Here is a 72089-nt window from a genome sequence, read left to right on the forward strand (position 1 = left end):
CCATCATTTCACATTTCTGCCCCTCATGATTCATGTCCATTTCTTGCCCTCCCATCATTTCACATTTCTGCCCCTGATGATTCATATCCATTTCTTGCCCCCCCATCATTTTACATTTCTGAGCCTCATGATTCATATCCATTTCTTGCCCCCCCCCCATCATTTCACATTTCTGCCCCTCATGATTCATGTCCATTTCTTGCCCCCCCATCATCTCACATTTCTGCCCCTGATGATTCATGTCCATTTCTTGCCCCCCATCCCATCATTTCACATTTCTGCCCCTTATGATTCATATCCATTTCTTGCCCCCCCATCATTTTACATTTCTGCCCCTCATGATTCATATCCATTTCTTGCCCCCCATCAATTCCCATTTCTGCCCCTCATGATTCATATCCCCCCATGTGCCAATATCATAGTGCCATCCTCTCCCCCTGCCCTAATGTGCCAGTATCAAGTGCCTTTCTCCTCCCCCCTCCATGTGCCAGTATCATGGTGCCAATAGCCCCCCTACCCCATGGCAGTAAAGTAACAGTCTGGTATTTGAAAAAAAAACGAAAAAACTTTTATACTTACCTCCATGTCTGCGATGCGATGCAGCCTCTTCCTCTTCCTGTGTGCCCAGCAGCCTCTAGTGTTGAATATTTGGTGCTCGTGTTCTTATTTAGCCTGTCTTTCATAAAAGTTTGTGATGGGATTCAAACCCATGACCTTCTGTATCAGAGGCAAAGCATTTACCCACACAGCTATGACAGCTGTACAGACAGTTACTTAACAAAATATAAAAATAAGACTTCTACTGTAGAGAACTTTGATACCTAGGGTACAACCATACACATGACAGTTGCCCCAACACACCCAGCTTTCATGTGTATGTACACTAGGTATCAAAGTTATCTACAGTAGAAGTCATATATATATTTTTTAAGTAATTGGCTATACAGCTGTCATAGCTGTGTGGGTAAATGCCTTGCCTCTGATGTGAAAGGTCGCGAGTTTGAATCCCAGGAGAAACTTTTCTGAAAGAGAAATGAGATTTAAATACACCAGGGTCTCGTAGCTCAGAGTGTGTGTGCTCCCTCAGCCTGTCAGCTCCATGCCACTCTGTGACAGAGAGAGAGTGAGAGTGAGAGTGAGGGCGGAGTTCGGTTCGGTTCGGTTGCTGCTTAGCAAACAGGCTCATTGAGGTAAATGTAAGTTAATTGTTTGCCGGCCCCCCTTCTCTGTGCTCTCAAGCAGCCGCTTGGGCTGCCTTATGATAGAGCCGGCCCTGCCAGTGTCTCTGCCCAGACCATTTCCAGGTGCTTAGCAGAAGGAAATTTGATGTTGCGGTGCCAGGTAAGTGTCCTGCCACTGACAGCCAGCCACTGTTACCTTCGTTGTCATGAACAAGAAACCTGGATTGCTATATACTGGAACCATGTCGTCTTTAGTAATAAATTAAGGTTCTGTTTGGAATCCAATGGTGGTAGGGTTCAATTATGGAGGCCTTGTGGTGAACTCTTCATTCCTGCATTTTCTGTAGAGCAACACAATACCCCAATGATGGTATGATGATCTGAGAAGTCTTTGCATATGACAGTAAGTCAACCCTAGTAGTGATACGAGGGACACTAACAAAGCTATATGTTCAGGACATCCTGCGGCCACATGTGTTGTCTCTCATAGCAGGGCTTCCAACTGGCATTTTTCACCAGGCTAATGCTCACCCACACACAGCAAGTGTTTCCCAGGAATGCCTCTGCCAGATTGCAACACCTACTTGGCCTGATGGATACTATACAGAACCTGTATGCTTCCATGCCCAACCATATCTCATCTTGTATCCAGGCTAGAGGTGGCACATCAGAATACTAGAGCCTTCCTTCATTTGTACAGTTTTCCCTGATAAACTTATCCTTTCACTCTAATATTGTAATCACGTATATATATCATTAGTCACACAAAGTTTTATTTGATTCCAAGAACTCCTTCTAGGTGCATTATTTTTTGTCAGTAAGTGTAATTTGTAATTTTTCCCATGTTCATCTTTGATTTCACAATTTATATAGCTTTTCCTACATCACACATAGGTTTCTGTGTGGCATTTTTGTAGCAGTTTTTTTTTATTTTTTTGAGGAAAACTGCCAATTCGAGATGTTACCCGAAAGTCTATTGAAATATGAAATGCAAGACAAACATTTTCTGGCTACTGGCATTGTTTGCAATTTGGTTGGTGTTTGTATCTCTGGCGTTTTTTGTATAACATGTTTCTAGGGTGATTTTCCATTTCCTTATCTATAGGGAAAAATTAGCTCAAAAAACACTAGTTACAAATTTGTTTTGATAAAATGGCACCCAAAACGACCAAATAAAATGCATTCAGTATGGAAACATTTTCTATGGAGTTTTTTTAGTGGTAAAAAAAATGCTAGTGCATTTGCTTGTGTAGTATAAAGGGACCTTGAGGGTCCTGCCACATGGTCAGGTTTTTTATTGTAGTTTTTAAAGCCAAAACCCAGAGTGGAGTTAAAAAAGAGGAGAAGTAGTATTTGTCCATAATACTTGTTCTTTCTGATTTTTTTTATGATCTACATCTGATTTACACTTCAAAAACTGCATAAAAAACCTGAATGTATGGCAGCACCCAAACAAGGCTCTGGAGTTTCAATGAACCAGAATCATCACGGTATCTCCGAAAGTAGAAGAGTTGCAATTCGTTAATCATAAGAATGCAACCTTTGTACATGATTCCAAAATAAAAGTGATAGTTGATAGGAAATAATCCAAGCTGAAACTACAGCTTTCCAAAGCACCTGAATATTTCCCAAGTCATTTTTGATGTTTGCTATGAACAATACCTGTGGCTGAATGAAAGCAGTTTTATGAAGAAAATCCATCGAGCTACTATTGCTGAAGAATGAGTCAGATATGAGAATGATATTAAATCTTAGGATGCATTGATTGTAATTATTTCTGCTAAAACTGGTGTAACCGGTTGGATTTTACACGGATGATATGGATGTTGGTTGGATAATTGTGAAATCTGAAACTGTCATCACTAAAGTTCTCTTTTTTTAACATTGCACTCAGTAGAACAAATTGTAGGTGATATGTTTCCTAGTCATGGTATAGATTTCTAACAATAATGATGCATCCCTCCTAGGATTCTAAAGGTACATTGTTTTACAGCTCAGTTGGTGCTGTAGGGGTTACACACTATCTTTAGATGCATCCTCTGGAGTTCACCAGCTGTACCTGTAGTATGATATCCTGGTTCTTTCATGCATATTAGGCATTCACATAGACCTGCGCACTATAAAAAAAAAATAAGTGCCACCTTGGGGACTGGAGGGTTAAGCCCTGCACACAGTGCAAACACGTGTGTTATTCATCACCAGCCTGCTGCCCCCCTCCCACAGCACCTACTATATAAAGTGACTGAGGGCAGAGAAGAGAGATCAGTAGGACAGCCCTTCAGAATCACATCCCCACAGAACGCAAAGCACAGACATGTCTGCAGTTCCTCTCACTAGAATCCTGCCCATCGGGTTCCTTACTCACCTGCTTCTTTTCTCTTTCGTCTCTCTCACAATCTGCGTGGAGTTCACTGAAGAAACTGGCAAACTAGGAAAAATCAATGTACTTCAGAGAGGAGGCAACCAGTGGGCAATTGGTAAGTAGAACTTCTCCAATTTCTCCACACAAAGCTGGCAACACTGAATGTTGATTAGGGTATAGGCTCAGTACCAGCAGGATTGCCAACCGTTTAGAAATGTCAATTTTTTTTCCTATGTCCGTGAAAAAAATAGATGTGTCCGTGATTTTTTTGAGGTTTGTGATACTTGAAATGATAATTTTTTAAATCATTTTACAGCTTGACAGTAAGTGCTGGTAATAAGGTGTTATCAGTATATTGAGCTATAGACATGGATTACTTATAATCTTTTTCATTCATTATGGTTTTCCAATTTGTCCATAAAAAATGTTGGCTGTCCCTGATTCTGGGATAAGTTGTTGAGAAAAAAAAAAATCTGGTTGGAAACCCTGCTAGGAGAAAAGTGCATTGCCAACAAGATTGTGTTATTTTTATTTATTTTTTTGTATAAAGAGCTAATATCACACAGAATAAGGGTCCATTCACACGTCCGCAAAACATGAACACCGGCAATGTGCGTTCCGCATTTTGCGGACCGCACATCGCCGGAATTGTCCGCAATTGTGGACAAGAATAGGACATGTTCTATTTTTTTGTGGAACGGAAGTGCGGATCTGCAAATGGGGAAGTGGACAGCACATTCCGGCACCATTGAAAATGAATGGGTCCGCACCTGTTCTGCAAAATTGCGGAACGGAGGCGGAGCCGTTTTGCGAACGTGTGAATGGACCCTTAGAGTAAAATGTGCGTCGTTTTAGCAAGGAACCTGAAGACCAGACCTAAAGACATGTAAATTCACCCGACAACAATGCCCTTTTCAGTGGGTTTTTAAGAATATGGGGTCAGGCTAAACATGTTATCCAGACAGTGACATATCACATGCATAATCACTCTTGTGCATACAAAGGGATGGAGTGCCACTTCAGAGGGGGAGTATTCTGTAGCATTAAAGGGTCCAGATAAAAGACTAATTGTTAGAATAAAAGGTCATTGTCTTCCAAAAGTGTCAGTGGAAGGTTTCAGGGCGTCATAATGCAACATTGACACATTTGGCATAATATGGAGTAAAAGAATTAGGAAAATGATGAGTGATTTCAGGGAAACTGAAAATCATGATTTAAATTCAAGATTAAACATAGGCTAGATTTAGTACTTGGTGTACTCTCCCTCTGTAGCAATCTGTCACTCATCTAGATCATGTTCACTGTGCCTGCCTTTGTCGTTTTTCATAGTCTTATGTTCTGCAATTAATGTCACTTTAAAAATAGGAATATACTGTATGTATAAAGCATATATTACATTATGCATGAAAGTAGGGAATTGGTGCTCTGAAATGTTTATGCACACATGTCCAGAAGAATTGAGACTTGCATAGTATAATCTTTAAGAAGATGTTAAAGCGCAGTGAGAAAGGAAAGTCTTTATTTGGTAGCACTGATGCTACAGTACCTTGAACTAATGTTCTAAAAACTTAAGGTGACCATCGTTAAATATAATCATTATGTCTATGGTTATGGGAGCCCTTCCACAGGTTGGTATTCATTATGTCCATGGTTAGTCATTACATCCATGGTAATGGGGCTGTTGTCCTTTTTGTCTAGGACAAGTATAAACCTTGTTGAAAATTATTCTTGCTAGTTCCGAACAATTGTATTGTATGTGAATGATAAGGCTAAGAGTAAAAATGATTTTCCATGCGCAAAGGATCCTCCTTTAATGACCGGCATCCCAGTACTGAAAAATATTAGACTGATGTTCACATCAGCAGCAATTATTTCTCTCTAAGGCTACTTTAAACTAACATTTCTATTTTCCGGTATCAAGATCCGTTGTAGGGTCTCAATACCGGAAAAAAAACGCTTCCGTTTTGTCCCCATTCATTGTCAATTGGGACAAAACTTAACTTAACTGAACAGAATGCTCCAAAATGCATTCCGTTCCGTTCTCATAGCAGCATGCTGCGGTTTGATTTCCATCCTGGGATGCGTAGCAAAACGGATACGTCATGACCCACAATGCAAGTCTCAGTATCTGAGGAAAGGGATTTAGGGGTCATTATTTCAGAAGACTAAGGGTCCATTCACACATCCGTTGTTTCTTTCCTGATCTGTTCCGTTTTTTGCGGAACAGATCTGGACCAGATCTGGACCCATTCATTTTCAATGGGTCCTGAAAAAAATCGGACAGCACAATGTCTGATTTTTTTTTTCAGGACCCATTGAAAATTAATGGGTACAGATCTGGTCCAGATCTGTCCCGCAAAAAACGGAACAGATCAGGAAAGAAACAACGGACGTGTGAATGGACCCTTAAAGGTAGGCAGACAATGTCACAGAGCAGCAGGAAATGCTAGCAGAATGCTTGGGTGTATAGGGAAAGGCATTACCAGTAGAAAGAGGGAGGTGCTCATGCGCTCTATAGAGCACTAGTGAGACCTCATTTGGAGTATTGTGCGCAGTACTGGAGACCATATCTCCAGAAGGATATTGATACTTTGGAGAGAGTTCAGAGAAGAGCTACTAAACTGGTACATGGATTGCAGGATAAAACTTACCAGGAAAGATTAAAGGACCTTAACATGTATAGCTTGGAAGAAAGACGAGACAGAGGGGATATGATAGAAACTTTTAAATACATAAAGGGAATCAACAAGGTAAAAGAGGAGAGAATATTCAAAAGAAGAAAAACTGCTACAAGAGGACATAGTGTTAAATTAGAGGGGCAAAGGTTTAAAAGTAATATCAGGAAGTATTACTTTACTGAGAGAGTAGTGGATGCACGGAATAGCCTTCCTGCAGAAGTGGTAGCTGCAAATACAGTGGAGGAGTTTAAGCATGCATGGGATAGGCATAAGGCCATCCTTCATATAAGATAGGGCCAGGGGCTATCCATAGTATTTAGTATATTGGGCAGACTAGATGGGCCAAATGGTTCTTATCTGCCGACACATTCTATGTTTCTAAGTCAATGGGGACAGGTCCATTTTCTCTGACACAATCTGGCACAATAGAAAATGGATCTGTCCCCCATTGACTTTCACTGGATCCGTCTTGGGTATGTTACAGATAATACAACCAGATCCGTTCATAACGGATGCAGACGGTTGTATTATCAGTAACGGAAGCGTTTTTGCTGAACCCTGCCGAATCCAGTAAAAACGCTGGTGTAAAAGTAGCATGACACAGCTTTTTTTGCATTGCCTATCATTTACATTGCTCGATGACACAATAAAAAAAGGACACATCTTTTTCAGCAGGATCAAGATGCCCAAATGTATATGAAGCATGAAAACTAACTATGATTATATGAAACATTTTATTAATCACCCAACAAGTGTAAAAAGCCTTACATACTGATACTTATGGGAGAACAGATATGCGTATTAAGATTACCCAATGTCACCAAATTCATCCACCAACAGCCAGAGGAATCTATCTATTATAAAGTCAGAAATCCATACATTAGACAATTCTGGTTATGGGGGTCGATGATAAAATTGCTATAGTTGTTTCTTAACCTATTGGCTTAACTTTAAAGTTCTGACGCTCTGGGCTACGATAACTTTATCCCTTGAAGATGTATTCACCGAAGCCCAGAATGCCAAGCCATCAGATCGTAAACTGCGGAGCTATAAGTGCCAGTCTATAAATTATTCAAGGTGTGTTTTCAGTGCTCATGTGCATTATTTATGTGTTTTTATAGATGTTTAACTGTTTATGAAGTGCTTCATTACATTAGTGGCTTGCCACATGCAGTGCTCCAGCTGTTCTGACATGGCAATCTGTGGTTTTCTTAGTAGTTTCATAGCATGCTGGCACTAGCACTGGAGAGTCATAGGTAGTATGAATTACCGTCATTACCATTACAAAAGTTGTTTTCATTCATAATACATAATGAATTAGATAATGCACAATCTTACATCTGTAGCGATTGCCGGAGATTATATGTAAGTTTAAAAAGAGAAATACAAGATATGGAATATTTACTGAAGTCATGTGAATTGTTACATGTTTTAATATATCCTATATTCTGTCCATCAAAAGACTACATTGGAAATGGCAGTCTGTATTCCGCAGGGCAATCATCATCAAAAATTCCACAGTCACGTAGAATGCTACTACAGGTTAAAGGGATGCCACTATTAAATGTTAGGCTACTTTCACACTGGCGTTTTGGCTTTCCGTTTGAGAGATCCGTTCAGGGCTCTTACAAGCTGTCCAAAATGGATCAGTTTTGCCCTAATGCGTTATGAATGAAAAAGGATCCGCTCAGAATGCATCAGTTCAGTCACCATTCCGCTCTGGAGCAAGTGCGGATGCGGTGCGATTTTCAAGCACGGTTGCTAGGAGACGATCGGGATGGGGACCCAATCATTATTATTTTCCCTTATAACATGGCTATAAGGGAAAATAATAGCATTCTTAATACAGAATGCATAGTACAATAGGGCTGGAGGGGTTAAAAAAATTAAATTTAATTTAACTCACCTTAATCCACTTGCTCGCGCAGCCCGACTTCTCTTCTGGTCTTCTTCTTTGAGGAATAGGACCTTTGATGATGTCACTGCGCTCATCACATGGTCCGTCACATGATCTTTTACCACGGTGATGGTTCATGTGATGGACCATGTGATGAGTGCAGTGACATAATCAAAGGTCCTATTCCTGTGCACAGAAGTCGGGCTGCGTGAGTGGATTAAGGTGAGTTAAATTATTATTATTATTTTTTAACCCCTCCAGCCCTATTGTACTATGCATTCTGTATTAGGAATGCTATTATTTTCCCTTATAGCCATGTTATAAGGGAAAATAATAATATCTACACAACACCTAACCCAAACCTGAACTTCTTCTTCACTTACATTCACTGACCTGCGATCCCTGTGATAATAATTCATGTAGCAGCCGCCGAAAGTAGAAGCACTGTGCTCAGTGAGCCGGCTGCTACATGAATTATTATCACAGGGATCGAAGGTCAGTGAATGTTACGGAGCATTAGACTGCATAGAAAGGGGGAATATAAGTGGGTAAAATTGGCTTCTACCTTACAGTCTTTTTTTTTGCCTTCCTCTGGACCAACTTGCAGGATAACAGGCCGAACTGGATGGACAAATGTCTTTTTTCGGGCTCATATACTATGTTACTATGTTATATACTATGTAAAAAGAGCTATAGTCACGGGTGAGCACACTTCATTTGGACTTATAAAGTTGATAAAATTTAATTAAATCACACTATTTATAATGCACACGTGTATTACATATTAAGGTAAAATTAAATATAAAACAATGTACTGTAAAATGCAATAAAATCAATTGAAAAATAAAATGCACTGCATATGATCTGACACATCCAGATGAATCTAACCAAATCCACAGAGGTTGGTTGTATTAGCCGGGATAGTTCCTTATTTGCACAATAACCAACTAGCTGTGTTATAACAAAGTTCTCAATAGTATTGATTGAAGTCCCGTGGGGACATGAATCCACGTATGGGTACAGATGTATATTGAGAATGTTGCTGTATGGGATTTCAATAGCTTTGGTATTTCGTAAGTATTTAAGCGCCGGTCTTTTGCGCTAATGCAGTCCTATGGCTGTTTGTCTTTGTTTCAGTCCCATATATGTTATAATTATTTAGTTTGCAAGTTGATTCCTCTTACCTTCCTCAGCGTTGGCTGTTTATTCAGGCGAGGATCAAGCGGCGCGGGACACTGCCGGCGTCTCACTCCGTACTCCTCTAGCCAACTTATCCGAGTTCTCGCGGGAGTTCGGACGGGATTTCAGTCTATACCTAGTCCGTGTTGTTTATCGTCCGGCACAGTAGGAAGGTAGATGTCTTTTCAGTTTGTTGATTTTAATTTTGATCGTTTTACGCTGTCCTTTAATACATTATACAGACCCCCACAGTATACAGTACAGCAGTATAGCCCCCCCCCCACTATACAGGCCCCCCCACACTATACAGGCCCCCCCACACTATACAGCCCCCACAGTATACAGGCCCCCCCACACTATACAGGCCCCCCCACACTATACAGCCCCCACAGTATACAGGCCCCCCCACAGTATACAGGCTCCCCCACACAGTATACATGCCCCCCCCCACACAGTATACAGGCCCCCCCACACAGTATACAGGCCCCCCACACAGTATACAGGCCCCCCCCTACACAGTATACAGGCCCCCCTACACAGTATACAGCCCCCCCTACACAGTATACAGCCCCCCTACACAGTATACAGCCCCCCCTACACAGTATACAGCCCACCACACAGTATACAGCCCACCACACAGTATACAGCCCACCACACAGTATACAGTCCCACACAGTATACAGTCCCACACAGTATACAGCCCCCACACAGTATACAGTCCCACACAGTATAGAGCCCCCCACAGTATACATCCCACCACACAGTATACAGCCCACCACACAGTATACAGCCCACCACACAGTATACAGGCCCCCACACAGTATACAGTCCCACACAGTATACAGCCCCCCACTATACAGTGGTTTAGAGTATATTAACATAACAGCCCCTGTCACCTTTTTCTGATGTAATCTTCACACAAAAAAGCTCTACAGTTAACTTCTGCAACACTCCTGGTAGGACCTGTGATGACCTCATAGCCATGTGACCAGTAATTGCTAGGTTACTGGTCACATGGTGATGATGTCATTAAGGTCCTAAATCACAACTTTAACACAGTACAATCATGATGCCTGGACTCCTGGTAAAGCTGACAGCCTGACACCCGGGGCAGTGGCTAGCAGGGCTCAAGAGGCAGCTGCCTTGGGCCCCCCCAGGAGCAACTGGGCCCGGGGCAGCTGCCCCTTTTGCCCCTTGGTAAAGACGGCCCTGGCAAGCCCGTGTGTGTCAGGGCCACACATACTGTATTGTGCCCACTGGCTAGTGGCTATGCCTGCACTCATACCGTTACAGGGTGTCATTCACTCAAATACCTTGCAAATAAAAAAAATTCTATTTAAAAAACTTTCTGTGATATAATCACATTTGCAAGCCCGTGTGTGTCAGGCCCACACAGACTGTATACTGGCTAGTGGCTAGGCCTCCACTCATACCGTTACAGGGTGTCATTCACTCAAATACCTTGCAGATAAAAAAAATTATATTTAATATTTTATTGTGACATAATCACATTTGCAAGCCCGTGTGTGTCAGGCCCACACAGACTGTACTGTGCCCACTGCCCCCCACTTATATAGGTTGGCACAGTACCTTGCACGCATAGTACCACTTCACATAAAAAGATAACAGGGATATGTCAGGGGATGTAGATAACAGGGATATGTCTCAGTCAGGCAGCATTACACACATGGACGTACAGTGTGATGATGATGATGTTGTACCCGCTGCTGCTTCCTTTGCTGAGGTGTCAGATACAAGTCAAGTGGTTGATGATGACGATGGGTCCGTGGATGCCACGTGGGTGCCTGCTCGAAGAGAAGAAGAGGGGGAAAGTTCAGAAGGGGAGACAGAGAGAAGGAGGAGACGAGTTGGAAGCAGGGGGAGGTCGTCGCAAGGAGCTAGTGGCACAGTCAGACAGCATGTATCGGCACCCGGGGTCAGCCAGACAGCACGCCAATCAACGCATGCTGTTGCCACCACCAGAATGCCGTCATTGCAAAGCTCAGCAGTGTGGCATTTTTTGTGTGTGTCTGCCTCTGACAACAGCGATGCCATTTGCAACCTGTGCCAAAAGAATCTGAGTCGTGGGAAATCCAACACCCACCTAGGTACAACTGCTTTGCGAATGCACATGATCGCACATCATAAACGCCTATGGGATCAACACATGATGACGAGTAGAAGCAGCACACAAGCTCAAAGCCACCATCCTCCTCCTGGTCCAGCATCTTCAGCCACGTCAACCATTGCTGTCCTCCATGCCCCCTCTCAACCACCCGCCACTCCGCCTCTCACCTTCAGCAGTTCCATCTCATCTGCCCACAGTCAGGTGTCTGTAAAGGAAATGTTTGAGCGTAAGAAGCTAATGTCACAGAGTCACCCCCTTGCCTAGTGTCTGACAGCTGGCTTGACGGAACTCTTAGCCCGCTAGCTTTTACCATACCAGCTGGTGGAGTCTGAGGCCTTCAAAACATTTGTCGCTATTGGGACAAGACAGTGGAAGGTACCCGGATGAATTTTTTTTTCAAATAAGGCAATGCCAAACCTCTACTCAGTGATTGAAAAGGAAGTCATGGCATCTCTGGCATACAGTGTTGGGGCAAGGGTCCATCTGACCACTGATACCTGGTCTGCAAAGCACGATCAGGGCAGGTATATCACCTACACTGCGCATTGGGTCAACCTGCTGACGGCTGCCAAGCATGGAATGCGTGGCTCTGCAGCGGAGTTGGTGACACTGCCACGACTTGCAGGCAGGCCTACTGCCACCTCCTCTACTCCTCCTACTCCATCCTCTTCCATAACCTCCTCGGCTGAGTCCTCTTTTGCTGCGGCGTCTGGCTGCACATCAACTGAATCCCCCCAGCTCCCCAGGGGCTATTCCACATCCCGGATACGACAGTGTCACGCTGTCTTGGGGTTGACTTGTCTGAAAGCAGAGCGCCACACCGGACCAGCACTCCTGTCCGCCCTGAACGCACAGGTGGATCAGTGGATGACCCCGCACCAACTGGAGATCGGCAAAGTGGTGTGTGACAATGGAAGCAATTTGTTGGCGGCATTGAATTTGGGCAAGTTGTCACATGTGTTGAATCTCAACGTACAAGGCTTACTGGACGTCCTCAAGCAGGCCAGGAATGCTTGTGGCCATTTCAGGCGTTCCTACACGGCCATGGCGCACTTTTCAGACATTCAGTGCCGAAACAACATGCCAGTGAGGCGCTTGATTTGCGACAGCCCGACACGTTGGAATTCAACACTCCTAATGTTCGACCGCCTGCTCCAACAAGAAAAATTTGTCAACGACTATTTGTATGACCGGGGTGCTAGGACAGCCTCTGCGGAGCTGGGAATTTTTTTGCCACGTTACTGGGCGCTCATGCGCAATGCCTGTAGGCTCATGTGTCCTTTTGAGGAGGTGACAAATTTGTTTTGTTCCTGGAGCGTGCCCTGCGAAGAGTGCTGGATCAGGCTGTAAATGAGCGTGAAGAGGAAGAGTTGTGGTCACCATCACCACCAGAAACAGCCTTGTCATCATCGCTTGCCGGACCTGCGGCAACGCTGGAAGAGGAGTAGGGGGAAGAGGAGTCAGAGGAGGAATGTGGCTTTGAGGCATCCCAGGGTGCTCGTTGTTGTCACCTATCTGGGACCTGTGGTCTTGTACGTGGCTGGGTGGAAGAACAGACCGTCAATGACATCAGTGAGGACGAGGAACGGGAAATGAGTAGCTCGGCATCCAACCTTGTGCAAATGGGGTCTTTCATGCTGTCATGTCTGTTGAGGGACCCTCATATAAAAAGGATGAAGGAGAACGACCTGTACTGGGTGGCCACGCTACTAGACTCCCGGTATAAGCAGAAAGTGGCGGAAATGTTACCAAATTACCGGAAGTCAGAAAGAATGCAGCAGTTCAAAACCAAACTAAAAAATATGCTTTACACAGCTTATAAGGGGGATGTCACAGCACAACGGGAATCTAACTGGGGAAGAGGTGAAAGTAATCCTCCTCCTACCACGACCATGGCGGCAAGGACAGGACGCTTTACAGATGTGTTGTTGATGGAGGACATGCAGAGCTTTTTCAGTCCTACACATCGCCACAGCCCTTCGGGATCCAGCCTTAGAGAACGACTCGACCGACAGGTAGCAGACTACCTCGCCTTAACTGCAGATATCGACACTCTGAGGAGCGATGAACCCCTTGACTACTGGGTGTGCAGGCTTGACCTGTGGCCTGAACTATCCCAGTTTGCGATAGAACTTCTGGCCTGCCCAGTTTCAAGTGTCCTGTCAGAAAGGACCTTCAGTGCAGCAGGAGGCATTGTCACTGACAAAAGAAGTCGCCTCGGTCAAAAAAGTGTTGATTACCTCACCTTCATTAAGATGAATGAGGCATGGATCCCGAAGGGACTGACAGTGGGGGATACGTTTGACTAACAAAAGGCCTGATGACATGCCTTGGCCTCAAAATGGTCCCCACGCTGCTGTATTTAATGTCTGCATACCGGATGACTTTTGTGAATTCTCCGCCACCAACTAGGGTTCAAGCCGCAATGTTTTAGTCACCTTTCTGCCTGGAAAACATCAATTTTTCCGGCTGCTGTAGTGCTGCAACAATACCTTATTTTTCAGGCATGTGCACATGCCTAATTTTTCTGGCCTCTAGTGCTGCACTGTGGCTGCAAAAACAAAACAAAAAAAAGGCATGTCATGTGTCAATTCCCCTTCATGATCGGTACCTTGTTGTGGTGAAGGGGCTTGCGTATCACAATGAAGCGATCATCACCTGTATGAGTGTGTTGGCAATGTTGCCACACCCTAGATAAGGACGTTGCTTCATTATGATCAGACTAAAAGCGATCGGCTGGATAATTTTTCATAGAAAAAACATTATTATAATTTTTTTTCAATTTTTTTTTAGTTGTATGGGTTTTTAATATATAAAATAAACTATTAAGAGACTTTATTATGATTTTTGTATTAGAAATAATGCAGACAATTTAAAAATTCCCCATCAATTCCATTACAAAGCAAGTACAGAGCTCAGAACAAAATTATTTTAGGATGTTGTTAATTCGACAATGATTAAAAAATTCGACACACGTTCTCGGATAGAGGACGTAACAGGGATTAAACTGATGAGAATAATACTACAGAAAATACCACTCATATCGGGTGTGACAGTAAATTGCACAGTGACTGTGGCATGGATTCAAACAAATGGGAGGGAGCCAGCGTTTTTTTTAACCATCTCCCCGTTCGAAAAATCAATTCAATTCACCTTTCTGGGACCCTTGGTGTTGTACGTGTCTGGGTGAAGGAAGAAACCTTCAATGACATCAACAGGACATGGCTAGCTTGGTATCCAACCTTGTGCAAATGGGAAGTTTGCGGTTGTTTGCGGTGCATTAAAAGGGGAGTTTGGTCTGTCAATGTCTGTGAAGCAGGCGTAACCCTTACACTACCTGATCTATACAACATCATATCTGATCGTATACACACACTGGATGTTTTAAACCACGTTGTTCAAAAAAATTTAGGATTCTTAGGTGATTTATGCCCTTTATGGATTGATATCCAACTCTGCGTCAACTATGTAATTTCCCATGGGAGTTTTGCCATGGATCCCCCTCCGACATGCCACAGTCCAGGTGTTAGTTCCCTTGAAACAACTTTTCCATCACTACTGTGGCTAGAAAGAGTCCCTTTGGGTTTAAAAATTCGCCTGCCTATTGAAGTCAATGGAGGTTCGCCCGGTTTGCCCGTTCACGAACATTTGCAGAAATTCGCGTTCGCCGCTCGCGAACGGAAAATGTTATGTTCGCGACATCTCTACTCATCACATGGTACTTCACATGATCCATCACCATGGTTTGCCGCAATGCACCGGGACGCATCCGGACCTAATCCGGACACGCTCGTCTGCAAGGGGCCTTAAAGAATCAGCATTTATCTTGCCCCTATTAACCCTTAAATAACCTTGCGATTTTCTGTGTTTCTCTAGGTCAATACGATTACAACAGTATGACACTAGTGTGGTTTTTCTTGTACCTTTTTTCTTTTCAGCACCATATTCTGTACTTTTTTGTAGTTATGTCTATGGAGTTATATCTAGAGCTGTATGAGGGCTCATTTTTGCAGGCGATCTGTACTTTCAGTGATTCCATTTTGAAGTGTGTGACTTTATTTTTTTATCACTGTTTACTACATTTTTTTGGGAGGTAAAGTGACAAAAAATGGCTAATTGGCCCTTTTTGATTTTATTTCCCGTTATGTTATTCGCCGTGTGAATCTACAATTTTCATAGTCATGAAGATAAAGAAAACTCTTTGAATGAGAAGGTGTGTCCAAACTTTTGGTCTGTACTGTATATATATATATATATATATATATATATATATATATACTTATTTAAACCAACATGACTTTGATACATTGTATTGTTTATGTATTTTTATTTTGGGGAAAAGAGGGGTGATTTGAACTTTTAGATTTTTTTTATTTTTATAAGTGACTATAACTGGCAATCATTAGATTGCTTGTTGTGTTATGTGATGGCTCCATGCTATTACAGACATATAACAGGTATCCTGATCTCAGCCGGTGAACGCTGTTACGGGTGCTGGAGCACGCGGCTCCTACACCACTCAGATGCTGTGGTCACATTTGAGCACAGCATTTGGGGGTTTAATGTATGCGCTCAGCCTTATGGCTGATCGTATATATCTGCCCCAGATCTCTGCTGTTTGAAACAGCAGAAACATGGTGGCTATGGCTCCCCACTACACGGGTGAGCAGGTCTCATCTTTAAAGTGGCAAATTCTGTCATACATGTATGGTGGAGATTGAGGAGTTGAAGGAGTTTCATAGCATTAGAACAGGCTGACCTTAGACCTGTGTGCTGGTCAGCAAAATTGATCTGTCTTGGTCCCATCCAAATATGTGGCTCCATATTTTGTAAAAAAAAAAAAAGTTTTATTATATACTATTGAGTCTCTTGAGCAACAGGGTTATTACCATTACTCCTAGAGACTCTGTTCTCTCTGCTGCTGCTGCAACGCCCCCTGCACTTTGATTGACAGGGCCAGGCTTTGTGGATGTCATTGCATCTAGTCCTGACTCCAAGTCTTGTGTCTGCTCTGTGCCGTTCAGTAACCAATGCAGGCATAGTACAGGGAAGAGGCTCACCCAGGGGCGGACTGGGAACTTAAAGTGCCCCTGGTAAAAACCTAAAGTGGCCCTAATGTTGTAGGTGGATCCAAATTGACAGAAGGCGGGGCGACACAAGTAAATGGGGCCAATACAAATTATCAGGGTCGGCCATACCATAGTGCAGCACTGAATACCTACCATCCCAAAGAACCAAATACCACAATGCAGCACAAAGGGGGTCATTTATTAAGACAAGCATTTTAGACCCTGATCTTAATAAACCCCTGCGCTGGCGGTGGATCCGCTGAAGTTATGAAGAGGCGCTGGCCTCTTCATAACTTTGCCGAATCCACTGATGTTTCTAAATGTAAGATAGCTTCCTTGTTGTCTTACATTTAGACCTTTTTCTACTCCTAAAACAGGCGTAGAAAATGGTAAATGAAACAGGCCTGCCAGCCCGCCATCTTCCCCGCTCAGCTCACGCCCACTTTTTTAGACCTGGTGTGAGAGGGAAAATGTTGCAGATTGCGGCACAACTAACCGTTGCGCTGCAATCTGAGCCTGAAATTTCAACAGCTGATCGGTGGGGGTTTCGGCTGTTGGACCCCCACCGATCAGATACTATCCCCTGGATAGGTCATCAGTTTTAAAGTCTCGGAAAACCCCTTTTATGCTCAGGCAGCATATTTCTTTGAATCTTTACGTAACCAATGTTCCATGTGAGTTATCTGGTTTACAGGTTGTTCATAGGGGATGAATCCAGCAATACCCCATATATCAGTCTGCTTGTGAGCAAGAACTAGGTAAACATTTTCCTCTCAGGAACGGGAAAAAGCTACTTTTTTAGTTCATAAACAGGAGAACAATTGTACCATTGTTTCTAGGAGGTATAAATCCTGGGTGTGCCTACATTTTTTTCCTCAGTTCCTGAGTCCCACTGGTAACATGGGTTGAAAGTGGGTGCAATGACCGACATACTGTATGGAAGGAATGGAGGGATGCTGTAACTTCTCTTTCACACTCTGCATTCAATCCCTATACAAAAATCCTCCAAATGAAGTCACTTTCTATAATCCCACAGGCATTTTATTATGGCCAGACCATTAGTAATTCCCAGATATGTATGCTTTAGACTTATTCCCTCCTCTATATATAACATGAAAGACACCTGGTCCCTCTCTCTCTTTTCCATATGTTGTCTTTTCATGTTCTTTATATATTACCCTTTCATCCCTGGGTTTGCTGCCTAAATCCAGGCATCCCACTTCCAAAAGTATTGCCAGACATGTTTAGTGGGATGCAGATGCACACCAATGGCCTCCTAGTATAATAACGTGCATGAAGCCACTATTTAGTGAAGGTAGGTACAACATTTCCAATAGACATTCTTATATAATGTACATCCTTGTCACCTAAGGTGTTTGCCATGTAAATCCCAGTGATATCATTTGACCTCAGGAGTTTTCACAACTTCATGTCATCTTTGCTTGGGAGAAGCCAGTCAGCTGTAAGCTGACCTATTAATCTTCACAATAAAACTGGTGTTAAAACATATCATGAAGTAATATTCATGTATTCATGTGAAATCATTCTCACCATACGATAAAGAGGTTGTCCGAGTTCAGAGCTGAACCCAGACATAACCCCTTCTTCACTCATTCAGCATGAATGAGTGAAGCATCTGTATGGGAATGCTAGGCGCAGACTTCCGCTAGGCAGTGAACCCGGTGATGTCACCGGCACTAATGGGCGGTCTTTATCACTGCCCTAGCCTGTAAAACATCCTAGGGAAGCGCGATAGACCACCCATTAGGTAGCTCTCTTTCCTGTGCCAAAAGTCCAGACAGAAAGGGAGTAAATGACACGGAACAGGAACTAGTACAGGCAGGGCCGGACTGGGACAAAAAATAGGCCCGGGCATTTTTGACTGAGCAGCCCAATGACTGAGCAGCCCAATCACATGACCCCCAACCGGCCCCACCCCCTTCCAGTCTTGGGGCGGAGCCAAAACCGGAAGCACAATTGAGGGGCAGCAAGATAGGAAGGCTTCAGCCAACACACAAGCTTTGCAACAACCAACATACAGACCTTGCAACAATATAGGAAGCTACAGAAAAGTCTTATAATATCCTCAGTGGATCTCAACCTCCCCATCCTCCACACCCTGTACAGGTCAGTGCCCCCGAAATTGCACTCAGAGTTCTCCAGCAAGTCTGACAAATACCACCAATTCCGTACACAGGCGAACCACAACACCACCTCACTGACAGCTTTTTCCTCGTCTGTCAAAGACAATACTCTATTGGCTGGGAAGTCTGCTGTGATACGCAATTTCCGCTCCAAATTGAAAGCTTTGTTGGTAGCAGAGAATGCTGACACTCAGGTGGATGCTTGCAGAATGTGGAGCTAGCATACAGGTAATAAAATATGGGCTGCCAGGAGAATATATATATTATTTGTTCTGTGTGTGTTGCCCCTGTACTTGGCCCTGCCATGGAATCACTTGAACTCTGTGGATAATGACTGAACATATCCGTAATTTTAACACATTTCTGAGCATCGAGTTCCAAAGACTTTAGAGAGTATTCAGAAACAATCTATTCATAAAGGTTGGTTTACATCTGCGTTATGCCATTCCGTTATAGGTTACGTATCAAACGGAATATAACGGAATGGCCAGATGGAATGCAAAACGGAAACCTTTAAGAGGCATTCCGTTTTGCTCTGTACTAATAGAAGTTTATGAGAAAGCATAACCGATCCATCTGGGTCCCCTTATGCAAGACGGAAAACACAGTCCTGTCGACAGGACTTTGCTTTCCGTCTTGCATAACAGGAACCAGATGGATCAGTTTTGATTCCCATAGACTTTTATGAGGACGGAGAGCAAACGGAATGCCTCTTGCAGAGTCTGCACTGTACAGAGAGAGAGATAGCAGTGGCTGTGAAGGGAAAAGTTCCAGAGCACACAATGACAGCCCCAGAGCCTGTCTGCTGCCTGGCCAACGTATGCTGCCACAGCGCCAGCCAGCCTGCAGGACATCAGAGAGGCCTGGGGTCCACATTATAGCACCACTACATTTACTTATTATCTAAAAGCATCATACATAACCAAGCAAAAGCCAGAATATAATAAAAGACAAAAACATTAAACTACATTTATAATAAAACAATTTACTTACAAAAGAAGCTATTTCAGTCGTCTGCTGTGCCGTCCTCTGCTTGCTTCCACTGATTATTTGCCCTCCTTTCTGTCTCTCCTCAGTGCGCAGGCGCACTGTTATGTGGGACCAGTGGATGACACACTGTTATGGGGGACCTGTGGATGACACACTGTTATGGGGGACCTGTGGATGACACACTGTTATGGGGGACCTGTGGGTGACACACTGTTATGGGCATCTGTGGATGACACACGGTTATGGGCATCTGTGGATGACACTGTTATGGGGGCATCTGTGGATGACGCACTGTTATGGGGGCATCTGTGGATGACGCACTGTTATGGGGGCATTGGTGGATGACGCACTGTTATGGGCATCTGTGGAGGACACTCCACTGTTATTTATGGGCATCAGTGGATGACACACGGTTATGGGGGCATCTGTGGATGACGCACTGTTATGGGCATCAGTGGGTGACACATGGTTATGGGGGCATCTGTGGATGATGCACTGTTATTAACAGTACGTCATCCACAGATCCCCCCATAACAGTATCATCCACAGACACCCCCCCCCCCCCCCCCATTACAGTGTCATCCACAGATATCCCCTTAATAGACTGTTAAGGGGATATCTCTGGATGACACTGTTATGGGTAGCCGTGGGGATCTGTGGATGACACACATATATGGCAGCGCAAGCATCTTGTGCTATATATGTGTCATCATCCACATGATCCACAGATATGCCCCCCCCCCCCCATAACAGTGTCCCTATTGTAAGTGAGCTATTGAGCTTGTAAATAAACTTACTTGTGCAAGGTATATGTTACTATCTAATATCACTAACTTACTGGGACTGGGACAGTCAGGACTCCAATAGTACTCACAATTGACAATTCATTAGTTTTTCTTTTTCACAGACAGTAGTGCTGCAGTGCACAAAAGACATCACTGTCTGTCATTCACCACATCCATTCACTGTGGGGCAGGCATGGGCAGCCACAGCCAGTTGGGCACTACTGGGGCGGACAGGCAGGCTGGTGGCTCCAGTCCCGCTCTTCAAACATTCAAACTAGGCGGCCGGCGGCAGCGTAACGTGATGTCACTCACTACGTCACGCTGCACGCGCATGCTCCTCCCACTTTATTAATGAAGGAGGCGGAGCAGGCGCGTGACGTCGGCGTGAGTGACGTTACGCGACCAGCCGCCGGGAGATGGAGTCACGGAGGCGGAGCAGTGGGGGTGGACTGGTCTGGAGTCTGGATACACTATCTACTCTACAGACGTCACTCAGTATGTGTCTTTGTGTGACGGGGATGGCAGGCGGCAGTGCAGGAGGCGGAGCACGGGGGTGTGATTAGGGTGTGCCCAGGCACACCTGGCACACCCCGTGCGCACGCCTATACTCGAGCCCTGAGGCGGCCAGGCGGCCCCCCTGAGGCGGCCCGGCCCACCGGGCAAATGCCGGGTTTGCCCTATGGCCAGTCCGGCCCTGAGTACAGGTGAAACTCGAAAAATTATAATATTGTGCAAAAGTCCATTTATTTCAGTAATGCAAATTAAAAGGAATTGCATTAATGCAGCTTAAAATTCGAATTTTGTGAAAAGGTTCAATATTCTAGGCTCAAAGTGTCACACTCTAGTCAGCTAAATAATCCATACCCCCTGAGCAAAGGGGACCTGAGATTAAGACTTTGGGGTTTCATAAGCATGATACCTGTAGGCTGTTCGGGCATGCTGGAAGTTGTAGTTTTGCAACAGCTGGAGGGCCGCAGTTTAAGGATGCCTGCGGTAAGCCATAATCATCCAAATTCTAACAAATAAAGGCTTGAAATATCTCGCTTTGCATGTAATGAGTCTCATATGTTAGTTTCACCTTTTAAGTTGCATTACTGAAATAAATGAACTTTGCACGATATTAAATTTTTTTTAGTTTCACCTGTATACATGGAGTGAAATGACATGGAATATTTAGGCTACTTTCACACTGGCGTTTTGGTTTCCGTTTGTTAGATCCATTTCAGGGCTCTCACAAGAGGTCCAAAATGGATCGGTTTTGCCCTAATACATTTTAAATGAAAAAGGATCCGCTCAGAATGCATCAGTTTACCTTTGTTCCGTCTCCATTCCGCTTTGGAGGCGAACACCAAAACGCTGCTTTCAGCGTCTTGGTGTCCATCTGACTAAACTAAACCAAACTGATCCGTTCTGACACAGAATGTAAGTCAATGGCGATGGATCCGTTTTCTATGACACAATCTGGCACAATAGAAAGCGGATCCGTCTCCTATTGACTTTCATTGGTGTTAAAGACGGATCCGTCTTGGCTATGTTAAAGATAATACAAATGGATCCGTTCTGAACAGATGCAGACGGTTGTACTATCTGAACGGATCCGTCTGTGCAGATTCATGACAAATCCGCACCAAACGCGAGTGTGAAAGTAGCCTTACATATAAGTTAATAGATGATAAAAATGTTTTTGATAGAGGTGTCCCTTTTAAAGGGAATCTGTTATCATGATTATGGGCTATTATCTACAGTAATACAGGAGTAGTACTATAGATATGGAGTCCAGATCGCCATTTTTTGCTTTCCTACTCCCCCCCCCCCCCCCTTTCACCCACTATCAGCATTCAAAGCTGCAATTAAATACACAGTCCAGACTGATGTGCTGTGCAAACATAATGGAGGACACATACACAGCAGTCCCAACAGTGGAGGAACAGGGGACAATAGGAAAATAAAAAGTAGCAATATGGACTCCTTATCTGTAGTACTACTAATGTATTAAGCTATAAGTATAAAGGGGACTGGCGGAGATCCGTAAGTGTTAGAGCAGAGAACTGGCTGGAAACAAACCGCATTCTGCGGTTTATGTCCGGCTGATTCTCCGCTTGTCTACCGGAACAGCCATGCCGGAGTTTCACACCGAAGGTGTGAAATTAACCTTACTGCAGATAAAAGTCCAAGATCCTGATGATAGATTCCCTTTAAAACATTCATTGTTTTATCAGAAAGTGAAGAGCTAGAGATGAGAGAAATGATTTGTAAGAATCAATTCATGTCACCAAACAGGGTTCTGCAACTGTGACGGGGTGTCCCTGAAGCTGAGGATTCTCCCCCTGGCGCTCGAATGACAGTGATGGACATCTCGGCTTGCCTTGACGCGAGCTTAGAGGCTCTGCTTCCGCTACTGAAGCAGCATCTGTTTGTGCTCTGCTACCCATAAGTCTCTTGCTCTTGTAGTGGAAGCAGAGCTTTTGCACTGTTACACAGAGGTGGGCGATTGTCAGGACCAGCCGATAGGTCTGGCACCTGTCAGTCAAGCACAGGGGAGCATCCTTAGCTTCAGGGACACCTCTTCGTAGGTGCAGAACCCTTATTGATGAGACAAATCAATGCTTACAAATCAATTTGCTCATCGCTAGTAGTAGTTAACAATTTCTACTAAACTTTCTCTACCCGGATTATGTAGGATGACATTCAATTTTCAGTGTCAGATCCTCATTTGCACCTGCACCAAACCAATAATAACATTATAAATAATAAGATTTTAACAGGATTAAAAATAAGAGGAATCAGAAGTAACAATTTTACGCAGGTGATTTGTTATTAACACTCACAGCACCATACACGATGCCGAAAATTGAATTTCATGCGGAACATTAAAAGTGTGTCAGTTCTACCTCTTAGGGTGGGTTCACACTAGCGTTAGGGATTATTTTATGCCTTTCTGTTATAACATGGTTATAACTAAAAGTGTGTCAGTTCTACCTCTTAGGGTGGGTTCACACTAGCGTTAGGGATTATTTTATGCCTTTCTGTTATAACATGGTTATAACGGAAAATAACGGAATCCATAAGACGGAAGGACGGATCTGTTCTTCTGGCCATAAAATAACGGAATGCCCAGACAGAATGCAAAACGGAAGCCTTTAAAAGGCATTCCGTTTGCTTTCCGTCCTAATAGAAGTCTATGGGAATCAAAACGGATCCGTCTGGGTCCCCATTATGCAAGACGGAAAACAAAGTCCATGTTATAACGGAAAGCTATAACGGACTCCCTAAAGCTAGTGTGAACTCACCCTTAGCATTGATAAATTAATGATGTCAGAAAGTTGAGAGTTGAGATAAAAAACATTTACCTAGAATTGTTGAATATAATTTGTATTATAAGTTATGGTTACAATGCCTTACTGGCTGGTAAGAGACAGAAGTACGGTTTATCGGAGTGATAGCTGACGTGCAGAATATTAACATTCTTGTGGGGATGCTAATAATATACAGAAATTTTTGTTTAGCGGTGACCGTATACTCTGTAGTATAGAGCAGTGTTTCCCAACCAGTGTACCTCCAGCTGTTGCAAAACTACAACTCCCAGCATGCCCGCACAGCCAAATGCTGTCCAGGCATGCTGGGAGTTGTAGTTTTGCAACAGCTGGAGGCACACTGGTTGGGAAACACTGGTATAGAGCACTCACATACCACAATCCCCTCTACAGCTGAGTGAGCCGCCCCAATTGATTTTATTACTTTTTCTTGATACTAATAATGTTAATTAGGTAAAACAGAAAAGAATGGTGTGCCAACAGGGTATTCCAAAATCCAGTGCTCAGATAGCTCTTTTTACATGAAACTTTAAAAGTTATTAATAAATCCATAAAATCAGATCATTTAAGGTGGCTATGCACATTAATGTCAGCTAAACCTGCAGATTATGTCAATGTCTGGCAGCAGCCTTCCTTCCGCTCACCATTCAGAATACATCAGCATTCGGGTAGGTTGAGACTGACAGCTATCTAAAGTGTTTAGTCAGCTTAAGGAGTATGGCCACCTTAAGGGCTCATGCGCACGACGGTGGTTTGGGTCCACAACCGATCCGCATTTTTTGTGGGTCGGATGCAGACCCATTAACTTCAATGGGGCTGCAAAATATGCAGACAGCGCTCTGTGTGCTGCCCGCATGTGTATGTTCATTCCATGTCGTCTGCAAAATTATAGAACATGTCCTACTGTTGTCCGCATTACGGACAGGGATAAGACTGTTATATTAGCGGCCAGTCATACCGTTCTTCAAAATGAGGCATGCACACATCCTGTATTCGTGTTTTGCGGATCTGCAATTTGCGGACGGCATGAGCCTTTAGGGTAACGTCACACATAGGTTTTAATCATGTTTTTTGCATTTTGTCTTTTGCATTTTTTGTGGTAAGTTCTGCATCTGCGGTTTTTGGTGTCAGCTCCTGGTGTTAGTTGAAGGTCTATGGGAAATATGAAAAACAGGTTTAATCAGATATCACAACTGCAGACCATGAAAATCTGTGCATTGTTCTCTCAGGATACAGCCATGTCGTATTTAGTTTAGGAGGAGGCGGCTGAGTTTAGTGGACAACTGTTGTCTACACAGCAAGAGTGGGCATTTTGTTGGAAGGAAGCTCCTAGTTATTAGTAGTAGAAAATGGATTCGATTGCAGAATACTAAATCAACCAAGATAAATCTCACTCCCCATTCCTAAATAGTGTCAAAGTAAGGCAGGTTTGCATTTCAGGTACCTGGGAAAGCAAGGTTACCACTATGTGGAACTGTAATATACTGCAGAGTACTGAATCTATCCAGATAAATCACCCCTATGTGTGTAATATGGATTACATGCATTTGTGTTATTATATGTTTTTTTTTTTTCAGGGTTTAGTTCCCCTTTAATTGGATTGAGTCTCTATCTTTTTCTTTAAACACAGCTTGTTGAAACTTTTGGAGTTTAAGCATCTCCTTCCCTAAAGGGAGAAAAACACAAAAAAAAAACACAGCTGAAAATGTCATAAAAACCGCATGCAGTCAGGAAAAGTGAGCAAATAAACCCCACCTAAACAAATGTGTGTGTATAGGAGCCCAACCCTTTGAGGATCGACCAAGGGATATATTTGTCCCATGTTTTTAATTGCCTGTATCATCTGATTAAGAACTTAAATTTTATTTTTTGAGTCAAAATATTAGTTCTTATCAGCAAATGGATCTAGCTTTATTTATTGTTCAAATACATTCTTAAAGGGGAAAAAATATAATTATTTTTATATTGATGACGGTAATCTTATGGTCCTCAAAGGGTTAAAAACTATGTACACCTGTCATGGAACCATGAACCAGACGTACAACAAGAGATAAGTGGAAAATAAGAAGGTTTTATTGAAGAGCAAGCCGTAGCAAAGTCCGAACGGATGGCTAAACCGAAGCAGGGTCTTGCGGAGACAGAGGTCAGGAACCAGAAGGGTAGTCAGACGAAGCCAGGAACAGGAACCAACGGGGTAGTCAGACGAAGCCGGAATCAGGAACCAACGGGGTAGTCAGACGAAGCCGGAATCAGGAACCAACGGGGTAGTCAGACGAAGCCGGAATCAGGAACCAACGGGGTAGTCAGACGAGGCCAGGATCAGGAACCAGAAGCAGCAGCAGTCTTGGAAGCATGTGAACACAGGAGGACCAAGAAAGGAACTGAAGCCACAGACCTCCTATATATATGAGCTAGGCATCCAGCTCCTCCCAGTGGGAAGGAGGAGCCGCAGGGTGGGAGGCTACAAGAAAACCCAGAAACCAAGATGGCCGCCAGCACATGTCAAACGAAGGGAACAGCAAGGAGGTAAGACCATGACAACACCTTCGGAGGCAATTATTTTTTATGTTTGCATTTTACTCATTTTGGGCTAAAAATATTTGTTTAAATTGGTCTTTATAAAAAATATTGAGCCCTTCTGTCACAAAGGGTTAACTGTCTAGCTGTGAGAAAGTACTTTTTACTTTCACTTTGTGCAGGTCATCCAATAACTCTTATCTGTAAGAGGTGATAAACACTTATTTAAGCCACACTCTTTTCAGTAAGATAAGAACTGAGCTATAATCAGTGTTTAGAATGTCAGAGAGCAGAAATAAGGAGCCCACAAGCTCCCCAACTGACAGAAAAGAGAGAAAATCAGATCCTGCTAATACAGCATCTAAGCTCTGTATAGACAAAAGGGCTCCATATTTGTAATAAAGACCAATTTAAAAAATGATTTTTACCTCAAACTGAGTACCATGCAATAATTAAAATAAATTCCCCCAAAGGTGGACCATAAACATAAGATATGTATCTGGACATCATTGTCAGACTCTGCTTATTTCATTAACATCTACTGTTAGTCTTATTTGTATGACCACTACAAACATAAGATTAGGGATCTCACCAAATTTAGCTGGATCAGTACGATGGCTCAGTGGTTAGCACTGGTGCCTTACAGCCCTGGGGTCCTAGATTGGAATCCTACCAAGGAAAACATCTGTATGGAATTTGTATGTTCTTCCTGTGTTAGTGTAGGTTTCCTCTGGGTACACCGGTTTCCTCCACACTCCAAAGAGATACTCATAGGGAACTTAGGTTGTTAGCCCCGTTGGGGACAGTGTGATGCTAATGTCTGTAAAGCGATGCAGATGTAGTAGTGCCATATAATTGCATTTAAAAAAAAAGGGCTAAGTCTGCAGTTAAGTATCTCATTTCTACATCATGCTTTACGCTTATATACAGTATACACCCCCTGAGAGTCTCTGTATATTTTGGTGAAGAGTTTATTTTCATATCTGTTTTCCAAGAAAGGTTGCATAGTTACATGATTCGTATGATTGTAAAAAGACACAGGTCCATTAAGTCCAGCTCTGGACCATCAGGTCCAGAATAATCACTATGTGGAGCTATGATCAATTACTAATCCTGCTAATTGTCAAGTGATGTCATCACAACATCCTGAATTATATCACTGTGCAAATCAGTATTAAATTGATTCAGACCCTGTACATACAGTCAGGTCCATAAATATTGTGACATCAACACAATTCTAAAATGTTTGGCTCTATACAACACCACAATGGATTTGAAATGAATGAAACAAACAAGATGTGCTTTAACTGCAGACTGTCAGCTTTAATTTGAGGGTATGTACATCCAAATCAGGTGAACGGTGTAGGAATTACAACAGTTTGCATATGTGCCTCCCACTTGTTAAGGAACCAAAAGTAATGGGACAAAATAATAATCATAAATCAAACTTTAACTTTTTAATACTTGGTTGCAAATCCTTTGCAGTCAATTACAGCCTGAAGTCTGGAATGCATAGACATCACCAGATGCTGGGTTTCATACCTGGTGATGCTCTGCCAGGCCTCTACTGCAACTGTCTTCAGTTCCTGCTTGTTCTTGGGGCATTTTCCCTTCAGTTTTGTCTGCAGCAAGTGAAATGCATGATCAATCGGATTCAGATCAGGTGATTGACTTGGCCATTGCATAACATTCCACTTCTTTCCCTTAAAAAACTCTTTGGTTGCTTTTGCAGTATGCTTTGGGCCTTAGCCATCTGCACTGTGAAGCGCCGTCCAATGAGTTCTGAAGCATTTGGCTGAATATGAGCAGATAATATTGCCCGAAACACTTCAGAATTCATCCTGCTGTCAGCAGTCACATGATCAATAAATACGATAGAACCAGTTCATGTCCACGCCATGACACTACCACCATCATGCTTCACTGATGAGGTGGTATGCTTAGGATCATGAGAAGTTCCTTTCCTTCTCCATACTCTCCTCTCTTCCCATCACTCTGGTAAAAGTTAATCTTGGTCTCATCTGTCCATAGGATGTTGTTCCAGAACTGTGAAGGCTTCTTTAGATGTCGTTTGGCAAACTCTAATCTGGCCTTCTTGTTTTTGAGGATCACCAATGGTTTACATCTTGTGGTGAACCCTCTGTATTCACTCTGGTGAAGTCTTCTCTTGATTGTTGACTTTGACACACATACACCTACCTCCTAGAGAGTGTTCTTGATCTGGCCAACTGTTGTGAAGGGTGTTTTCTTCAACAGGGAAAGAATTCTTTGGTCATCCACCACAGTTGTTTTCCGTGGTCTTCCGAGTCTTTTGAGGTTGCTGAGCTCACCTGTGCATTCCTTCTTTTTAAGAATGTTCCAAACAGTTGTTTTGGCCACGCATAATGTTTTTGCTATCTCTCTGATTGGTTTGTTTTGTTTTTTCAGCCTAATGATGGTTTGCTTCACTGATAGTGACAGCTCTTTGGATCTCCTCTTGAGAGTTGACAGCAACAGATTCCAAATGCAAAAAGCACACCTGAAATGAACTCTGGACCTTTTATCTGCTAATTGCAATTGGGATAATGAGGGAATAACACACACCTGGCCATGGAACAACTGAGAAGCCAATTGTCCCTTTAATTTTGGTTCCTTAACAAGTGGGAGGCACATATGAAAACTGTTGTGATTCCTACACCGTTCACCTGATTTGGATGTAAATACCCTCAAATTAAAGTTGACAGTCTGCAGTTAAAGCACATCTTGTTTGTTTCATTTCAAATCCATTGTGGTGGTGTATAGAGCCAAAAATGTTAGAATTGTGTCGATGTCCCAATATTTATGAACCTGGCTGTATGTAAGTGATGACATCATGTAAAGCAATACATGATATCAGTGAAGATTGGGTGGAAGGCTCAAGTACAGTATATGATCTTCCACTAGGTCTGGGAAATTTAATGTATTCTTGTAACTGAAATTTGAAAATATTTTTTTAAAAACATTGCTTTTGCAAAAACCTTGTGTAAATGTAAGAGAAGGAACATTGCAAACTTAAACAAATATTTGGAGTATATTGAGTTCTACTTCTGGAAATATCATTATTGATCATATTAAATTAGTTTCTCTGATATGCATGCATTACATATACGTGGTGGATATGGAGGTTGAACTGTTCATTTCATTATGGGCTCATGCACACGACAGCGATTGGTCTGGAAACAGGCTGCATCGCGTGGGCTGACAGCAGCTAAGCTGAACTGACTGTATCATACTAATTTATGATACAGTCAGTTTGTATCTGATCACTGGGATATTGCAGTGTACTTACATGATTATATGAGTACACTGCAATAGCTCCATAATCACATAGAAACTGCCTGTATCATAAATTAATGGGATACAGTAAGTTTGGCTCAGGGAAGCTGCAGTCGGCCTGGAAGATGAGACAAACACATGGAACGTCTTTCCTGGGCCCCATGGTTGTGTGCATGAGCCCTGGAAAAAATAAATCAAACATTATTATGAAATGTAAAAAAATCTTAGGCTAAAACATCTTAAAGGGTTATTCTGTGCTCAGCTATATCCAGAACTCCCCAAGAAATTAATGGAGCTGCTGCATGCATGTCTGACCAAGGAGCTCCACGGGGTACGGAATTCCCATTCTCGTGATCACTGGGGTCGCAGCAGTAGAACCCCCACCGATCACATAGTTATCCCCTATTCTGTGGATAGAAGATAAGTTGACATAACAAGAATACCCTTTTAACTACTGTATATGCTTGATATAATCCAGAAATGAATTGAGTGAATGACTAACCCATCTGTTAGGATGTTTGTCACAATGTGGGGTGAGGGGAGGAAAACCTGAATGACAACAGAAGGAAAATGACCAGGAACTAGGCCTCAAGGCTAGGGAAAGGGAAACAGTAAACACCTAGGAAACCCTAAATCTAGCCCTGACTCCTGTCAGTATGAATAGACCCTGAAGGTGGGAATATTCATACACCATAAACCTAGTGCCTAGTAACCCTGAATAGCCCTAGGAGTAGTGACATGGTCTGAAACTACTAGTTCCCAGAGGAACGAACCAGCGTCTCCCTGAGGCATAGTAAACAACGAGCAAATGGGAACAACAAAATACAAAAGAGAAGTACACTTATCTTCAATAGAAAATGAATGAGCAGGAACTCAGATGAGAACCACACACCAGCTCTTCCAACTCCAGGCAGATAATATCAACCGCATGGTAAGAAGGTGTGGTCATTACCAACAACAACACTGCAACACTCCAACAACAACTGAGAGGCTGTCAGATAACCTCACGTGCAGCCAGTCTCTCAGATCTTCTAACCTTGTCACGGGAGGGATCGTGACAGTACCCCCCCCCCTTCTACGGTTGACCTCTGGACACCCAGGACTGACCTTATCCGGATGAGCCCTGTGGAAGGCTTTCACAAGGCAACTAGCCTTGATGTCGGCCTCTGGAACCCACATTCTCTCCTCTGGACCGTAACCCTTCTAGTGAACGAGCTGCTGAATGAATCTACAGAGATTTTGTGACTCCACTATCCTGGCGATCTGAAATTCAAGATTACCGTTCACAATGACAGGTGTGGGAGGCAAGGAGGACTGTTCAGCAGGTTCGACATATCTCTTCAGCAATGATTTGTGAAAAACATTATGAATTTTTGAAGCCTGCAGATGTTCAAGACAAAAGGCTACAGGGTTAATAATGGCAGAGATCTTATATGGACCAATAAACCTGGGACCCAACTTCGAAGAAAGTACCTTCAACTTAATGTTGCTTGTGGACAGCCACACAGAATCACCCACTCTCAGGTCCGGACCACTCATACGTCTCTTGTCAGCCATACTTTTACTTGTTGCCCATTTTTTTTTATTATTTAGAATTTTCCGCCAAATAGATGACAAAGAAGAGGAAAATATTTACTCTTCAGGTATACCAGAAGTCTCAGCACCAGAAAATGTGCCAAACTGTAAATGGAACCTATATGCCCTAAAAAACAGTGGACTCCTGTCTACAGTTATTTATGGCAAACTCGGCCAAAGACAAAAATGAAGACCACTTCTACTGATTCTCTGAGACAAAACATCTCAAATAAGTCTCCAGATTCTGGTTAGTGTGTTCTGTCTGTCCGTTTGACTGAAGATGAAAGGCCGAAGAGAAGGACAATTATACCTCCAGGTGAGTACAGAATACCTTACAGAATCTGGAAACAAACTAAGTCCCCCTATAAGACACCAAATCAGAGGGAATACCATGTAGCTTCACAATGTTATCAACAAACACTTGTGCGAGAGTTTTAGCATTAGGTACACCTGATAATGCTATAAAGTGCGACATCTTGCTGAAGCAATAAACAACCACCGGAATCGCAATTTTTTCTGATGAACTCAGCAAATCTGTGATAAAGTCCTTGGATAAATGAGCTGACACAGCCCTCAACACATTTCCGCAACCCTGGCCACCAAAATCTACGAGAAATTAGATCGGCCGTAGATCTGCTACCAGGGTGTCCTGTAAGAACTGTACAGTGATGTTCCCCGAACACCTTGCGTCGTAATTCAGAAGGAACAAACAACTTCCCCAGAAGACAGGAATCCGGTGCATCTCCCTGGGCCTCCAACACCTCTGCCTCAAGGTCGAGATAAAGGGTAGATATTACCAACTCTTCAGCCAATATCGGACCAGGATCTTCCGAATCACCCCCCCTGGAAAGCTACGTGACAAAGCATCTGCCTTGATGTTCTTAATCCCAGGGCGATTGGGTAAATCTGGTAAAAAACAACGACCATCTGGCCTGCCTTGGGTTCAGACGTTTAGCTGACTCCAGGTAAGCCAGATTTTTGTGATTGGTAATTACCGTAATAGGATAAATCGCTCCTTCCAACCATTCCTCAAAAGCCAACTTAATGGCCAGCAACTCTATTACCTACTTCATAATTTCTTTCAGCAGTTGGGAGCTTCTTAGAGAAGAAAGCAAAAGGGCGCAATTTACTAGGTGAAGGACTCTGCAACAAGACTGCTCCTACCCCTACCTCGGAGATGCGTCAACTTCCACAATAAATGGCTGTGACATATCAGGTTGCACCAGTATAGGAGCAGAAGCAAAACATTCCTTCACAGCTGAAAAGGCTTGTAATGCCGCATCAGACCAGACTGAGATATCCGAACCTTTACTAGTCATGTCCGTTAAAGGTTTAACAGTCGAGTAGTTCAAAATAAATTTACAGTACTAGTTGGTGAACCCCAAAAATCTCATAAAAACGGTTTCAGATTTTTGGGTCGATCCCAGACCACCACAGCACGGACCTTTTCAGGATCCAAACGAAAACCTGAAGATTAGAGTAGGTAACCCAGGAATTGCACTTCCGGAACTGCAAATACACACTTCTCCATCTTAGCATACAGTTTCTTCTCTCTTAGGATCTGTAACACTTGTCTCACGTGATCCTGATGCGTCTCCATGTCAGGAGAATAAATTAGAATAAATTAGAATATCATCCTGATACACCACAACAAACCTGCCCACCAGATGATTAAAGATGTCATTGATGAAATGTTGAAAAACCACAGGAGCATTGGTTAACCCAAAAGGCATGACCATACTCTCAAAATTACCTTCAGGGGTATTAAAGGCCGTCTTACATTCGTCCCCCTCCTTGATCCTTACCAGATTATATGCCCCCTCAAATCCAATTTAGAGAACACCTTGGCACTGACAATCTGATTGAACAAATCCGGGATCAATGGAAGGGGATAAGGATCACAGACAGTAATGCGATTAAGCTCACGGAAGTCCAAACATGGCCTAAGAGGGATTTGGATGGTCTAATATGACTTTTAGCCAAACTCTCGTTTAAATATTTTCACATGGCTGCTCTTTCATAAAGATTATACAACAGAGACTTGGGCAACCTAGCTCCGGGGTAACTCCTGGTCTCCACTTTCAGAGAATACATCAGAAAAATCTGAAATAAATGAAGGTATAACTTTAATGGTTACAACGGAAAGCGATGTTCTAAGAATCTGTCTCGCTTGCCAATCGATGGTAGGATTATGTTTGCTTAACCCTGGTAAACCTAGCACCAAGAGAGCAGGCAGACCCTCCAGCACAAAACACAATGGATTCTTGATTAAAATCACTGTCACGGTGGGGCGTGGGGGAAACCCCCCGCCGTGAAATGGCGGTTGCTACTAGCCAGGTAGCAGGGAACAGGGAGCAAGTCATCTCCTAATGCAACCCTAGATTCTCCCTAGACTTCTAGCACATGAGCCGCCTCAGATGCTCATGCTCACCGACCTAGGACCCTGGGAATCCCTGATGTGCCCTAATCCTGAAGACAGGACAGAGACCACCCATTCATCCTTTACCATGGATGAATGGTGTCTCCTGAAGCCCAGCAACTGACCACCAACTAGACAGGGCCACAGCCGAACGTCAGGTAAGTACATAAGACAACAGACAGCAAAAGTTATCAGGACTTACCTGTTGCCGACGAGATGGACTGGAAACTCACAGTCTATCTGTTTGCTTAAACCCCTCCAGGAAAGCAAGCCCCATTAGGAGCACACACACTAGCAAACAAGGCCCACACCATACAACATACACCACAGGTGGGGAAGGGTAAACAAAAGCAAGCAGGAGGGAAAGCAAGTGAAAACAATATAACAAATAATGGTGACTCACACAGACATAATCACAACAGCCCAGGAGCAGAGCTCCACACCAAGCTGACAAAAAACTACAAACTGACCTCAGGCTCCACCACGCCAACACCAAACACACCTTAACCCTGTGCACACCAAAGCAGGCAAAACACCATTACAAATACACGTTGCCGGAGGCAACAACATGCAAGGCAACCATGTCACGGCACACACCACAAAGGCAGTGACACTGCCCCCGCATGCAGACACAGCAACACGTTGCCGCAAGCAACAGGAAGCGTGGCCAAATGTCACAGTGCACACCAAAGGCCGTGACAATCACCCACTTTTAAACGGATGTCCTGCACCATTTGTGACAAACATTTCTGTGTGAGTGGAACGAAATCAATAGCAAATACCAAAATCTTTTTGTCTAATGCATTTGTAGTCAACTCATGCATACGGATGAACTGACAATCAACCAGGTTAACCCCTGCCCCACTGTCAATAAACACTTCAATTCCCACAGTTTTGGAATCTAGCGCCACCTCGGCAGACAGGAGGAATCGGGTACTACCAGCAAATGACAAAAGTTAATTCTTAGATTCCCCACCCACACCATCAAGAGTGAGATGAGGATTTTTTTTTCTTTTTCACCTTGACGCTGAACATAAGGACATATGTTAACAAACAGTCCCCCTTTTTCATAGAAAAAGCAGAGTCTCTTCTTAAGCCTAAATTTCTTTTCACCAAGTCCAGGGGTAGATCCCCACAGCTGCATTGAAACATAGAATGTGTCGGCAGATAAGAACCATTTGGCCCATCTAGTCTGCCCAATACATTGCTTCGTCACCAGACATAAACTCAAGTGCCACTTCACCCAAAGTGTCGGAGGAGGCCACCACCTTATATGATAGTATGTCCTGATGCAGCACGCCAGACCTGCAGGGTATGAGCGACAGTGAGGTCACGGTATGGGCAATCGAGGGTTACTCACTTTTCTGAGGAGAACCCTGGGCAGGCATGCGACAGTGAAGGAGAGGCAGACACTAGTTCCTCTGGGGCACACTCTGTAGATAGGGACCAGGCCTGATGGTATGTGAGGTGCCCTGGATGTTGTAGGTGTTTTGAGTGCCTGAGGCAAGGTCCCTTTAAGGATCGTGACGCCAGTGCCTGTAACGGTGGCACACCGGTTTGTGGAGGATTAATTGAGGTACACAGATTGTATGGTGAACCAAACGTTGCTTTACTTGGAAAACAGTCCAACTTTGTACAGACAATTACAGTTGTTAATGAGGATGCAGTCCCTTGAACAATACTTCACAAGCAGGTTTCCTTCACAATAATGGCAGGTATAATCTTGCAAGATACTTGGAGGGCAAACAGTTAATGCTTTGCAGTACAATGCTCCTCTATCCCCTCAGCTATTCTAGCTGGCTGGATCCCAAGGCCCGGATGCCTAATTGCTGGCTTTAATCCTTGGTATATAAATCCTTCCTCCAGTATAAACCCTTGCTCTTCACTTTATAGTACTTCTGCCCATCAGGTTACTTATCTGTACTTGGTGGTATTATCCTCGCTTGGTAGGGAAACTGCAGGTTGCTCCCAGGAGGTCCATCCCTACTACTGGGGTAATCTTCTGAGCTAACTGAGGCTCACTTGATCCACAGGCAGGCTAGGGTTCTTCACTAGCCTCCTGGTTGTAGCTGGCAGCCAGGGCTATCAAGCTGCATGTCAGGAGGAGGCCCTCAGCATATCTCTGGCTGGTGCCTTCTCACTTCTGTCTCCACAGACTCCTGACTATGTACTAACACTCCCTGTCTGGGACTGAACATTTATACTAGGGGCTCCCTATCTCCCTCTAGTGTCTAGGATGCCTAACTACACCCAACTAGGCCTGAAAAGCATATAACAGGGGGAACATACAAATGCAAAAACACATTGAAAATACATTACAATGCATAGATTAATAAAATATCACTGTCCCTTGTGAGTAGAAGTAACACGTTACCCAATTGACCCTTGTGTAGTGCCCACTCCTACCTAGTGGGACACTACACTGAGAGTGAGGAACCTTAGATCTCTCCCTCAGGCGTCAATCAATACGTACAGCAAGGAAAATGGCCGCCTCCAATGACTCAGGATATTAGTGAAACGCCAACACGTCCTTCAGGCTCTCGGATAACCCTTGACAGAATTGAGTATGGAGAGCTGGATCATTCCACTCCATATCCGTAGCCCATCTCCTAAATTCAGAGCAATAGGTCTCCGCAGAATGCACTCCCTGCCGTAAACCATGCAACTTAGTCTCGGCCAGGGAGATCCGATCTGGGTCATCGTAGATAAGACCTAGAGCCTTGAAAAATTCACCTAACAACTGGAGGGACTGTGATCCAGTCAGCAACGAAAAAACCCAAGACTGAGCGTCACCCTTAAGTAACAAAATCATTATACCCACACTTTGACTCTCGTCCCCAGAAGAGTTAGGACGTTCATACTTTATGGGGCTGACTGAGAGACATGTGGGTAGACAGAGCCCCACTAATCAGACACTTGGGTCATTTATGGATAGATATTTGCCAATTTTTGGCGCATATCAGTTTCCGGTTCAGATGCAAAGGGGATCTGCAAATTCTTACCCATCCACGCCACTTTAGTCAGTTCTAAAAAAAAGGGGGCTGGCTGGCCCATCTCATTTATCATTTTCTATGCCTGTTTTAGGCTTAGAAAATAATCTAACTCTATGCCACCAAGGGAGCTGGCGTAGAATTAGGTCAGCAGTGAATGCGCCTAAGTTATGTAGAGGCCGGCGCCTCTACATAAGGCGCATCAAGTGTCAGCGCAGGGGTATTAAGATCGGCCTCTAAATTGCCGATCTTAATAAATTACCCCATTAGAATCTTTTTTTTTTTTTTTTTTTTAATTCTTTATTTATAAGTTTCAAGAGTATTATAAAGCTTGCAACATGTTACATCACATATCTCAAAAAGGCATAGCCGAAACCCGTCCAGCATACTAATACAGGTAACACATAGGTATCCTGACAATATAGTCTGAATATACATTGCAAACGGTAACCATGATAGCGACCAAACAAAATAATAATGGACATGGCGGACAAATAAAGACTACACTCCAAAAGTAGCTAGTCTTGAAGTACTCCTATCAAGACATGAAAACAGTAATCAGACTGACAAAAAGGAAAAGACACACCACATACGGGAAGGGGGGGGGGGGGGGGAACACATCCATCGAAGGAAGACTGCATAGACCAAACAAGCTTAAAGGACAGCTCAGGTAAGCAACGACTTATACTCTGCTGAATCTTGGAAGGTGAACCAAGGGGTCCAAGACGTAACAAAGGTCTTATTGTTGCACCTCAAGGATGCCGTTAGTTCCTCCATTCTCCGGATCTCCTCCACTTTTTGAATCCACATTCCAATGGAAGGTGGAACAGGGGATTTCCACTTCATCGGGACGCAAGACCTAGCCGCAATGACTATATGTCGCAAACAGGAGCGTCGGAGTAAGCTCATGGGCAAATCCGAATGGAGCAGTAAGAAAAAAACAGGCGAATTCGGAATATTGAAAGGGAAAATGGAAGATAAAGCCCTATGAATTGAGTCCCAGAAGGGCCTGATTTTGTCACATTGCCAGAAAATATGTAGAAGCGAACCCTGAGACGATTCACAACGCCAGCACAGAGGGGACGCTGTCGGAAACATTCTTTGGAGACGTGTCGGAACATAGTACCACCGTGACAGGATTTTGTAACTAGCCTCTTGATACTTACTGGCAATGGAAGACTTATGAGCTAATTGGAAGATTCTAAGCCATTGGTCAGAGGAGATATCCAGCTGCAGATCCTGAGTCCACTTGTGTACGTAAGAAGGGCAGAAATCATTGTCAGGCAGTACCAGTGTCTTGTATACCTCAGCGAGAGAGTGGCGATAGACACCTGAACCTATGCATATTTTTTCAAAGGGAGTGAGGGCTCTATCAAAATCCGGAGAAGAGGGAATAGAGGAAAGGAAATGATGCAGTTGCATAGCTCTCCAAGGGCCGAAAGAACATGGCTCGGACTGCTCCAGCAGTTCGGCGTGAGTAAGCCATCGTCCCGTTTTCCTAAAGAAAGGCGCCCGACACCTCCCACTCCGTCTCCACTGCACAAAAGGGCCTCCCGAAATACTTGCCGGAAAGTCCGGGTGTCCCAAAATTGGGAACAATGGGGATGGCGTAGGCGATATCGCAGGAATGCTTCGGTGTTTACCAAATTGGAGTAGAGTAGGGCCTATTATAGGGTGTGAGGAAATTTCAGTCGGGGTCTTCCTGTCCACCCACGGTAGTAAAGCCAACGGGGTACGGGAAGAGAGTTGCTCAATAGAGATCCATTGTTTAAAAGGGACATGTCGGCACCAGTCTAACACACGTTGAAACATGGAGGCAGCATAATATTTCCTTAAGTCCGGTATCCCCAAACCCCCCCTTTCCTTCGGGACATGCAGCAAGGATCTAGACATCCTTGGACGCCTTCCCGCCCAAATAAATTTGAAGAGGTCCCGGTGAGCAGAATTGAAAAAACTAGCTGGTAACTGGATAGGAAGGGTTTGGAACAAGTATAACAGGCGTGGGAGGATATTCATTTTGAATATAGCGCACCTACCAAACCAGGTATACAGGCCTTTGGACCATCTCTTTAGGTCCACCCTAATCCGACTCAGTAGGGGAATATAATTCCTAGAGAACACTTCCTTCAGATCCTTGGGGATCATCGTGCCCAGGTACTTGATGGCATCTTTCGTCCACCTGAAAGGTAAGGAGCCCGCCAGATCTGCCTCAAGGGAATTTGGAATGGAAACATTAAGGGCCTCTGATTTTTGTAAGTTAATTTTCAAATTAGACAAGTTATGGAACTTCTGAAATTCCGTTATAAGGTTGGGGAGGGTGATCCTGGGGTTTGTAATCATAAACAACAAATCATCAGCATAAGCTGCTATCTTAAACTCCTGATTCCCCACCACCAGACCCGAGATGTCAGGGTTTTTCCTTATCGATCTCAGAAGGGGCTCTAAAGTCAGGATGAAAATTAAGGGTGATAAAGGGCAACCTTGACGGGTGCCATTCCTAATTTCAAAGGGAGGCGAGAGCACTCCATTCACTTTCGTGGACGCTGAGGGGAAGGAGTAGAGAGAGCTTATTCATGATAACAGAGGACCTTCGATATCCACATGGCTAAGTACTGCAAATAACCAAGGCCAACCCACCCTGTCAAACGCCTTTTCGGCGTCAGTAGATAAAAGACACAGGGGGGAGCGTTGTACCCCATTAGAATCTATCCTGTAGTGTAGGTGTGTTTTAATTCCTGCCAGGTCCTGCCAGAAAATCACATTAGCTAGAAGACATGCAGATATTTATGAGAAACAGTGAATTAGCATCTGCACCCATGTGGCTGACTGCTATGTCTTGTCTACCCATCTTTTACAACAGAAATGAGGAAAAGCATGAACTTGACGAGAAAAAAAGCCATGTCAATGCCGCTCATTAATAGGTTTGAGCGAATCGCGCTTTGGATTTTAATGCTGTCAGAGACCTGTCTCCGTACAGCATTAAAATTGCCTACATGTGGGCAAACGTCGTTTCACCCGAAGTCAAGCAAGACTTTGGTGAATTAATTCAGTATTCATTTGTGCATCTTTAAAAACATTTAAAATTAGGAATTCAAAGTCGGATTTGATACCGAGGTACCAGCCGGTACAAAACCCGACTTCGGATTCCTAAATTAAATGTTCTTAAAGATGCAAAAATCAATACAGAATTAATTCACCTGAGTCTTGCGTGACTTTGGGTGAAACAAAGTTTGGCTCCACGGAACCAATACATTTGAATGCTGTACAGAGACTGCATTAAAATCAAAGTGTTTGACTGAATTGACTTTCATGTAAATAATATATAATACATCAATGATGTATATGGCTAGCCTAATACTTAGAAGGGCTTCTGTCATCAGAAATATGGTTATTAAACTGGCTGACTTTAGACATGTGCTAATGTCAGCTGAAGCTAACAGTGTCTTTGTCCCTTCTCTTTATGTGCCTTCATTTTTGCAAATGAGCCTCTAGGAGCAATGGGGGTGTTACTCCTACAACTAGGGCTGTGATGGCTAACATCCGGCACTCCAACTATGGTAAAACTACAATTCCCAAGATGCACACTTGCTTGGCTATTCACAGAACTCCATAAAAATTAATGGAGCATGCTGGGAGTCGTAGTTTCACCACAGCTGGAGTGTTGGAGATTAGCCATCACTGTCCTAGAGGCTCTGTTCTCCCTCCTCTGGCCATGTCCTGCTCGAGTTGATTGACAGGGCCAGGCAGGATGATGTGAACACTGGCTGGTTGTGGTCACAGGAGAGAGAACAGAACCTCTAGCAGTAGGGGCAACACCCGCATTGCTCCTAGAGGCTCATTTGCATAAAATAAAAGTTAATTTTCCACAAAAACAGAGGCACATAAAAAGAAAGGACAGACTGGTAGCTTCAGCTGACATTACCACATGTCTGAAGTCAGCTAGTTTAATAGCAATATTCCTGATGACAGAAGCCTTTCAAGCATTTACATTTTAGTTTTAGGCCCCTTTAACACGGGCGAGTTGTCCGTGCGGGTGCAATGCGTGAGGTGAACGCATTGCACCCGCACTGAATCTGGACCCATTCACTTCAATGGGGCTGTGCAGATGACCGGTGATTTTCACTCATCACTTGTGCGTTGTGTGAAAATCGCAGCATGTTCTATATTCTGCGTTTTTCACGGATGCGGTACGATTTTCACACATGGTTGCTAGGAGATGATAGGGATAAGCAACCCCGGAACCACTGTATTATTTTCCCTTATAACATGGTTATAAGGGAAAATAATCGCATTCTGAATACAGAATGCTTACTAAAATGTCGATTGATGGGTTGAAAAAAAAATAAAAAATTAACTCACCTTATCCACTTGATCGCGCAGCCGTAATCGTCTTCTTTCTTCTTCTTTCAGGTCTTGCAAAAAGACCTTTGATGTAATCGCGCCCACCACGTGTAATATATTTTTTTTTAACCCCTCCAGCGCTATTGTACTATGCATTCTGTATTAAGAATGCTATTATTTTTCCTTATAACCATGTTATAAGGGAAAATAATAAAATCTACAGAACACCTAACCCAAACCCAAACTTTTTTATCACGCACGTGCAAAACGCATTGCACTCGCGCAATAAAAACTGAACAACACACCCGCACTGGCCCATTAATTTCAATGGGTCTGTGTACATGAGCATTGTTTTCACGCATCACTTGTGCGTTGTGTGAAAATCGCAGCATGTTCTATATTCCACGTTTTTCTCGCAGCCCTGGCCCCATAGAATTCAGCTTTTTTCACTGATGGTTGCTAGGAGATGTTGTTTGTAAACCTTCAAATTTTTATCACTCACGTGAAAACGCATCAAAACGCATTGCACCCGAGTGGAAAAAACTGAACAACTGAACGCAATCCGGGACAAAACTGACTGAACTTGCTTGCAACATGGTGCGAGTTTCACTGAACGCACCCTGAACACATCCAGACCTAATCCGTCACGCTCGTGTGAAAGAGGCCCTACAGTTTCCACTCATGTTTATCAAGCTGGATTGGAGACCCGTCTACGTTAAAGGGTTTGTCCGAGTTAATTAAATACTTACCTAATGCTACTAAATGCCATAAAATAAATAATCTTCTATACTCAACTATTCACCCCTACCCCTGCAGTTGCCAGCACTAGATCTCCAGTGTTTTTGCCTTATACTGCTGAGGCTAGTGGTTGGCTCCCGTGGTCATGTGCCATATACAGTGACATGCAAAAGTCTGAGCACGCCTGTTCAAAATTACTGTTACTATGAACAGTTCAGCAAGTTCAAGATAAAATGATCTCCAAACGGCATAAAGTTAAAGATGACACATTTTTTTTATTTTCATCTTCATCTACATTTTCGAAATAATAAAAAAGAAAAATCACCTGAAGCAAAAGTTTGGGCACCCTGCATGAAGAGTACCTAGTAACATCCCCTTTGGAAAGTATCACAGCTTTTAAACGTTTTTTGTAGCCAACCAAGAGTCTTTCAATTCTTTAAGTCTTCCAGTTCTATGAGATTCCTGGGCTGTATTGCATGCACTGCTCTTTTGAGGTCTATCCACAGATTTTTAATGATGTTCATATCAGGTAACTGTGAGGACCATGGCAAAACCTTCAGCTTAAACCTTTTGAGGTAGTCTGTTGTGGATGTTGAGGTATGTTTAATATCTATATTCATTTGTATAAGCCATTCTCCTTTTAACTTTAGCTTTTTTACAGTTGGTGTTATGTTTGTTTCCAGAATTTCTGGAATTTCATTTAATCCATTGTTATAACTGTTCACAGTAACAGTAATTTTGACCAGGGATGCCCAAATGTTTGCATGCCACTGTACATGTACTGCTGTGTCACTGCTGGAGTTTGCATACAAACTAAGCAAGAAGGATCTTCAGTTGGAAATGGTTGGGGAGAAAAAGGTTAATATATGCTGATTATTTATAATATGCCATTTAGTAGCATCAGGAGATTCTCAAATAAGTCAGACAACCTTTCTAACCTATAAATCATTGCAGTGGCGGCTCGTGGCTGTTGATGTTCTGCTCACCTGTTCTGGTCCCCAGCCTACCAGTGGGCAGACCTGCTTCCCGGTCTCCCCCTCTTCACAGCAGGCTCGGTTGTCAGGTTGGCTCCGTCCTTCCAAGTAGGCTTCAGCCCACTTTTCTGCTCAGCCTCTCCTTACTTTCTTCTAGGGCACGCTTGTTCTCCCTGGCTCTTAAAGGACCCTCGTGCTCACCTTAGTTCACTCCAGCCAGGAGTTACCTGGGGGTACTTAAAGCAATAAGTGAGATATGGATCTTCATATGAATTCTATGGATATGTTTGCCTCCCCTTGAATACATACTCTTTCTAAAGTTTTATTTAATGCCATTCACTTTCTAGTAGGCTATTTTAACCTTTTATTGGTAGATTTCATTATCTGTATCATTTTTTGGAAAAAACGCATCAATAACGCACGGATAACGCACCTGACCGCATGTGCGTTTTTTATGCGTTTTCATTGTAATTGATATTGTGATCACATTGGCATTGTTATTTTTTAAGTTTCAATAACTTATAGGTTATTGTATGTATAATTAAATATTCTCAGTTAGTAAATGTGGGGATCTTTCCATGATATCAGATTCCTATATAGATCCTCATATAGATGGGTGTGTGTGATTGGACACATGAAGGTCTATTGAAAGATGCAGGGGTTGATATACGCGTCTTTGTATGCTGATTTTATAACTGTATTTTAATATGTCCACTACATCGATGCTGTGAATATTGTAGGATCTGATGTTTTGTATGGATTATCACTGATTCCCACATCGGATTCTCCTGAGGTCTCAATTAGGGCAATATCACCTGTGACGAACTTCCTGGGAGGATATAAAAAGCTGTCTAGAGCTCACTGTCTCCACCACTGAGGAAGGGGTGTATACCCTGAAACGCGTTTGGGCAGGTTGGGACAATGAGTCTTTTTTCCCCCAATACCACAAGTGACCGAGTAGTGACAACGCCGGTCAGGGTGATTCGCAGAACCAGTCTCGCATTGAGGTGGTGTTTGTAAGCATAAAGAGATACGCTACTACAGCTCCAGCTGGTGAGTCACGTGAGACGTCACGCTTCGACTCTGTACCACGTGGGACGCCGCGTTCAGCTGTGCTTGGCTAATACTCCACTCGACTGTAGCGAGACTACTGAAAGCTTACGGTAAGAAGCGCTTACTGCTATTTCCTCCAGGACTTGATCTTATCATCGACTTACCATCGATTCCCCTGCTCTGGAAGCCAGAAGCTGGACACTGTGTGGTAACCTTACCTCAATTGAACCACACACCTTTTAAACTGTATCTAGGTGTATGTGGATTTGCTGGGACTGATTCTTACTGTGGACAGTGCCCCATGAACCCCTGAACTTTCTTACTACAATAGGTCCAACCAGGACCCCACTTTTTATTTTATTTTATTAATTGATGTATGTTTTTATTGTGATGCGTGTGATTTACATTAAATTTTAATTTGGACAAATTTTTATCCTTACTACCGCTCTCTGTTCCCATTTAAGGAGTGCCCCTCTACTTTCTACTTTTAATTTTTATCTACTGTACGGTCTGGGTGGACCGAGAGGTGAGCACCCATTTCCATCCGGTCTATAGGTTGAGCCGCTGGTTTCCATTACTTGTTAAAGCAATAAGTGTTTTTAACTTGCTAGTCCCTGCGTGAAGCCTGCTGTTCTGCTTCGATGCCTGTATACAAATCCCTGAGTAATTCCTGACTTTTATTCTCAGCTGACTGACCTGACCCATTCCTGATTCTGTAATGACCCTTCGATACCTACCCTGACCTTTGGCATGTTTCATGGATTTCCACATACTGTAACTGTCCTGACCTCAGCCTGTTACTGACTATAATCTTGCCTGTGTTAAACAGCCAACCACACAGAGACTACTCCAAGAGGTAGTGGTCTGGTGCAGTCCCTGCAGCAAAGTCTAGATCCCTGTATAGGGGTTAAACGGTGAATACTAGTGAACTGCCAGGATAATGCCCTCAGGTTTAGCCCAAAGTCAAAATGGTTGGTTGGAACAGTGGCTCCACACTGCTTGTCACAGTTTTCTCAGATCATGGAACCCACTGGCTCTCCCAAGATGGACCTGCCTGAAGTATGTAAAGAGCAGACCATTTATTGTGACTGCCAGCAGAAGTCTTTAGCCCGCATCTTCCACTTCCTCCATGAAATGAGGGGGATCCCAAAATATGTTGTGAATTTCTGAACCAAGGCACAATCCACTTTGACTTACTGGCTCACCAGTTTCCCACTAACTGATCCAAGATAGCATTTCTAGTCTCTCTCCTGTCTGGTGAAGCTCTCACTTGGGCTACTCAGCGACCCTCTGACCAGTAATCTACAATAACTTTTGTCTACCCTCTGCAAGGTCTTCAAGGTCCCTGGCTGTACCTCTTCTGCATAATTATCTCTTGTGCCCCTCCACCAATGCAACCTCACATTCACGCAGTATGCCATACAATTCTGCATCCTGGCTTCTGTGCTATCATGGAACAATGAGGCTCCTTTGGCAGTTTTCTGGGAGGGTCGTTCATGCCAAATAAAGGATGAACTAGCCGGTTGTGATGTACCATCTACCCTGGATAACTTGATTACTCTGGCTACTCAAATGAGTCTTTGCATCCAAAATGCCTCTCTTCTAAATGTGAGAAGAGAGTTCCTAGGTTGGCACCTAAGTTTCAAATGCCAATGCATACTCAAATCCTAAACCAATGCAACTAGACAAGGTTCAATTGTCTGAGGAGGAGTGTCTGCATAGACTCAGTAAGGACTGAGTATTGTGAAGCCAAAGAACTCTATGTGCGCACCTGCCCTCTCAAGGCAGGAAACTCTGGAGCCTTGGGTCGGTTGGAAAAATGACCCTGGGTCAGGACATGCTCTCTCCAACATTAACACTTCCTATGTCTCTACCCTGTGGTGACATTCGGTTTACCGTGCAGGCCTTTCTGGACTCTCGCTCAGCCAGAAACTTTCTCCATCAGGCCTTGGTGACCCGATACTACATACCCAACATGCACCTAGAGAAGTCCATGGCGCCTGGCGGTGCTGCCTGTCAATGAGAAGGCGTCCTAAATTCTATACAGTAAGTTACTGGGTCCATGGATCTTCAAGTTGGAATTCTGCACACAGAGAAGATCCCATTCTATGTCCTGCCTGTATCTACAGTCCACTCATACTGGGACTGTCATAGCTGCGCTTGCACAGTCCCATTCTTGACTGGAACTTGGGCCAGATTTTGCATTATGGTTCTGCGTGTAACTTGCTCTGTCTAGCTTCTACTTGTCTGGAAGTTCTACCTGCCTGAGCAATGCCAGTTCCTCAGAATCTTCAGAATCTTCCTACTGCCTATGTCAGTTACTCTGTTTTCAATAAAGAGGAACCTCAAACTCTGCCACCTCATCATCCCTATAATTACCCGATTAACCTGGTACCAGGAACAACTTCCATGTAGCCGTGTCTACCTATTATCTCTGCATGAAACACAAGCCATGTCAGATTATATTAAATAAAATCTGGGGATGGGCTTAATTCTGAATTTTTCTTCACTGGCAGGCACCTGGTTCTTCTTTGGCAAGAAAAAAGATGGGTCACTACAACCATGTATTGATTACTGTGGCTTAAATAAGATTATAGTGAAGAACAAGTGCAGTACCTTTTGCCCATAATTCCAGAGTTCTTTGACAGCCTCTGTTGAGCCAGAGTCTTTACTAAGTTGGATCCCAGAGAAACGTACAATCTCATCAGAATCCATGAGGCTGATGAGTGGAAGACCACCTTTAATACCTGAGATGGCCACTATGAATATATTGTCATGCCCTTTGGTCTCAGTAATGCTCCTGCAGTTTTTCAAGAATTTTTTAATGACTTTTTGTGTACTAGCTTACCTGGATGACATTGTGATTTTCTCATCTAACCTGTCTGTACATTGGAGACATGCACACATGGTTTCCCAGCACATAATTGACCCCCTGCCCATATTATTTTTGTTGCCCTTGTCCAGTTTTACACCTTGCAAATTGTTTGTCCCTGTGGTCAAGAGAAAACCGATCCTGATTTGGGGACATCAGTGATTCGTTGTTAGTGATTCTGGCCTTCGCAATACAGTAAATCTGATCACTCAATATTACTGGTCGCCCACAATTTCCTAAGATATTTGTTGCCTATTTAATTTGTCCCAGATGGTCTTCTGCACCTCTTGCCTGTGCCCAATGTTCCCTAGCATCATATCGCCATGGATTTTATCACCAATCTGCCTTCCTCCTCTAAATGCAGTGTAATCTGGGTTATAGCTGATTGATTCTCCAAAATGGCTCATTTTCTACCACTGCCTGGTCTCCCATCTGCCAGTCAAATTTCCAAGCTGCTCATGAAACACTTTTCCAGGTGACATGGGTTACCCTTGCACATTGTGTCTGATTGAGGGGTCCAGTTTACCTCAAAATTTTGGAGTACCATTGGCAAGCTGTTGGATGTCAAACTAGACTTTTCCTCTGCCTACCATCTGCAATCCAGTGGTCAACTGGAGCACATCAATCAGATACTGGTTAGCTGCCTGTGACACCTCAATTCTGCACATCATGATTACTGGGCTACTTTACTTATTTGGGCAGAATTTTCTTATAACAACAATTCCAGCAAATCTTCTGGTTAGAGTCCTTTATAGTGTATGGTCATCAATTAAGGATCCCTGTTCCTGTGACTGTCACCTCTGGAGTAACGACAGCTGATTCCACCGTCAATAATTTTTCCCAGATCTCAGATGAAACCAGTACTGCACTACTTTAGATTTTTGCTCGCAGAAGAAGTCTGTGGATTGCAACCTCAATTTTCTCCTGGAGATAACGTCTGGCTTTTCACAAAAAAACATCAGACTCAAGATACCCTTGTACAATGTGGCACCTTGGTTAATTGGTCACTTTGAGGTGCTGAAACAGTTGAATCCGGTCTCTTATAAGTTACACTCTCCAGCATCTTTACGTATACCAAATTCATTCCTCATGCCTCCCTCCTCAAGTCTGTGGTGTTTAATCGCTATTCCAGAGGTTCTGTTCCTACTTCTGTTTGTACTGATGATTTGAAGTTAAGAATATTTTGGATATGAAGATAATCAGGTGAAAAACTTTATTCTATAAGAATATTATTCTTAAGAATATTGATGCTCCTGCCATGCTGAAGAAATTCAAGCATATGTCAAGACCAAATAAGAGTGGGTCAGGTGCTGATGTTTACTCACCTGTCCCAGTCACCTGCCTCCTGTCTCTAAGTACTCTTTGACTTGCTTGCTGGCTTAGCCTGTCCTTCCTTTCCAATAGCCCAAGTGTGTACTCTCCAGGTGTGCGCAAGCATACCCTACTTCATACCAGCCTATGGCTGGTTACCTAGGGGTACTGAAGACACCTTTCCAGGGGGAAGGTGCCTGGGCAATATGTGTTTCTAGCTTGCTAGTCCCTGCATAAGGTGCTGTTCCATTTGAGTGCCGTGTACTGATCCCTGACTCATTCCTGATTTTAATTCTCTGCTGCCTGACCTTTGCCTGATATCATATTGACCCTCTTCTGTCTACCCTGACCATTGACCTGTTTCACAGATTCACAAGTACTCTGCCTGCCCTGACCAGGCCTGTTACTGACTATGATTTTGCCTGTCCCTTAGGTGCTACACATCGGTGTCTGCATGACCATAGACACAGAGACTACTTCAGGGGTTTAGCAGCCTGGTGCATTACCTGCAGTGAAGCAAAAATCCCTGTATAGGGATTAAAGGGTGAATACCTGGAAACTGCTAGGATAATGCCCTTAGGTTTAGCCCAAAGTTAAATTTGTTGGTTGGCACAGTGGTTCCACATCAACACAAACAATATGAAAATATATTATCCACAAAAACAAAGAGAAACCATTACCCTGAGCACATCTAATGCCTAATTTGTAGACATGATACTTCAACCAGCCAAAATATGGACAATCAATCTGTTGTCCAACGCTGATCCCCCTAAAAACATTTATGTCCATGCTTAGTCAAAGATTACCTAATACACCAGGGAAAAGGAAAGGAAAAACACCCTTTCTATGACACCCAATTAAATGCATCATGATATTAGTACATTGTCCTCCATTTATTGGTTGTTTGAATGCAAGAATGTAACTAATAGATGGATGACAACAGGGTCCAAATGTCCAAATCAGCTATTTCCGGTCTGACACATCTCATATCTATGGACTTTTTTTTTGAAGGGAGAATGCTGCAACACTATGAATGTGTATAAATGCCTTATAAGGATTCTGGAAACAAAAGTAACTTTATCTACCAGTTAAGCCTCATGCACCTAACTGTAGTTTTGGTCCACATCTGATCTGCATTTTTTGCGCATTGGATGCAGACCCAATCATTTCAATGGGGCTGCAAAAGATGTGTGTCTGTTCCATGGCCCCGCAAAAAATAAATAAAAAATAGAACATATATTCTTGTCTGTTTTTTGGACAAGAATAGGCATTTGAAACATTCTGCAGGACCTGCTGAAGGGAAAATGTGGGATGCAAGCACCAGTAGTCGTGTTTTGTGGATCTGTGATTAGCGGACAAAAATTCAGTACCATGTACATTAGGCCTTATACTGTATATGGCTTATGCCATGCCCAATTCTCAAATCTTCCTGTGGACCCCATATATATCAGATTGATGGATTGTTATGAGAAGAAATTTTAATGAAGAAATTGTGGTTTAAAAAGGATCCGTCATCAGATTTCACAATACAAACTGCATACATTATTAATCAGACCTGGTAAAGCTGGTTCACTTACTTCAAAACTCCATATCAGAATGGCTATATAATCGTTTCTAAAAATGTACCTGCTTGATATTAAAATGAGCAATTTATGAGTCCAGCTAGATGGTGAGAGAGCTCATGAGTCCAAGTGTATTCATGAGCTGAACTCAATCTCTGTCCACCTAGCACAGGGATCAGCAACCTTCGGCACTCCAGCTGTTCTGAAACTACAATTCCCAGAATCCTCCTTTCAGTTCTATGGGAGTTACAAGAACAGCTGAAAAGGTGTGCATGCTGGGAGTTGTAGTTTCACAGTAGCTCGAGTGCCGAAGGTTGCTGATCCCTGACCTAGCGCCTCGTTGATAAGCTTTTTTGTCAATCCTCTCCTGCTGTTGTTGGTAAAATCTCACACAAGCTACACTGAATGGCTCTGGTCAGTTAAACTAAACTAATATTCTGAACTCCACATCTGGGTGAAACTAGCTCCTGCAGCACCACCAAAACATAGATTATGCATTACACAATAATTATCGAAAAGGATTAGATGGTCCATGTAATTCACAAACATTTCAAATCCTCCAGAATGAGACCATCTTCTTGTAGCTGATCTCCACTCTAGCTAATAGCTGAAAGACCGGAAAGCGGAACCCCTTGATTAATGCCTAATTCCCTAGTAGGGTATTTGAAAATTGGGTTTTCAAACCAGACAGCCGCTAAAGTGCCTGTATAATTTTCAGGTTATGCATGGGGAATACAGTCTATAACACTAACTGTCTCATCATTTCTTTCATTAGGACACTTTATGGGTAAAAAGAGTCTTCAGGACACATACAGACTGAGTGAACAAGATTTGGAGGAATCGGCTATCTTCCCTCCACGCACTATGGACAGCATGAAAGCCATCTTACAAGAGCAACGCAGAGAGCTGTCACCCATTCAACTTCAGGGAGCACAGGTATATAGGACATAATATGAGTTTTCTCATTTAAAACACAAGCTAGCATAACCTATCCAAAGGATAGGCTATCAATATAAAAGTATTTTAATGTAAAAAATAGGCAGCTTACAGGAGAACTCTGCTCTTGAATGGCATTTTACATTATTCCACAATTGGACTCTTTATAGGTTAAGTAACAACTTATATTGCTTGAAATTTTTAATTACATGATATTTTATTGTATTTTTCAGACACAAAAGTAGTGCTTGAAGGTTTGTGAACCCTTCAGAATTTTCTATATGTCTGCATAACTTTGACCTAAAATGACACCAGATTTTCACAAAAGTCCTAAGAACATATACAGATAACCAATATTAGCCTTAGCAAAAAAAAATTATCGAGGAAATAATCCAATATCACATGTCTGTGAGTGCCCAAAGTGTGTGAACCTTTGCTTTCAGTGTCTGGTGTAACCACTTTGTGCAGCAACAACTGCAGCTAAACATTAATTGTTGATGAGTCCTGCACAACAGCTTGGAGGAACACTGCTATTTTGGTGGGTTTCCACCCATGAACTGCTTGCTTCAGGTCCTTCACAACATTTCTATTAAGGCCAGGACTTTGATTTGGTCAATTTAAAACTTTAAATGTATTCTTTAACCCTTTGGTCTAATGGCTTGTGTGCTTTGGGTCGTTTGTGTTGCTGCATGACCCTTGTTTTCTTGAGATTCAGCTCACGGACAGGTGCCATCCTGGCCCAGATGCAGCAAAGTAGGCCCAAACCATGATATTAACACCACCGTCTTCCACAGATAGGATGAGGTTTTTAACCTGGAATGTAGTGTTTTCCATTCTCCAAACATAACACTTTGAACCAAAAGGTTGTATTTTGGTCTCATCCGTCAAAAACATTGTTGCCTTCTGGCTTGTCCAGATGATCTTTAACAAACTGCAGACAGACAACAATGTTCTTTTTGGAGAGCAGTGGCTTTCTCCCTGCAATTCTGCCATGCATACTGTACCATTGTTGGTCAGTGTCCTTCTGATGGTGGACTCACGAACACTAGGTAATGTGAGAAAGCCCTTAGTTGCTTAGAGGTTACTTTGGTTTCCTTTGTGACCTATTACAAGCCTTTTTTTGGGCATGATCTTTGCTGGCCGACAGCTCCTGGAGAGGGTGATAATGGTGTTAAATTTTCTGTATTTGTACACAATTAGTCTGACTATGGACTGGACAAGGGGAGGCGGGAGCAAACTCTTTAGAGAAGGTTTTGTTACCTTTTTCAGCCTGACAACATCAACAACTTTTCTTCTAAGGTCCTCAGAAATCTCCTTTGTTCATGTCATGATACACTTCCACAGTAATGTGTTTTGAAGATCAAACTTTGATAGACCTCTGTTCTTTAAATAAAACAGGTCGCCCACTCACATCTGATTGTTATATAATTAATTGGAAACACCTGACTCTAATTTCACCTTTAAATTGTCTGCTAATCCTAAAGGTTCACATACTTTTGCCACTCACAGACATGTGATATTAGATCATTTTACTCAATAAATAAATGAACAAAGTTCTAATATTGTTTACTTATTTGTTTGATATGGTTATCTTTATCTACTTTTAAGGCTTGTGTGAAAATCTAATGTTGTTTTAGGTCAAATGCATAAGTATAGAAAACTCTGAAAGGTTCACAAACATTCAAGCACCACTGTATACTTTATACAGCTCATACACATGCACACACACTTAAACCAAACGTGCTTGTTTTCTGAATGTGGAGAGAGGAGAAAGCTGCTGCCAAGTACCTCTAGTTACAGCAAATCTGTAGGATAGGCTTGTTGAAATTCAACAGACCCTCCTTTCCCCCTGACATTTGTCACTGGGGAACTTTGGAATACCTCCATACACATGAGATGGTTGATTACTCAGATCACCAAATAGTCAAATTGGATCCTTTAGGGCCTAGGAAAGTGCTGCACCTTATATAGGCGTTTGATTGTTTTATGTCAATTATCTGCTGACTGCTAATATTGTCTTCTTTTTATTTTCCAGCGAATACTAAGGAAAATCCTGGAGCAGTATTTTAAAACGTCCCAGAAGTAGAGAAGATATTTATTTTCTTGTACATATAAGACACATATATATTTGTGCCTGAGATACGGAACTTACTTCAGACATTCCAAAGGCTATTATTTACAATAAAAAGAAAATACTAATGAAAATGGGAGTCTTTTCATTCAGAGCCTTTCCTTAATGTTAAGTGATACCAAGTAGTGACTTTCATGCTAAGCATATGTACAGTATATTTTCTGCCATTTTACACAATGTTCTATCTAAGTAAATCTGCAAATAAAGGGCATTCTTTGCACAAAGTAGAACATCATTCTTTGTGTACTAATGCAATATTATGCTGTATTTCACATCTAAGCACTGGGTAAGGGGTAACATAAGAAAAAAAACAATAATTAAACAATATATGTCGTAATTAACCATGTGATATTAGGTAGACATTAGAATAGAAAAAACTACCAAAGGTACTGTCTTTTTACTACAAGGACTGTGCCCCATACCAACACCCCAGTTAATTCTGGTTGTCAGAAGCGGGGTGCAATCAACTCAGCAAAAGAGAACCTTGCACCTATCTCTCCTGACATGTCTGTTTAGTAGATAAATGTATTCATCAAGAAATGACACTTCTGGAACATCTTATCTGACAACCCTATATTGTTTTGTTCCTCTAATATTTCCACTAAAAGTTTATGGATAACTTGACAACTGGATGTTACCAGTTGGGGGGTGTCCCTACACTTTCTGTCACTCCCCAGTTGGTGCTAGCACGCAGTAGTATACTGTGCCAATACATACCTCTTTGACAAGGGTAATGGTAAAACCAAGTTGGCCATGTATTCATAAATTTATAGTTGAAATAATAGACATGTCAGAAGAAGAGACAATAAATTCTTTCTTGTGTTCAGTATCTGATATTTCTTGTCCAGGACCTATGGGTGCTGTCAGTGGGCTGTGTATTTCTAGCTAAAGTAATTTCATAGTCAGCAACCTGAAATTAAGTAGCTAGAATAGATGTTCCAGAATTATTACAAGGTAAATGCAAGTACTAAAACAGACATGTCAGGAGAAGTGACAAGTCCTCTTTAATGCTTAGGTCACAAACATCACATGACCACCATTGGTTGATAGATTCTCTCTTGCATTTAGTATCTCCAATATTTCTTGCCTAGGACCTATGGGTGCTGTCAATGGCTGAAGTAATTTCATAGTCAGGTACCTGAAACACGGAGCTAAGGAGTATAATGAGAACTGTAATTGTCACTCAACACATATACACTCACCTAAAGAATTAATAGGAACACCTGTTCTATTTCTCATTAATGCAATTATCTAGTCAACCAATCACATTGCAGTTGCTTCAATGCATGTAGGGTTGTGGTCCTGGTCAAGACAATCTCCTGAACTCCAAACTGAATGTCAGAATGGGAAAGAAACGTGTGCTACAACAGCAGAAGACCCCACCGGGTACCACTCATCTCCACTACAAATAGGAAAAAGAGGCTACAATTTGCACGAGCTCACCAAAATTGGACTGTTGAAGACTGGAAAAATGTTGCCTGGTCTGATGAGTCTCGATTTCTGTTGAGACATTCAAATGGTAGAGTCCGAATTTGGCGTAAACAGAATGAGAACATGTATCCATCATGCCTTGTTACCACTGTGCAGGCTGGTGGTTGTGGTGTAATGGTGTGGGGGATGTTTTCTGGGCACACTTTAGGCCCCTTAGTGCTCATTGGCCATCGTTTAAATGCCACGGGCTACCTGAGCATTGTTTCTGACCATGTCCATCCCTTCATGACCACCATGTACCCATCCTCTGATGGCCACTTCCAGCAGGATAATGCACCATGTCACAAAGCTCGAATCATTTCAAATTGGTTTCTTGAACATGACAATGAGTTCACTGTACTAAAATGGCCCCCACAGTCACCAGATCTCAACCCAATAGAGCATCTTTGGGATGTGGTGGAACGGGAGCTTCGTGCCCTGGATGTGCATCCCTCAAATCTCCATCAACTGCAAGATGCTATCCTATCAATATGGGCCAACATTTCTAAAGAATGCTATCAGCACCTTGTTGAATCAATGCCACGAAGAATTAAGGCAGTTCTGAAGGCAAAAGGGGGTCCAACACTGTATTAGTATGTTGTTCCTAATAATTCTTTAGGTGACTAATGTCATTTGGTCCAATGGAGCTTTAAGCACGCAATTATTTATAAAACCCACAGACAGGAACACTACACTGAGATACGAGAGCTGTCACCCTCGCAGTATGATAAAACACCTGCCATATTCGCAGTTTTTGAGGGCAAGGAGAATAGTCACTGATGAGACTGCCCTTGACAAAACAGTGGATGAAATGATCTCTAAATTTAAGGCAAGGGGATACCCTAGCAAATTATTGCAAATACAGAAAGATAAAGCTTTAGCCATGGATAGAGATTCGTTGTTAAAGGTCAATAATAAAAATAAAGATAAAAAGAGTGATATGAGAGTCACATTTGTGTCTACTTACTCCGAACTTAGTAATGATGTGAATAAAATCTTGAAACGACATTGGCCCATATTAATATATATATATTAATTCAATTCACTCTCTTTTCCTGAAATTTAAAATGATAAATAAATAAATAAACCTCATTGGCATCACCGCATCTGAAAATGCCAATACTAATAGGATATAAAAATATTTAGCCTATACGGCGAACGGTGTAACAGAAAAAAACATCAAAGAAGCCATTCACCATTTTTTTATTGCTTCACCTACCAAAAAAATGTAACAAAAAGTTATCAAAATGTCGTACACATGCCAAAATGGCAAAAATGGCAAAATTACAGATTACACTGCAAAAGAGAATGATAGTAACAGGTCAGTTTTACGGCACAGGGAAACCGTAAAAACAAAACTCGTAAGACTGCAAACAATTTGTTTTTTTCTTCCAATTGCAGCCACTATAGAATTTCTTTTCAGCTTCCCACTATATCGTATGCAATATTAAATGGTGCCATTAGAAAGTACAAGTTGTCCTACATAAAAAAAAAAGCCCTTACACGGCTAAGTAAACAGAAATATAGAAACTTTATGACTCTGGAAATGCAGGGAGTGAAAAAAGAAAATGCAAGAATGAATTAAAGGGGTTTTCCCATCTCAGACAATGGGTGCATATTGCTAGGATATGCCCCATTGTCTGATAGGTGCGGGTCAAATCACTGGGACCCGCACCTACACCAAGAACTGACCCCCGAAAGTTGTCTCAGATGGGAATATGGAATACCCCTTGTGGGGATCTGCTATGATAGGCAGTGGTAGTGAGTGCAGTATAGCGGCAACACAGACCGGTCTTGGTGTAAAACACGATGCTTTGTTTATTTACATGATGCATACAAGTGAAAGGCGGTGCAGTTCATAGGGAGGGTGGTCACACACAACAGCAAAATAATAGCTCAAGCACAGCAATTCCCTGAATGGGCCCCAAACCTGCTGCAGGCTACTTGAGGCCTGTTTCCTTCACATAAAGTGAAATCTATTTAAAACCAGGAGTAATGTCACCTTTTTCTCCTTGGTGAAGTAAGTCCCTGGGTCAGGCTTCTAGCCATGGAACACGGATCCCTCCTGGCTTTAGCTGCGGTTTCCCGCACAGTCCTTTACAGGCCTCAGCACACAGCCCAGCTCACCTCCACCTCTCATTCTCACAGCCAGAGAACAAAAACCTCCACATTGCACACCACACTCTTGTTGCTGGTCGGGTTTTAACCCTTCCCTGCAAAACCTGGCCTGGACCGTGGGGAGACAGGCACCCACCCGCATCTCTGCCTGCTCCCAGTAAGAGCCGGCCCGGATCCGCTGTGTTAACAGCATAACCGCTGCAAAATGCTCTTTTCCGGCTCTTACTTCACCAGGGCCAGGACCCCCGGTGGCACGTACCTCCCGTCTACCACCACCCCAGGTACTCTCCTACATGTCCCCCCCCCCTTTGTTCAACCCTGAAGGGTTGCACACCCTGTTCAATCCCGAGAGGTTGGACACATGTACAGCAGTGTACCCGGGACAGGGCATCTGCATTCCCCTGTAAGCGGCCTGCCCTGTGTTCGACACTGAACTTAAAATTCTGGAGGGACAAGAACCATCTGGTGACCCCGGCACTCCCCTCCTTGGCCTGGCTCATCCACTGGAGAGGGTAATGATCGGTCACCAGACAGAACCTTCTCCCTAACAGATAGTACCTAAGGGACTCGAGGGCCCACTTAATGGCCAGGCATTCTCTCTCTACCACGCTGTACCTGGTTTCTGCTGGGGTGAGTTTGCGACTCAGGAAGACAACGGGGTGTTCTTCCTCACTGATTTCCTGAGAGAGTACTGCCCCTAGGCCTACTCCAGAGGCGTCTGTCTGAACGAAAAATTCCTGTGTGAAGTTGGGTGTCACCAAAACTGGGGACCCACACAGAGTAAACCAAACGGGAGAACACCTCTTCCGCCTGCTCATCCCAGCGGACCATCACCGTCTTCCTCCCCTTTAAAAGTCTTGTCAACGGGGCTGCTACTGTGGCAAAGTTGGGGATAAAGCACATGTAATATCCTATCATCCCTAGGAACGAACTTACTTGGTGGTAAGAGGTCTGGGCCAGCTCTTGATCGCCTCAACCTTGTCTACCTGGGGTTTGACAACTCCCCGCCCAATCACGTATCCCAGGTACCGGACTTCCTCAAACCCGATCGAACACTTTTTTGGGTTGTCCGTCAGTCCGGCTTTTCTAAGTGAATCGACTACAGCCTGTACCTTGGGCAGGTGACTCTCCCAGTCCTGGCTAAACACGATGATGTCGTCCAGATATGCCAAAGCATATGGACGATGGGGCCGTAGGATGACGTCCATCAATCGCTGGAAGGTGGCTGCAGCGCCATGTAGGCCAAAGGGCAAAACTTGGTACTGAAATAACCCGTCGGGGGTGACAAAGGCCGTCTTCTCCTTTGCTGCCTTCGTGAGAGGCACCTGCCAATATCCTTTTGTGAGGTCGAGGACTGAGAAAAAGCAAGCTAGGTAGGCATCGAATTTCGACACTTCGTTGAGCTTTCTAAAGTCATTGCAGAAGCGCAGAGTACCGTCAGGTTTTGGGATGAGGACTATTGGGCTGGCCCACTCGCTTCTTGACTCCTCAATGACCCCTAACCTCAACATGGACCTTACTTCTTCTGAAATGGCCTGTCGCCAGGCCTCCGGTACACGATACGGCTTTAACCGTATCCTGACGTGGGGCTCGGTGACGATGTCATGTCGGACTACCGAATTCGACCAGGAAGCTCAGAGAACATGTCCCTATTTCGACTCACCAACTCTTTGGCTTTCTGAGCTTGTTTGGTCGACAGACCACACGCTATCTTTACCGCGTAGGTACCCTCCGGGACCTCGGGTGGGGCCGGCATCTTCCCCACAGACAAGACAGTGCTTGGGCCGTCCCCAACGAGACACTCCCTATCTCTCCACGATTTCAGTAAATTTACATGATATACCTGTTCTGGCTTCCGCCGACCTGGCTGGGATATCCTGTAATTCACTGACCTTACCTTCTCTTTCACCTTGTAGGGACCTTGCCACTGTGCCAAAAACTTACTGTCAATGGTGGGGACTAGCACTAGTACCCGGTCACCTGGGTTAAATGTCCGGACCTGGGCACTCCGGTTGTATACCTGGCTCTGTGCCAGTTGGGCGGCCTCCATGTGTTCCCAGACAATTGGTAGGACTGTCTCTATACGGTCCTGCATCTTTTCTATATGCTCTATAATACTCTTGTGTGGGGTGGGCTGTTGCTCCCACGCCTCTTTAGCGATGTCCAGCAACCTGTCACCGCCAGTTCTGTGAGAACGTCTGACAGACGTTCTTCTCTACCTCTTGTATGACGTTCTTTGTTTTGGCTTCACTTTGTCATCTCCTTTCCTTCTGCCAGGTGTCACTTATTTAGACTAATAGTCTTCCTTTATATTCCCTCCCATACTGCCTCACTTTGCTGTTTATACTAGTTCCTGGATGAAGTGTTCACTGCTGGAGGCTGCTGCTGCTGCTGTTTGCTCAGATAAGTATTTTTCTTTATTGTGTTTCCTTGCTGGCTTAATTATAGGTAACCCTGACTCCGTCCGTATTAAGTGCAGGGAGCCGGTAGTCGTGTCCCCTCACTATTATAGGGTTTTCAGGAGTCACACAGTCTTAGGTACGTGGGCATGCAATCATCTACCATTGAGACCCTTGCATGTGCATAGCAGTCAGGGAGAGCTCTTAGGGTTTTAAAGGGCTCACCTATTTGCTCCTTAGTTGGGATCAAGCCAGTCAGTCGTTTATTTATAAGTTCCAGCTATCTGCAACTTCACCCGTGACATTATAAACTGTCTTAAGCATGGATCCGGTTTCAGCCTTGATTGACTGCATGCAAGGTCTTTCGCTGGAGGTAGCAGATCTCTGTAAAACTGTGTCTCAGTTTCAGGTGACCGGTTCTGCTGGCATTCATGGAGTTTGTTCCGAGCCTAAGATCTCGCTTCCGGATACGTTCTCCGGGGGTAGTGAGAATTTTGTTTGCTTTAGAGAGCCTTGCAAACTCCATTTTCGCCTACTTCCCTATTCCTCTGGTGATGAGGAGAAGAGGGTGGGGATCATCATCTTGCTGCTCAGGTATAACGCTCAGTCTTGGGCCTTTTCGCACGGCCCCTCTGATTGGTGGATGAATTTTTTGTAGCCCTGGGGCAGATATATGATGACCCGGATCGCATTGCTCTGGCTGAATCTAAACTGCGTCTTTTATGCCAGGGTAAACAGTCCGCAGAGATATATTGTTCTGAATTTCGGAGATGGGCAGCTGATACTGGTTGGAATATTGCCAATGACGTCAGTGAGGACAAGGAACAAATGGGGAGTTGTCGGTTGTGCAAATGGACTGTTTGCGGTTGTTTGCGGTGCGTTAAACGGGGAGTTTGGTCTGTCAGAGTTTGGTCTGTCACTGTGAAGCGGGCGTAACCCTTACACTACCTGATCAATACAACATCATACCTGATGTTTTAAAGCACGTTATTCCAAACAATTTAGGAATGTTAGGTGATTTATGCCCTTTATGGATTAAAACCCGACTCTGCGTCAACTACGTAATTTTTCATGGAAGTTTTGCCACCAGATGGCAAGCCAACAGCAAGATATGTGTTTTGAAGAGAAAAGATGACCTTGGAGAGAAAAGATGGCACAGTCTTAGTAGAAACTCAGAGCATTCAAAACAACTATACCGACATCCCCATTGGCCGCAGGGGATGTAGGTGTGAAGTGCTTCCGGGATTTTGACACTTTAGATGCCGTGATCTTACTTGATCACGGCATCTAATGCCTTTAATTACTGTGATCGGCATTATTGTTTGAAACAGCAGAGACCTGCCGGCCATGACACCCGCTAAACATGCGAGTGGGCGCCATGTTTACATATTGCTCCAGCGCCGTACATGTACGGTGCTTGTAGCGAAAGGGTTAAAGCAGCTCTTAGCTGAGCTTTCACCCACTGTCACACATCCCTTACCAGGAAGAACCTGGGAGTCTTCCTGAGCAAGAGAGTATTACAGATGAAGAGAGCGGTGACTTGGATGTATTTGTACCATGGATTTTGACAACATTTCATTTAACCCTTTCGCTACCAGCGCCGTACATGTACGGAGCTGGAGTGATAGGCAAACATGGTGCCCACTCGCACGTGCAGCAAGTATCATGGCCGGCAAGTCTCTGCTGTTTCAAATTAAAGGCTTTAGATGTCATTATCAAGTCTGTAAGAGGAGCTTCCGGGCCTCCTACCGACATCCCCTGTGGCCAATCGGGATGTCGGTAATTGCTTTCAATACTCTGAGTCTCGCTGATGAGACCCAGAGCATTCATGCTACAATTCTTATTTTGGCCATCAGATGGCAGACCAACATAAGAAATGAGCAATATACAGTAATGAACTCATTTAAAAAATTGACGATTGTTCAAAATTAAAATAAAAAACAGATTTTATAGGCTCATATATGAGCTTCAAAATCATTGCAAAAAAAAATGTTAAAAAGTATAAAAAAATTAAAAATATAAAGGTTTAAACTACCCCCCTTTCCGTATGATAAAATAAATAAATACCTAAATAATAAAAAATATAAACATCATGGGTATCACTGTGACCAAAAACACCCGTACTATTAAACTATAAAAATATTTTTCCAATACAGCGAATGGCGTAATGGAAAAAAGTGTCAAAATGGCCAATTTGCAATTTTTTCACTGCTTCTCTTACCCCAAAAAATGTAATAAAATGTGATTAAAAAGTTACACACACTCTAAAAGGGTATCAATAAAAACTACAGATTGTCCCGCAAAAATGAGACCCCACACAGCTCAGTAGATATAACCATACAAAAGTTATGGGGGTCAGAAAATGGTGATATAAAAAATAATTTTAGACATAAAAAAACCTATACATATGGGGGTATCGTTGTAAAACTGAAGATACTGCATTTTTTTCCAATTCCACCTCATTTGAATTTTTTTTACCACTTTCCGCTACATTGTATGCCATAATTAATGATGACATTAAAAGGTACAACTTGTTCCGCAAAAAATAAGCCCTCATACAGCTATGTGAACGGAAATATAAAAAAGTTATGGCTCAAGGAACATAGGATAGAAAAATGAAAACTCAAAAACAAAAAACCTCCGGTATTATAGTAACATACATAGTATATAAGGCCGAAAAAAAGACATTTGTCCATCCAGTTCGGCCTGTTATCCTGTTATTTGGGTTAAAGAGGCAAATTTCTATTATCGTAAAAAGCAAAATGGAGACTACATTAGGCACTCTTGGCTAACCTTGAAGGTGATAAAACAGAACTTTTTCATATGGAAATATAAAAGACAATTTTTTATCAGATTTTGGCAAGTCTCAGAGAGAGGTTTTAAGTAAGTAAACAGTAATTGATATCCAGTTTTTGCATCCTTGATTTTTTTTAAATATTCTAAATTAAAATAAAATATACTTAAATATAACTGATTTGTATAGCTAAGGTCTGGTATATGAGACCTTATTTGATAAAACTATGCCTGCGCAATGTACTCTAACAACAGCGCCGTGTGTCTGTTTGTTTGTCTTATCTCTTGTTGTCTTCTCCTATGTTTTATGTTTTGTTTATGATGTATTGTTAGTCATTTCTGTTGCTTTATATTTTATCGTGGTATGCATATATCGGCTATTAATGTGGCTTCTATGTAGCCATCTGTGTTCTTTGTCTTTTGTTTAATAACAACAATGTATGTCTTTTCTTAAAATTAATAAAAAAAGTATTAAACCCAAATATTCTAAATTATTCAAAACTGCTCAAAGAGGGCACTTTAAACAGATTTCAGAACTGGCAAGAGTGAATGAAGAGTCTTTTGTTAATGAACTTGTAAGTTTTGCCAACCTCTTCTCTTAAGCTGACAGGACACTTGGATGAACCAGAAAGTACAAAAGTACTTTCAGAAGGAGATGGTGGGAATGAAGATGATTGGGGCGTACTTGAAGATATAGAGGATGGCAAAACAAAATGCAAGTCATGCAAAAATTGCTTCCTCTGCTGTCACAAATTACTTTTGAAGTACAATCTTTATTCAGCTGCTTATGAGAATCTGCCTGTGACATATGAGCATTTACTGACTATCTTTCATATAAGTGGCATGTGAAAGAGCATTCAGCAAACTGAAACTCATAAAGACAAGACTTTGGGTTGCAATGGGACAAGTTCTGCTTAAAGCACTTATGATCATACCTGTAGAGCGAGATCTTTTGAAAGTAGTTTAGTTTCAGGATGTTCTAGAAATTGTCCGTAAAAGATTACCACTGATAAGATCTTTGTTGAATGTTTGAGCAATCTTCATTATTGTAATTTGGCTGTATTTTGTGTTTCATTTTGTTTCAGGATAGAGCCGAGCTGCACTTTTCCAATGCTTTCTGCTCCAAGAAAATACAGTAACGTTTTAAAGGGAACCTGTCACCTCAAAAATGCATCTACACCCACCAGCAGTACCTCATAGTAGACCGCAGACTGTTAATAATCATATGTTTCAACCTGTTGTCCGATGCTGCGTAAGTTCAAAAAACGCAGTTTTATTCTCCATTAGCACTATAGTGCCGGCCAGCTTGAAGTCAAGGGGGCAGCGGCCTCCTTACTTCAAGTCAAGGTAACCACGCCCCCTAACCATCCCCTCTTGCCTGAGAGTGACAGCCTGCAGTGTGGCCGCGATTCCCCAAGTCTCGGGCATGCGTTCTTCAAGCTTACGCAGCATCGGACAACAGGATGAAATATATGATTATTAAAAGGCTGCGGGCTACTATGAGGTACTGCTGGTGGGTGTATATGCATTTTTGAGGTGACAGGTTCCCTTTAATACCCTTTAAGGTATTTTACCCACTTAATTACGAACTGATTGGTTCTGTCCCCCTTTAATAAATCACCTTCTGTATTCTTTGTAATGTAGTGAGAAGGCCACATTCCTGAGTGCTTATCTCAGAGACAAACGTGCTGCACACTGGACATCCTCAGGAGGAGGGGCTGAAAGGTATAAACTTTGCTGCTGGCAGACAATTAACTGGAATGCCACTGAGGAACACCATCCAAGTAGGGTGTTATGATTGAAACACTCTCCCTATGTCTTATATCACCATGGGGTGTCAGCCATGTAGTATGACATGGCGACCGGAGTCCCCCCTCATACTGTATTGTGCAAGCCATGTGATTATTATTTATTCTCAATGTGATTTGTCTGTTTTACCTTATATTTAACCACTTCCCGACACATGACGCAATAGTACGTCATGGCGGCAAGTAACTTGCAGCATTTTGACGTACTATTACGTCATGGTCATCGGGCGATGACTGCAAGGGCCCGGCAGTCCCTGATAGCCGGGCCCCTGCTGTATCCGCCGGCGTCACTGTAAAAACCGATGTTGGCAGATTAACCTCTTCTAGGCCTCTATGCCTTGATCAGCGCTGACCGCTGCATAGAAAGTATTTGCGTCATGTGAGGGAGCCCATCGGGTCCCCGGGCTGCTGTGGTGGGGACCCGATGGGTGAAAAGACAGCCCAGGAGGACGGACAGGGCAGATTGTTGTGGGACTGTGGTAATGTAGCAGACAGCTGCTACTTATTAGCCACATCCCCCACCCGTCTGCCCTCCTATCTCCACTATCACCACACACAGCTGATATCTTATAAGCTGTATGTAAGATCCTAACTTATTACAGTCAGACTGGTCAGGAGGGCTGAGAGAGCGCTTTAGCTAACTGCACTGAACCTCTGATGTATCCCATCCCAGCTGTGTTAGGAGGACGATCTTTGCCTGTGCTACCAGCAGAGCCGCCATTTTATTTCTCCTGATCCTTGTTCCCTAGAGAAAACAAGACATTATAAATAATGAAAGCTATTTAGGAAAATAGGAAAGTGTTTATAATGAAGTCATATTTTCTTAATTCCCGGAGAACCCCTTTAACCCCTTAAGGACTTAGAACCTACCGGTACGGCATGGTTCCCGAGTCCTTAAGGACCCATGACGCACCGGTACGTCATGTGTATTTCCGATCACCGGTGGGCGGTGATCGGAACCCGGTGCCTGTTCAAATCATTGAGCAGGCACCTTGGCTAAATGCACGGGGGGGTTCCGTAACCCCCCCTCCCGTGTCGGCGATCGCCGCAAACCGCAGGTCAATTCCGACCTGCGGTTTGCGGCTTTACCTGCGGTTTGCGGCGACGTGTGGCGGTGCCATCGGGTCCCCATGCGGCTGTAGGGGGGACCCGATGGCATGGAAGGCAGCGCGATGCCTAAGGAAGGCATCCCGCTGTCTTCTGGTAATGAGCCTGTGAGATCCAGCCCCCTGGATCTCACAGGCCGGAAGCTGTATGAGTAATACTCACTGTATTACTCATACAGCCAATGCATCACATGACTTAACCCCTCAGATGAACACCGTAAAAAATTTAAAATAAAAAATATGCAAAATAAACGATTTTTTGTCACCTTACATCACAAATAGTGTAATAGCAAGTGATCCAAAAGTCACACGCACCCAAAAATAGTGCCAATAAAACCGTCATCTCATCCCGCAAAAATCATACCCTACCCAAGGTAATCGCGCAAAAATGAAATCATTGTGTAAAACTTACATTAAAAAAAGTATACATATTAGGTATCGCCGCGTCCGTATCGACCGGCTCTATAAACATATCACATGACCTAACCCCTCAGATGAACACCGTAAAAAATAAAAAATAAAAACTGTGCTAAATAAACCATTTTTTTGTCACCTTACATCACAAAAAGCACAACAGCAAGCGATCAAAAAGGCATTTGCCCACCAAAATAGTACCAATTTAACCATCACCTCATCCCGCAAAAACTGAGCCCCTACCTGAGACAATCGCTTAAAAAATAAAAATAAACTATGGCTCAGAATATGGAGACACTAAAACATATTTTGTTTTAAAAAAGCTGTTATTGTGTAAAACTTACGTAAATAAAAAAAGTATACATATTAGGTATCGCCACGTCCCGCGTCCGTATTGACCGGCTCTATAAAAATATCACATGACTTAACCCCTCAGATGAACACCGTAAAAAATTTAAAATAAAAACTATGCAAAATAAACGATTTTTTGTCACCTTACATCACAAATAGTGTAATAGCAAGTGATCCAAAAGTCACACGCAAATAAAAACTGTGCTAAATAAACCATTTTTTTTTATCATCTGTGTTTTTATTAGTTTGTATATGCAATAAAGATATCCAATGAAGTAAGATAGTAATTACATAGCAATCCCAACACGGGATAATGGTTCAACATTGGGTGGCATTTTACAAAGCAGTAGTCAAAGTAAGACCAGTATTACTGCATACCAGTGCAAAAGTACAGTTTAACAACACACTAGATAAAATTCTTGTTGTATAACAATTAACAAATGATTTGGGTGTGAAAGGAGTAGAGGGGAAAAGGAGGGGGACGAAGGGGAAAGGGTTGGAAACGGAAAGACGAGTACCTCAAGAACCTGACTAAATCAGACGCTATTCAGGCAGTAAAGTTGGTGCGTACTGATGTGCAATATGGTGATTTCAACCAAGTATCCCACATTGTGAGAAACTTGTGGTGAGCGCGATTTGATCTACTAGACATCTCTTCAAATCTGCATATTTGATGCAATTTTTCAAACCACTCATTTATAGTGGGGGTGCAGTGTTAAGCCACTTCAGAGGGATCAAAGACTTAGCTGCTGCTAGAAAGTGAGTGATCAAGGATGAGGCGGATTGACGAAATTCCAATGTAGGGCATCCCAGCAATACCAAGACCGGTGTTAGTGTTAATTTTGAACCCGTAATTTCCCTTATTGTGCATTCTACCTCAGACCAAAAGGGGCGTATAGCCGGACAATCACACTAGATGTGTGCCTACATGTGAGTTACATCTCTAGCACAGATTAGTGATAGAAAGTCCATGCACATGGAGAAACTCAGGGGTTTTGTACCATCTAGCGAGAATTTTGTAGTGGGACTCTTGCAAGCGAACACATCTTGAATACCCATGGGAGTTTTGAAGAATCTGGGTTATCTCTGTCTCATTGAGAGAGAGACCTAGTTCCTTCTCCCAAGAAGCAATGTACCCTGGGTTATTCAAGTGTTTTTCACCTCTAATAACGTTCTGAGTTTTTTTTAACTAAAAGACTGGAGAAAACAGATCCAATTCAAATTCAGTTAAGTCTCTGAAAGGGTAATGCGCTTGGAGGAAATCTTTACAACATCTAGTAAAGTGTAAAACATGTAGAAACGTGAATGAGAAATTTGGGAGCAGTAACTTTAGGTCAGCCAGGCTAGGAATCCCTCCGCTCGGGAACATATTCAAGACTGAAATGTGTGCAAGTTGATCCCACATAGGCCTAAAAGTCAGAGACTCTCTGCCTACGACCACAGGTATTAGGCTGGAAGGTAGTAATGGGGATAAAGTAGGGGATAGGGAAGATGAAAGCAGAGCCCAGGTATTGGAAGCCCCTTTGAATATCAAGTTAGTGTCAGAAGGGTTATATGTGTTATGTGCTTTGGGGGGCAGCCACATGTCACGCACCAAGTCTCCTTTATAAGCCTTTGCGGCCCAACGAAGGGTGGTATGAGAGTCGGAAAAAGCAGTTGATCCACCTTCTCAATTGAATTGCCCTATATATTGTTTGGACGTCTGGTAGGCCAATGCCTCCCTTCCTAGTTGGTCTACTCTAGTCAGGAGTTTATGCACCAGGCGGGGGTGTTTCTGTTTCCATAGGTAATATGAGAAAAGGGAGCGTATCTTGGTAAAAAAAAGGTTTGCGGCAAGGCTATCGGCAGCATCTGTAATTTATATACAACTTTGGGGAGGACATATGTTTGTACAGTCGTGGCCAAAATTTTTGAGAATTACATAGATATTGGAAATTGGAAAAGTTGCTGCTTAAGTTTTTATAATAGCAATTTGCATATACTCCAGAATGTTATGAAGAGTGATCAGATGAATTGCATAGTCCTTCTTTGCCATGAAAATTACCTTAATCCCCAAAAAAAACTTTCCACTGCATTTCATTGCTGTCATTAAAGGACCTGCTGATATCATTTCAGTAATCGTCTTGTTAACTCAGGTGAGAATGTTGACGAGCACAAGGCTGGAGATCATTATGTCAGGCTGATTGGGTTAAAATGGCAGACTTGACCTGTTAAAAGGAGGGTGATGCTTGAAATCATTGTTCTTCCATTGTTAACCATGGTGACCTGCAAAGAAATGCGCGCAGCCATCATTGCGTTGCATAAAAATGGCTTCACAGGCAAGGATATTGTGGCTACTAAGATTGCACCTCAATCAACAATTCATAGGATCATCAAGAACTTCAAGGAAAGAGGTTCAATTCTTGTTAAGAAGGCTTCAGGGTGTCCAAGAAAGTCCAGCAAGCGCCAGGATCGTCTCCTAAAGAGCTGCGGGATCGGAGTGCCACCAGTGCAGAGCTTGCTCAGGAATGGAAGCAGGCAGGTGTGAGTGCATCTGCACGCACAGTGAGGCGAAGACTTTTGGAAGATGGCCTGGTGTCAAGAAGGGCAGCAAATAAGCCACTTCTCTGCAAAAAAAACATCAGGGACAGATTGATCTTCTGCAGAAAATATGGTGAATGGACTGCTGAGGACTGGGGCAAAGTCATATTCTCTGATGAAGCCTCTTTCCGATTGTTTGGGGCATCAGGAAAAAGGCTTGTCCGGAGAATAAAAGGTGAGCGCTATCATCAGTCCTGTGTCATGCCAACAGTAAAGCATCCTGAGACCATTCATGTGTGGGGTTGCTTCTCATCCAAGGGAGTGGGTTCACTCACAATTTTGCCCAAAACACAGCCATGAATAAAGAATGGTACCAAAACACCCTCTAACAGCAACTTCTTCCAACAATCCAACAACAGTTTGGTGAAGAACAATGCATTTTCCAGCACGATGGAGCACCGTGCCATAAGGCAAAAGTGATAACTAAGTGGCTCGGGGACCAAAACGTTGACATTTTGGGTCCATGGCCTGGAAACTCCCCAGATCTTAATCCCATTGAGAATTTGAGGTCAATCCTCAAGAGGCTTGTGGACAAACAAAAACCCACTAATTCTGACAAACTCCAAGAAGTGATTATGAAAGAATGGGTTGCAATCAGTCAGGAATTGGCCTAGGAGTTGATTGAGAGCATGCCCAGTCGAATCGCAGAGTTCCTGAAAAAGAAGGGCCAACAGTGCAAATACTGACTCTTTGCATAAATGTCATGTAAATGTCGATAAAAGCCTTTGAAACGTATGAAGTGCGTATAATTTTATTTCACTACATCACAGAAACAACTGAAACAAAGATCTAAAAGCAGTTTAGCAGCAAACTTTGTGAAAACTAATATTTGTGTCATTCTCAAAACTTTTGGCCACGACTGTATAACGTTTTTCCTACCAATCCATGATATCAGAGGGATATCATAATCTGTAAGGATCTTTTAAATCTCAGTAAGGAGAGGGCGAAAATTTATGTCATATATCTTGTGTATGGAGGTAGGAATATGAACGCCTAGATATTTGAGGGATGAGGGAGCCCATGCGAAGGGAGAGGTTCCTTTAATCCTCAAATAGCTTTGTTTAGTAAGGGATATGTTCAGGACTTCTGATTTCGTGATGTTTACTTTAAAGTTTGAGACTTGTCCAAATCTTTCAAATAATTTAACCAGACAAGGGAAGTCCAACCTCTGGTTCAGGCAGTAAGAACAGAAGGTCATCTGCAAAAGCTAGCATTTTCAACTCGCCATCTGGCGTGGGGAAACCCTTTATATGTGGATGCTGTCTTACTTGCTGTAGCAAGGCTTCCATTACAAGTACGAACAGAGTGGGGGAGAGCGGACACCCCTGCCTGGTTCCATTTGTTATCATCAAAAGGGGATGACAAATAGTCATTCACTAGAAGGGAAGGCCAACGGTTGAGAGTAGAGCAAAAAAATTGCTTTTATGGAAAGCGATTGGGAATCCTAAACTTCAGTAGCATGGAATGCATGAAAAGCCAATTGACTCTATCAAAGGCCTTCTCGGCGTCTACTCCGAGAAGGGCCAATGGTCTAGCTTCGGCATGGGCTTGGTGGATAGATGTGAGCAATTTGGTAGTGTTGATCCTTCCGTCCCTCCCCAGTACAAACCCTGATTGCTCTTCACCTACCAAGTGTGGTAGAAGCTTCTTTATACGTAGGGACAGAAGCTTAGCCCATATTTTAAGGTCTAAATTTAGAAGTGATATGGGTCTGTAACTCCCACATTCTTCTGGATTTTCCCTTCTTTTGCAATAAGGGTGATGTGTGCTTCCTGCGTTTGCCTGGGGAGTGGATCCCCTCTAAACAACGAGGAGCAAAGTTCGATGAGATGAGGCATAAGCACATCTTGGAATTTTTTATAGTAGAGCAAGGGGAGTCCATCTGGACCTGGGCTCTTCCCCGGGGGAAGGAGGCGAGGGCCATGCTCACTTCCTTATGCGTGATAGGAGTAAGAAGGGAGTTTATCATGGCCTGATCTAGGTTTGGCAGGGATATGTACCTTTAAGAGTCATCAATCAGGGCTTGCCTATGATTTTTTCCTTGCGCCATACTTATTTTATCAATATTATATAGAGCTGAGTAATACCTATGGAAAGCCGCCGCCATTTCTGGTAGAGAGGAGGTAGTCAGACCTGTGTGGTCTCTAATCTCATAAATGTGTTACTTAGCTCTTTCTTTCTTAAGTAGAGAAGCTTTCCTCCCTTGTTCCCGTGGGCGTAAAGCCTATGTCTAAAATGAAGGTAAGCTTTAGCTGATTTATTTTGTAAGTGAGTGAGGAGTTTTTCCCTTAAGGTTCGCAATTTCATCTGTGTTTCAATTATTTTAGAGCTTTTATGTTCATTTTTCTAAAAGTGTTATCTGTTCTAATAACCCGTCTATTTCTCTTTGCCTGTCCTTTTTTAGTTTGGAGCCCCATGAGATGAAAAGCCCTCTGACAAAGGCTTTGTGTGTTCCCCAGATTATTGGGCTTGAGGGGCCAGAGTTTTTATTCAGCTCAAAAAAAGCTGAGATTTGTGTTGGTATGTCAAATAAAGCTTTAGTGTTTTCTAAAATCTGCTCATTGAGACGCCATCTCCACATCGTAGGAGGAGTGTTAGTTAAGGTGAGGGAAAGGTGAACCGGAGCATGATCCGATATGGATATAACAGAAATACATGTGGCCGTGACACATGGTAATAGAGATGTGTGAATCATTTGATAGTCCAGTCTTTGATGTAAGTTATGCACTGTGGAGAAATAGGAACAGTCCCGAGCGGAGGGGTTCCGCAGCCTCTAAATATCTGTAAGAGAAAGGTCAGAAATTTTAGATCGTAGTTTAGCTAAGGCACGGTGAGAGATATCGGATTTGGAGGTTGAGGAGTCAAGTAACGGATTCAAGGTGACATTCAGGTCACCTCCCAGAATTACCGGACCATCTGCAAATAGCTTAACTTTATCTAAGGTATCCAACAACCAAGGAATCTGCGCATGGTTGGGGACATATATATTTGCTAAAGTAAGTTTAGTCGTATATATTTGATCTCTTAGGAATAATATTCTACCCTCTTGGTCCGTGTATTGTTTTAGTACTTTGATTGGTAGGGATCTATGGATGGCTATGGAAACCCCTTTGGAAGCTGAGGTAGCATGACATGAATGGTACCAATTTGTGAAGTGTTTAGTGGGCAGCTTGGGGATTTTGTTTTGTTTAAAATGGGTCTCCTGTAAAAAGAGAATGGAGGCCTTAAGTTTCCTGAGAATGTTGAGTACATGATACCTCTTGTTGGGGGTATTTAAACCAAAATAAACCATTTTTTGTCACTTTACATCACAAAAAGTGTAATAGCAAGCGATCAAAAAGTCACTCGCACCCAAAAATAGTGCCAATTAAACCGTCATCTCATCCCGCAAAAATCATACCCTACCCAAGGTAATTGCCCAAAAACTGAAAAAATTATGGCTCTCAGACTATGGAAACACTAAAACATGATTTTTTTTGCTTCAAAAAAGAAATCATTGTGTAAAACTTACATAAATAATAAAAAAAAATATACATATTAGGTATCGCCGCATCCGTGACAGCCTGGTCTATAAAAATAGTAGTGGGTTGTAGTGGCTCACTCCCTAGTAGTTACAGGGTGGTGCTGCAAGCTCATATAGAGGGAATCACCCCACCCTCTGTTAAAAAGTGAATGTAACAATGGAAAAATGAGCGAGCACTCTTGGCAACCAAATTGACATATGCAGAAAATATTTATTATTAAATCCCCATAAAATTCAAGTAATAAAAATAATAAAAACAGTGTATTATAGCAATGACATACAAAAACTACAATCACATAAACTATAGTAGATATAATAGTATATTCGATATTGTATTGAATGATAAAATATTCGATAATAAAATATTCGATACTATTCAATATTATATAATCGATAAATTCACTGATATAAATCACACACCAAAAACTTCAAGTATTGTCCAGGTCTTAAATATGCTGTTATTGTGAAGGGGGAGGTATTTCCTCTGTGAATCTATCCCAGATTGGGAAAATGAGTGTCACTTTAAATATTGTAGGTGTATTTCCCTACTTGCAGTTTCCATGCGTTTTTTTGGGGACAAATGCGTTTTTTTGCCCAGATGTCCCAATTGGTGTGATATACTGATGCATGAAATATAAACTTAATATCTAATTGCTAACACTTATAAAATCACATTTTAATGATAAAATATTATTAAGCAAATTATTTAGATTAAAATCCAGATATAAAACTATAAATACTCCCCAACATTTAGAATGGATTTGAGGAATCTTAAAAGTTGGAGATTTATAGGATTCTTGGAATTTGATAAAATTCTTGGAATTTGATAGAGAAGGAAGGGTGGGTATCTAGGAGCCAAGGACACGTCGCAGCGCCGATAAACGGCCTGGCATGCGACGTGCCATTGGCCACAAGACACCCAACCTACATGAATCCAAAAATCTCCAACTCCGAATTAAGACCTTTCGGTTGTAGAGATCCAAATTCATAAATGCGTCTGGATTCTATCCTAGACATTTGTCTAATGAAATCACCGCCTCTCCAGTGTTTCTCCACCTTCTCCAGTGCCACAAACATCAGACTAGAT

At 42.9% G+C, this 72089-nt stretch overlaps 1 protein-coding gene across 1 annotated transcript; it reads left to right on the forward strand.

Annotated features, from left to right (window-relative positions):
• Positions 1 to 3459: 3459 nt before the first annotated feature.
• LOC122929722 (bombesin-like) lies at positions 3460 to 52641 on the forward strand. Its single transcript, XM_044283387.1, has 3 exons — positions 3460 to 3658; positions 50149 to 50309; positions 52345 to 52641. Exons 1-3 carry the CDS (start codon positions 3496 to 3498, stop codon positions 52393 to 52395), a joined length of 375 nt encoding a protein of 124 aa, XP_044139322.1. The 5' UTR covers positions 3460 to 3495; the 3' UTR covers positions 52396 to 52641.
• The last annotated feature ends 19448 nt before the right edge of the window (positions 52642 to 72089 follow it).

Source organism: Bufo gargarizans, chromosome 2 (genome assembly GCF_014858855.1).
Source record: "Bufo gargarizans isolate SCDJY-AF-19 chromosome 2, ASM1485885v1, whole genome shotgun sequence".
Lineage (NCBI taxonomy): Eukaryota > Metazoa > Chordata > Amphibia > Anura > Bufonidae > Bufo > Bufo gargarizans.

Excerpts from the sequence above, each read along its gene's own strand:
- LOC122929722 (XM_044283387.1), top strand. The coding sequence starts at position 3,496 with ATGTCTGCAGTTCCTCTCACTAGAATCCTGCCCATCGGGTTCCTTACT. Across the intron at positions 3,659-50,148 it reads AGGCAACCAGTGGGCAATTG|GACACTTTATGGGTAAAAAG; the intron begins GTAAGTAGAACT and ends TTCTTTCATTAG. Across the intron at positions 50,310-52,344 it reads TTCAACTTCAGGGAGCACAG|CGAATACTAAGGAAAATCCT; the intron begins GTATATAGGACA and ends TTTATTTTCCAG.